General features: G+C 41.4%; 1 protein-coding gene and 2 long non-coding RNA genes across 7 annotated transcripts; 2 read left to right on the forward strand and 1 right to left on the reverse strand.

Moving 5' to 3' along the window:
• Positions 1-11,029: 11,029 nt before the first annotated feature.
• On the reverse strand, positions 11,030-14,547 carry LOC109201582 (uncharacterized). 2 transcript variants are annotated; one of them, XR_003218426.1, is made up of 3 exons: positions 13,994-14,360; positions 13,502-13,560; positions 11,030-11,059 (listed from the first exon to the last, which is right to left on the reverse strand). It is a non-coding gene; the product is annotated as an uncharacterized LOC109201582 (long non-coding RNA). The 2 variants fall into 2 exon arrangements; XR_002061632.2 differs by lacking the exon at positions 11,030-11,059 and adding an exon at positions 14,373-14,547 and having other exon boundaries at positions 13,431-13,560; positions 13,994-14,151.
• A 5,772-nt stretch (positions 14,548-20,319) lies between these two features.
• On the forward strand, positions 20,320-23,625 carry LOC102078583 (uncharacterized). 4 transcript variants are annotated; one of them, XR_002061620.1, is made up of 7 exons: positions 20,330-20,343; positions 20,426-20,461; positions 20,764-20,969; positions 21,379-21,540; positions 22,330-22,611; positions 22,748-22,815; positions 23,323-23,625. It is a non-coding gene; the product is annotated as an uncharacterized LOC102078583 (long non-coding RNA). The 4 variants fall into 4 exon arrangements; XR_002061621.2 differs by lacking the exon at positions 20,426-20,461 and having other exon boundaries at positions 20,320-20,343; XR_002061619.2 differs by having other exon boundaries at positions 20,323-20,461.
• A 9,325-nt stretch (positions 23,626-32,950) lies between these two features.
• LOC109197030 (uncharacterized) lies at positions 32,951-41,281 on the forward strand. Its single transcript, XM_025904995.1, has 3 exons — positions 32,951-32,996; positions 34,781-35,876; positions 41,140-41,281. The coding sequence occupies exons 1-3, from the start codon at positions 32,951-32,953 to the stop codon at positions 41,279-41,281; spliced, it is 1,284 nt and encodes a 427-aa protein (XP_025760780.1).
• Positions 41,282-72,089: the final 30,808 nt, after the last annotated feature.

Genomic DNA, 72,089 nt, shown 5'->3' on the forward strand with positions numbered 1-72,089 from the left:
GAAAACGCTCGAAAGCCTGTGAGCAAAAACAAACCCCCGCCCCCTCTCTCTTTCCTATTCGTCCAAAAAAGTACTATGTCGACCACTGAAAAAATGGTATGGTGACGTGGCATTTAGTTGTTAAGAAACGGGGGGAAGTTTTAGGAGTGATGGCGGTGTTTTGAGATGTGAGAGATTTGTGACATTTAGTGCAAATCTTGTGTAGTTAGTGTGTAGTGTAGTCAATAGTTTTGTTGTGTATATCAGAACAATGAGGCGACTGCTGAATGTTACAGGTGTTACAGGAGTGATACATCTCCTGTTGTCAGGCCTGCAGGTATCAGGCTGTTGTTCTCCTTTATCTCATAGTGGACAGAAATGATTTTTTGGAGTGGCACAAATAATTTGTGTGGCATCAGATTTGATGCAGAACAGCTGATTGTTCTGTAAATAGTTTGAAATGTTTATTTAAAAAAAAATGGTGAACAGACTTTTGCACGTGCATGTGAGTTCGGTGGGTCATATGAGTTTACGTGTGTTTAATAGCGTTTTATTTAATGAAACCATTATGTGTTTTAATTAAAGTCGTTTTTAAAGGATTGTATAGGTCTCAGCACTGTTATTTAGACATAGATGATTTAATTTAACTAGTTTAGGGGTATTTTGCTTTTTCTTTAGTGCTTCGAACAGTCACAGGAGCAAATAGTTTTTAAACAGAAAGTTTTTTTCACCTTCTAAAACCATGTATTCCCACACAGCATTTAATTCAACTAGTTAGGAGCATTTTGCTTTTTCTTTAGTGCTCTGAAACACACAGGGGGGTAATAGTTATACCACAAACAGCAGGTATTCCTTTAGAAATAAACTCTGATACTTCTAAAACTTCAGATTCTTAATTCTGCAACAGTTAGACAGAGGGGGGTTACAGTTAGACCCCCTACAGTCAGCAGAAGAGGTCATCCTTATCAAGAGCATCTCAACTGTACTTCCATAGTTTTCATTAAAAACAGTGTCCTTTATCTTATCATGTCAGAGGTCAACTGAAACCAGGTCCAACAGAACCACCAAAGATTTTCACCTTTTATCTTTCCATTACACTTTCTACTGACCAACCGATCCTCCAAACAGGTTTCACCTTTTGCTTACACCCCCACACCTTTATCTCTACATCTCAGAGGTCAACTGAAACAAGCCCCACCTAGTATATAAAACCGCCCTAATCAGGCACACTAACCCTTTACAACGACTGCAAACCGAGCAGCATCACTGACTTTCAGCTTGTTGTGTTTATGGATATATGACTGACTTTAATTATCCATAAAATCATCACATTCTCTGTAAGATTAAGGTCAACTATTGTATTATTATATTTTAAAGCCTTTAAAACCAAGTAAACGCTGAAAGTACAAACATCGCTAATGGCAAATAACTTTGCCGACATGTGGCCAACAGTAATGTTTTAATGTTCCTAATTATTAAACATTTGCACATAAATAAGTGACATTTAGTCAGCTAATGTTCAGCGACCAGTACGACGTGCGGCAGTTTTGTTTCATCTCTGACGACGTCGCCATGGTGCAGTGGCGCCATGCCGATGGTAGAGCATCCCGCGTCAACGACGTTAATGTCTTTGTGGATGCCATGACCACTGCACACGCCAGACTCATGTTGTATGATTTGTTAGACAACTTGCAACAGCACGTGCTGTATTGTGATACATACAGCGTCATTTTCACAGCACGCCCTGGCGACTGGATGCCTCCTCTAGGCCCTTTTCTGGGGGATCTCACCAGTGAATTAGCTTCTGGACAGGGAGGTGTGGAGGATCACATAGTAGAATTTGTTTCCGGTGGGCCAAAATGCTACGCGTATCACACATCGCTGGGCAAAACCCAGGTCAAATGTAAAGGTGTAACACTGAACGCACAAAACTCCAAAGTTGTCACCCACGAATCCTTGAAAGGTTTAGTCCACAAGTTTGTAGCCAATCAGGCATCAGACGCACACCTAGTGGCTGTGTCTGATAATATCAAACGCGATAAAAAGAAGCTTCATTTGAAGAATGTATCCGTTGTGAAGAAGCTTAAAGTTGTCTACAACAAGCGCCGTGTGCTCAAAGACTACACAACCCTGCCTTATGGATTTTAAATTAGATCAGGGGTTTGACGGTAGGTTGCAGCACCCATTCAGCATGGTGGTCAGCGGTCCCAGTAACTGCGGCAAGACTTTTTTTGTCAAAAATGTCATTGAAAATGCTTCCGGGATTATTTCACACAGCGTTGATAACATTGTGTATATATACTCATGCTGGCAGCCTTTATATGACCAACTTCTTAAGATAAGAGCCATAAACTTTGTTAACGGTATACCCGAATCTCTGGCTGATGACACCCTTCTGCCTATAGACAAGAACAATTTGTTAATTATAGACGATGTAATGAACGATGCAGCTAACAATTTAGAAGTACAAAATGTGTTCACAAAGTATGTGCATCATAGGAATTTGAGTTGTATATATCTGGTTCAGAATTTGTTTATTCAAGGAAAATCCAGTAGAACTATTTCCTTGAACACTAACTACCTAATATTGTTTAAAAATCCTAGAGATAAATATGAAATCATGCTCTTAGGTAGACAAATGTTTCCCGGTAATACTAAATATTTTTTAGAAGCGTTTGATGATGCTACATCCGCAACATACGGGTATCTTTTAATAGACTATAAAGCTAAGACCCCGGACTATTTAAGACTCAGAACAAATTTACTGTCAGACCGTCCGGTTGTTTATATCCCAAAACAAAAAACAGTGAAGAGGTGAAAGGATGTCATCACACATGCGGAGGAATCTGTCTCTGTTGGAGTTGATATACAAGTCTCCACTGGCTCTAGGCAGAGTTATTATTAGCAATGCAAGCTTGGATTTCATCAATGCTTTGTGTGAGATAGCCTTTAACGTATTGCAAGGTAACATTCCACTGACCAATCAGCAGTACAAACAGCTAAAAAAGAAACTGTAATCAGACTGATTGCCGACAAAAAAATAAAAACTTTGAAAAAGAGAAAGACAATCAACCAATCTGGAGGGTTTTTACTACCCTTATTAGGTGCTACAATCCCATTCATAACCAGTCTGATAGCAAACAGGTGAAAATGGAACATGTGCAAAAGATGTTTTTGGTGCCCCAACATCAGTTGGACTTATTGAAGCAACCGCAACAGTACACCGCAAACATCAGACAGCAGGCTCAGAATGACTTGGACAAGGAAATGCTTCATGTGTTACAAGAATCAGACATAGATGTGTATGAGAAAGCTAAAAAATATAGCGATATTCTCCAAAGATACCTAGCACTTGTGAGACAAGGGGCCCGTGAAAAGAGCGTATTGTCTTTATCCCTACCGGAGCAGCTTAACACAGAGGTGCAAACCCCTCCTGCGGACACCCCTCTTGCTTATGGCGCTGAAGGTGTGAAGGATTTTATCGCAGAGAATGTTTTGACACACATATCTAAAAGGAGTAGGAGGAATGCAGAACTCATTCTATCAGCTCTGAACCATTCGCCAAACACTATTTCTTACAATGACAAAGGCGAAATTGTTGTCGATAAACACACTATACCGGGTTCACACATTTATGATCTGATTAAAGCCGTCACATCCACACACACACCTTCTGAAGGTTTCAGACCTATAGGCTGGACAGAGTTTTTAAAGGCTGTTTCAGATTTAAACATACCGTTATCAGCCATATCCAATGCTGGCGTACGTAAGACCCTTGCGTTGTATAAAACAGATCACGCGCTGCCCGAAGACAATGGTTTTTTAAAACACATGCCTAGAAAGAACACCCCGGGCGTCTCACTGCGTGATAGTACATTAAAGAAAAAAATAAAGAATAAAAAAAATAAATTAAAGGGTGGTCCTGTCAAGTGGTTGGATTTTTGAATTCAGACTATTTCTTATCACAGCTGTAATGTTGTTGTTTTTCTGCCTAAAATATTGACTGTTTGTTGTTTTTCTACCGTGATTTTTTTCACTAACTGTTAGATTGTTTTCTTTTATTACAGTTTTTTCTATTATTGTTTTTATTATTGTATAATGTTTGATTTCTTTATTACTCTTGAAGCCTGTATGATGTGGCTGTATAATATATGCAACATTTTTGATAATAAATACCATTGACTCGATTAAATCATGCTCTCGTATCGTCTTTTATTATAACCACTAGTACACATCAGTATCCTTGTTGCACACACACATAATCGCTACATCCTGCCACAGGCTCTATGTTGTTTACAAAGCGACACACCATAGCATCGTTACAAGTTAAATTAGTAGAATACATGTTAAGCAAATGTGAATAAGATACACCATTTTGTATATGAAATAAAAAAAATACACAATGTTGACCGCATGTGATGGAGAAGTCGTTCTGCACTTGTCTTCCTGAATATAAAATAGTGGAACAGTTTTTTAGAACAAACACCTTTATCTCTGGTGGAAAACGGTCTAGTGAGTTTCCAAAACTATCAAAAAAATAACAGCGTTTGTCTCTCGAAACATAAACAGCAAGCCAGTGTTCCCCGGGCATTGTAGAAGGGTGAGTGTTTACAATAGCCATAGCAGGCAGTCTTTGAAGGTGTGCATTGGGTAGCTGATCGCTGGCTAACACCCCTAGAAAATGTATGTTTTTATTGACAATCCTGCCGATCACAGATGTTAGTTCTATAGTGTTCATGACCGTGTTTGCTGTCTCAATAGTAATCCAAGAGCACCTGTCTCATATTAAATATTTCAATGACTGAATCAAATACCGAATAACACAAGATGTTCATTGTGCGGGGTAGCGGGTTTCTGAAACGGGCTTCAAGCGTTACGTTCCCAGTTTTAATTAACGATACATTGCCTGAATGTCCTTCGTCAGCTTCCAGATTGAAACAGAATAATGTATACCCGTTACCAAAGTCGTTACGCGATATGGCAAGTGCCCTGTCCTTTAAATGTCTTCCAGTGGTTTGTATCAGCTGATAGAATTCTTTGGTATACTGTTTTCTCTGAAAATTTGGCTGGAACGGTTTAGCAGGATAAGCCTGACCATCAGCGTATAAAGAAATGAATTCTATATCACAGTTTTCGAAATTAAATGGGTTACGGGTGGGACTTCCTGTAAAAGTGTCATGAGCATTTCGTTTCAGTAAGTAAGGAAAGAGACGACAAGCTTGTTAAGACATGTACATGGGTGAGAGCTCTGAGTGAGACTCACACCCAACTGTAGTCCGCCTTCTTTATTTATACACTCAATGTATAGTTTACACAATGTATAGTTTCATAACTCTGTTAAGGGTAAAGGCGTGCTTCCCCTTTCGACAACTCTTCTGCACGTCTTCGTCCTCGTGAATATGGCATAATCTTCTCGTTTCAAGTTCCTTAGGCGTTTCCTGTTTTTCTCTAAAAGTAGTTGAAACAGGTTTCACAAGCGGTTACACAAAAGTGGTTATTTTCCACTGCAGCAGTATGTATGCTAAAGACGTAAAACATAGACTTTATAAAAAGGTATAATAAAACAGTAAAATATCTTAACAAAAAGCTTCATTATCAATGATGACAAATTTAGGTATCCTGCCCATAAATAAATTTGTCATTTTGAGATCATCTCCGACAAGTAGACCGGCAGGAAGAGAGGCTTCGGCTTTGTCTTCTTCGAGGATACCGTAAATAAAGGCAGCACGGTGGCACGGTGGTTAGCACTGTTGCCGCACAGCAAGAAGGTCCTGAGTTCAATTCCACCATCAGGCCGGGGTCTTTCTGTGTGGAGTTTGCATGTTCTCCCCGTGTTTGCGTGGGTTCCCTCCGGGTACTCCGGCTTCCTCCCACCGTCCAAAGACATGCAGTTTGAGGGGATAGGTTAATTGGATAATCCAAATTGTCACTAGGTGTGAATGTGTGAGTGAATGTAAGTGTGAATGGTTGTCTGTCCCTGTGTGTTGGCCCTGCAACAGACTGGCGACCTGTCCAGGGTGTACCCCGCCTCTCGCCCTATGACAGCTGGGATAGGCTCCAGCGCCCCCCGCGACCCTGGAAAGGATAAGCGGAAGCGAATGGATGGATGGATGGATGGCCCATAAATAAATTGTCATTAGTTGATATTCGAGACCCTGCTGGTATGGAGAAAGTCTTTAAAGATACTCTGTCTATAGCATATTTTGCGTTTGCGTGGTGCAATGCCTTGCTGTGTGCCTGTCTGACGCTCGGTGATATACTAACTTTCTTGACAAAGAGACTGGCTGAGACAATTTTAACTCTGTACGCATTGGCATCCGCTGTCATGAGAGCAAATTCGTCTTTAGAGCGCACAAATTTCAGTGACAGGTCGATTCCATTAATAACAGTTTTTCTTGAAATAACAGATCTGCGTGTACAGGAGCTATCAATTCAACAATGCTGCTATTCGTTGTATATTCGCCTCTGGTCACAAGGCCTTGGTTGTCCCGTTCTATGGATGTGTCATTCATGTGTGATGCTGTATCCTTACAGAATAACCCTGTGCTGAACTGTGTGTCTAAAGTGTCCTTATTATAATTGATAAGACATTCTATCACACCTCTGTATGGATATGTGTTGGATGATTGACTAATGAGCGTGTGTCCCAAATTAACATCGACTTGACTAAATAAGCTGCATCCGGGATAATTAATAAATCCCACGTTAGCATCTCTAGCCAGGTTTGACCCATCAGCATTTGTGATTCTCACACGTGTGTAGATATATGTGTCATTTAGATCCAGGTAGTCTTCGCCGGACGATGAGATGTAAAACTCGATCGGGACTCCATCAGTGATTGCCGAAACAGGAGGTATTTCAATAAACGGACTTTTCTCAATGCTGGTCTGTGTGTAGGGAACAGTAAACAGGTCCAGCTCTGTTTTTACACATTCTCCAGATTGACTGTGTAACAGCGCCATTTAGAATATGTCAAATGCTGTAGTTTTTCAACGCGTGGTTCTGGGTCTTTTCACTCCGCGTGACGGTGTCCGTTTGTTGGATCTTCTGGCTGATTTTGTGGTTTTACACTTTCTAGATGGTGTGCGTGCTGTGGGTGGGGTTTTTGAAGTATTGGGCGTATACACATACACTCCGTTACCGTCCTGCTTAGTGGTTGTGGGCTTAGTTATGTTGGATATGACATCAGACACTATTCCTGATGCTGCGGTTTTAAGGTGGGGTTTGAGTATACTGACTCCTTTTTTAAACAACGGTACTGCAAATCTAAATAAGCTGCGGAACAATCCGCCCAGACCTGCGCCATATTGCGTGCTGGTCCCTATATACCCCCCCAAATCACCCCCAGCTTGCGCGATGTAATATTTTAGATATTTTGTCTCGTCTGTGTTGTAGACAGCCATCCTTTCTTTTTTAAAATTGCTGTCTTATCGGACGGAAGTGTAGCTTGACAAACACCTTACCGTATAAAACGGGTATATGTTGATTCTGATCGTCTTTCAAATCAATTTCTATGTCGTCGATTAATGTCTTTGACACAGGTGTGTAGTGTGGACTGTCAAATTGCAAAATGGCTACGCGCCCGGATATCGTCTGTGATATTTATAGCCCTTAATAGCCGCGCGTGGGCGTCACCCACAAGTTGATAATCGGCGATATCTGCATAAATAAACATGTTGTATTTTCCCCCGTATATGTCAGCAGGATGCGGTGCGTATGTGTTTTTATAATGAAGTACAAATGGTTCTTCTGTTTTGAATCCTAGGATTTCTGCCAGTCTCCCTCTAAATGTGAGAACGCTGCCTCTAGGCCCCATAACGCTGACATAGTTACTAACGGTGTTGTATTGTGTTTTAATGTCCGCCGTGCCTGGCTGCTGTTGGCATTTCAAATTAAATTCTTTTATTATCTGCTCCACAGAGGTATAATGACCCACAGACAGCTCAATCGTCATTACGGATAGGGCGTCATCTTTGACAGGGTTAAAAATTTCTACTAGCGAATCTGCTTCTGGAAAAGACAGCCAAGTGCGCGGGTACTGTATCTCTACAGGGAGTGCAGAATTATTAGGCAAATGAGTATTTTGTCCACATCATCCTCTTCATGCATGTTGTCTCACACCAAGCTGTATAGGCTCGAAACCCTACTACCAATTAAGCATATTAGGTGATGTGCATCTCTGTAATGAGAAGGGGTGTGGTCTAATGATATCAACACCCTATATCAGGTGTGCATAATTATTAGGCAACTTCCTTTCCTTTGGCAAAATGGGTCAAAAGAAGGACTTGACAGGCTCAGAAAAGTCTAAAATAGTGAGATATCTTGCAGAGGGATGCAGCAGTCTTAAAATTGCAAAGCTTCTGAAGCGTGATCATCGAACAATCAAGCGTTTCATTCAAAATAGTCAACAGGGTCGCAAGAAGCGTGTGGAAAAACCAAGGCGCAAAAAAACTGCCCATGAACTGAGAAAAGTCAAGCGTGCAGCTGCCAAGATGCCACTTGCCACCAGTTTGGCCATATTTCAGAGCTGCAACATCACTGGAGTGCCCAAAAGCACAAGGTGTGCAATACTCAGAGACATGGCCAAGGTAAGAAAGGCTGAAAGACGACCACCACTGAACAAGACACACAAGCTGAAACGTCAAGACTGGGCCAAGAAATATCTCAAGACTGATTTTTCTAAGGTTTGATGGACTGATGAAATGAGAGTGAGTCTTGATGGGCCAGATGGATGGGCCCGTGGCTGGATTGGTAAAGGGCAGAGAGCTCCAGTCCGACTCAGACGCCAGCAAGGTGGAGGTGGAGTACTGGTTTGGGCTGGTATCATCAAAGATGAGCTTGTGGGGCCTTTTCGGGTTGAGGATGGAGTCAAGCTCAACTCCCAGTCCTACTGCCAGTTTCTGGAAGACACCTTCTTCAAGCAGTGGTACAGGAAGAAGTCTGCATCCTTCAAGAAAAACATGATTTTCATGCAGGACAATGCTCCATCACACGCGTCCAAGTACTCCACAGCGTGGCTGGCAAGAAAGGGTATAAAAGAAGAAAAACTAATGACATGGCCTCCTTGTTCACCTGATCTGAACCCCATTGAGAACCTGTGGTCCATCATCAAATGTGAGATTTACAAGGAGGGAAAACAGTACACCTCTCTGAACAGTGTCTGTACGAGGGTATTAGACGTTTTCTAATACCCTCGTACGCAGTGTTGAGTCTATCTCTCTTGATGGCGTCGTCAACCTTGCTAAACATATGCAGCATAGCTCTCCAGTCGCACCACTGTATAAAAACCATATCCTTAAACCAAGTAGTGCGCTCTTCTATGCTCAGAGGCTAAGGATTTAACCTCTGGCTACTATAAAACTTTCCCTGTCATCACATACACTGAGAAAAATAAAGTCATCGGAGCTACGGTTAAAACGATCAGCCTCGACACTGTAAAGCTCTGGGCCTGTTGGACTGTTCCACTGGGAAACATACAGCATCTCTGGGAAGCCCACATTGTCCAAGTCCGCACAAACAACAGTGCGAAAGAGTTTCCAGTTTTTAGTAGACATGCGTTGTGACTCCCCCCAAAAGACTCCCTCATCACAATCTACACGAAGTATAACTGCTCCATTGGTATATTTAACGCTATACACATACCCGTTACTGCCTCGATATTCTAACTTAAATTCAGTCCCATCTACGACGTTTTCACAGCGTTGCTTTTTGCGGTGAGGGCCCCGGCATACGCCTGTAGACGTACCTAGAGCAGCTGATGCTTGGGCGATGTCCAGGCTGCTCGTCATGGTTGATACAGATGTCATCCTGCACTCCTTAGTTAGAGGTGTTCTTTAGGTTGCGCTGTTGATGTTCCAAATGGTGAAAGAGTCCGTTTTTATATGTATTGGACCAGCCCTCTAGGAGGTGTCGTTACCACCCCTTGGGGTTGGCCATGGTTTCAGTTGGCCTCTGAGATGCAGAGATAAAGGTGTGGGGGTGTAAGCAACAGGTGAAAACCTGTTTGGAGGATCGGATGGTCAGTAGAAAGTGTAATGGCAAGATAAAAACCTTTGGTGGCTCCGCTGGGTCTGACATGATAAGATCGCTAAAGAAAAAGCAAAATGCTCCTAATGCAGTTAAATCATCTATGTGTGTTTGTACCTAGTAGATAATTAGAGGGCTAGTTGCATTAAAGGAACATTGGGGGTTGTTACGGTGATAGTGTGGCTATGTGTGAATATGTGTTTTTTAGAAGGAGAAAAAACTTTCTGTTTAAAACTATTAGCCTCTGTGTGTTTCAGAGCACTAAAGAAAAGCAAAATACCCCTAAACTAGTTAAATTAAATCATCTATGTCTAAATAACAGAGCTCTGAGACCTATACAATCCTTTAAAACAGCTTAATTAAAACACATAATGGTTTCATTAAATAAAACGCTATTAAACACATGTAAACTCATATGACCCCTGAACTCACAAGCATGTACAAAGTCCGTTCACGCGCACATGCACGTGCAAAGTCCATTCACGCGCACACATGAACGCGGAGGGGGATAGTGGAGGGGGAGGGGGATGCGGGTGGGGTGGGGGGTGGGGGCAAAAAAAAGTATAGGTATATTACTACTATCATATTAAAAAACGAACAATAGCACGATCCGTGTGATTTTGCATCCACTTCGAAATTGTAGTCAATCAGCCCAGTCTCATACATAGATAACAGAAATGTCTCTAATGTAGACGTGTACAGTGTAGTGTAAGCATTAAAAGATCATAAAGGAAACACTAACATTTATGTGAAACTAATTGTAATAAAAAATGAACAGGTGCTTTATAGATTTAAAAGAAAGAATCTGAAAACAACATTTTTTTTGGTCTAAGTGGTCAAAGTAGAAAACAGAACTGATGTTCAAGAACAAACCGTAGCTGCACTAATATTACACATCTCGATCGTTGTGGTGAACAATGTTGCTTTTAAAACCACATGCAGTGTGTGACCATGACTGTCCACTGAGACCATGAACGCCCCTTCACTGAAGCATTCTTCTTCTTCTTCTTGCCATGAAAATGAAAGCATAAAGAGCATGAGCTGCTTTGATCTACTGAAAGGAAAAAGCAGAACATCTGAGCTGAAACCATCAGCTAAAATCATTAAGACAGAAACAATCATTCAATGCAGTGTCACAGGTATCTTAGCCTGTTACAACTGTTGATACAAGCCAAATATAGTTAACATTTAACTTTCATCGATTCATTCATTTAATTCAGGAGGAAGAAATGTCAGGTGGGTGCAGGCTGGTTACATGCATTTGGTCCCATGCTGTCTTTAACTAAATGACTTGGTTCTCTTTATGGCTGGGCTGTATGTGGGGTTATATCATGTTATGTGGGCAGGAGTACCTGTCCTCTGTTAGGCTTAGAAAGTTTCTCCATAAGCAGAGCTTCTAACTCTTATAGCTTCTAGCACATCTGTAGCTGTGCAGGTTTTTGGTGGCTCTTTTTACCCCACACTGGTTGTGAATGTGTAAATACCCACACTAGTTCTTTTGGGTTGCAGTTAACTTGGGAGGAAGGGGTGGGTCTGCCATGACTAGATGAATAAAAATGATCTGGGATACATAAATTTCATAATGCATTCAGATATCTCTATCAATTAAACCTGGCCTGAGGGCTGCCATTTTTCCATTCAGTTATTTCTCTTAGAAATGTTCGATCTAAATGATGAATGTGTTACAGTTAAAGTGACACTGGTCAGTGTAAATGACTCATTGGGACATAGAAACCTTTAAATTAATTCCCATCACCTGATATCGAGTGTCAAACAATATCAAAGCTGTAAAAGCTGTTTACAGTCAGGATTTATAAAAACTATGATTGTAAATAAATTCAAACTATTGAGCTTTTCTCTCTGTGCTGAATATCAACACTGTGACAAATGTTTCCTCTAAGCTGCGCGTGAGCGCAATTGTGCATTGCTGGCACAGTCTCTGTGCAGAAAAAATCTGCGTTGCGCACAAAAAAAAAAATCTAACCTGAATTGAAATTAAGTAAATATGTTAACAATTCCGTTTTGTAGTGTTAGTCAGTAAGTGACTGGCTGCTCCCGTATGGGATTAGAACGATGCCACCTTTTCCCATAGTCCAGCCAATTATGCGATTCACATTCGTATATACGCAGCTAATCAATGTGGTTGACAGGCTATGACAGCGTCCTTATGTGCCGACACCGGTGTTTTAGCTAGCAAAGCGGCGTGGCTGATGTGGAGTGAAGCCACGTTAATGACAATGTGTACAACCATTGGCGATGTGAGCAGGACAGACGGAACAAATGAGGGAAAAAGTGTGGACTTTATACCAGTTTTTAAATTGTGTTGATAGGCCACGTAAAACCAGAGTTATGATAAAAATATCTGCAATGTTTGGTTTTCTTCCTGAATACTATCGTTGTTTATATTTACTGCGGGAAGACCGAAAACACTCTCCGCCTGTGAGCAAAAACAAAACCAAAAATCCCCACTCTTTCCTATTGGTGGAAAAATGTACCATGTCGACCAATCAAAACATGGCATTTGTTGTTTAGGGAGGGGGGAAGTTTTAGGAATGACAAAGAAAAAAAAAGTTTTAGGAGTGACGGCGGTGTTTTGAGATGTGAGAGATTTGCCAGGTTTAGCGCAAATCTTGTGTAGTTAGTGTGTAGTTAGTGTGTAGTGTAGTCAATAGTTTTGTTGTGTGTGTCAGAACAATGAGTCGACTGCTGAATGTTACAGGTGTTACAGGAGTGATACATCTCCTGTTGTCAGGCCTGCAGGTATCAGGCTGTTGTTCTCCTTTATCTCATAGGGGACAGAAATTATTTTTTGGAGTGGCACAAATAATATGTGTGGCATCAAATTTAATGCAGAACAGCTGATTGTTCTGTAAAATAGTTTGAAATGTTTATTTAAAAAAAAAAGCCTTGGCTGCATTTTTAGGTAAACAGCTGCAAAAAGCGTTGTTGTTTGCAAAACTCAGTTACTTTTTTGAAGAAGTAACTATATAATTAATTGCCCATCATTGGTCATTATATACTGTATTTTGCAGAGAGAGAGTTACAGGACTCTCTCCCAGACCACAGACTCATAATACAAGTCAGAGCTTTATAAAAAAAAAGAAAAAAGAAAAAAAAGAAAGTTGTGTTTTCAAAATTGGACTTCAAGTTATTGTTACTACACAGGTCATGAACAATATATTTTTTTAAAAATTTTCATTGTAAGTGGGCTAAAGCAGTTAATTAAAAGTAGTCTAACATAAATGTAAACGCTGTAATTTGATTATTTTAATAAACCATGTGACTTGGATGGATTAGATGCTGGCGTGACCACAGTGACCACATCTGCTGTTGCTCACTGTGGTCCAAGGAACCGCTCAGGGAGTTTGTGTGTTCGCTCAGACACATGAAAAATTAGAGGGAACATTGACTGTGACTTCTTAGACTGCAAGCTTTACTTCAGCACAGTTGTAGAAGCCGTCACTCCAAATGTCTTTTGATAACAAGAAAAAAATACCTTTTCAGTCCACGGCCTGAAGTTCTTCTCCAAACATCTTCTGCCATCGGCTTTGTCTGCTGGTTTGAAGACAATAAACCACAAAAAAGATGATTTAGTCACTTTGTCTGCATCATGCAGCTCGAATGTGTCGTGTAACGATGTTGAATAGCCGTCGTTATCCCTCTGCTGTGTCAGTAGGATTGTACTGTACAGCATCTCATTGATATGTCAGAAATGCTAATGTAACACGATAACAGACGTCTGGTCTTACATCATTAAAATATAACGGGCAGGAGATATTTAGATATTTTTATATTTATATTATATTTTATAGCTGACAGATATTACTAAATAGATAGAATTTACTAAATGGTTGATGAACATGAAAAATATGTCCATATTCACAAATGACCATGAGAGCCAGTAGAATTAATTCAACTAAACACTCAAAAGACGTCCTTAAATGCTCTTTAAGTGGCAGAACAAACGAACAAACAGTTAATCGCTTACTTGAGATGAAATCTGCTCAGCTACTTTGAAAACAGCTTCTAACTGGTTCCTCCTTTAACAGGATGACTGCTCAGGGGTAAGGCCATCATGCAGTCCAGCAACCTTTATGGTTCTGCTTTGATTCACCAGGAACTATTAGGGAAACCTTTCAGCGCCTCCTGTGAAAGACACAGGCATAAACACAAACATTTATTAACATGTTCCACAGTCTTCCAGTTTGATTTTCTCATCCTGTGGACAACAACGTACAGAGAAGCAGGTTTATGTTAACTTTTGTAAGGTTTCTTTACTGAACATATCCAGCTGCAGCTCCACTGTGATCCTGAACTGGATAAGCACTTAAGAAAATGTGTCAATAAATGGACAAACATCAACTTACTATATTTATCCAAACAGACGGGACCAATAATGCTTCACTGAGTTAGAGACTTTAACAGTCTCTTCTATGTAAGAATGTCTCGTGATAGACCTGCAAACTTGACAACAAAGGTTTTTCAGACTACATGTAGCTGTCCTCTATGTCAGCTCACACATTTACATTCATGTCACACTTATTTCTGTTCATTATTACTTACATTTTGATTGGATACCTTGAGTTTGTAAATGATAAGATTAGATAATTGGAATACAATTCAATACAATTCATGTATCCAATTCAAGGTCACAGGAGGATGAAGCCTATCCCAGCTGATACAGGACAAAGACAGGCTGCCAGTTATCGCAGGGCTAAGACAATACGTGTGACAGAAAATCCAATTAAATGTTTGATATTTCTAATAATAATCATAATTATGACTATTATTTAAAGGTTTCTTTATAAATACGTTTCGATTTTTTTATAACCCCTAGAATATAAATCTGAGCTGTTTCAGATTCTGACCTCTGACCTCACTGTGTCCTCACTGCAGCTCCCTCTGCTTCTTGTCTTCCCCCAGTGATGACCGCCTGCCCTTAATATCACATGCTGTACCTGAGGAACAAAACAGGACAAACACTTGCCTTCATTTAAGAAGTACATTCATACAGAGATAATTTATGGAAAAACACTAGTTCACCCTTTGGGAGGAATCAGTTCCTGTGAAACATTTCTGTAAATCAACATCGTGGAGAATGAATGAAATGAGTTCTTCAGGTGGCTCAGCAGATCCACACTGACAAATGAAACTTCTGTGGAAGAAGAATCTGGATTTTTTTTATTTCTAATCCAGTTAAACTATCAAGGATTAAGCAACAGTGCTCATCTTTGCTCTTCTGAAATCTGTGTTAAACAACAACCAGTGTTGGGTAAGTTACTTTAAATTAGTAACTTAGTTACATTACTAGTTACTTCTATCAAAAGTAACTCCGTTACTTCAAGTTACTCATTACTTTCAGAGTAACTAGTTACTAGGGAAAGTAACTTTGGTTTTACTCAGAATTCTCTTGTTAATGTGTTGCTTCCATAACTGGATACCCAGCAAGATTGCCAGTCTTCTAGCTTGCTTACTTGCCACAAGTGCACTGTGCCACCTACCAATAGAAAGGAAAAATAATGTGCACATTTCCACGAGAGAAATCCCACGCCTGGACCGTCGTTGACCGCTGCCATGATTCTAGCCTGCTTTTTACATCCAACACAAAAACTGCAGTCGTGGTGCTTTCGATTGTACTCAGAACTCGGAAATTCTGCCTTCTGAATAGGAAGATGTAGGTAACACCAGACTGCAGATGAGCTGCATACAGAGCTGGACTAGGACTGCTGCTGAGTCTGCCTCACTGCCACTAACACCTGAATTCCTGTTCAACCAGTCACATTTATTCTGATCACCTTTGAAACAAACGACCATACTGAACACGCTCAGACACAATTTCATTCACTGAGTTCAAATCAAATTTATGGCATGATGTGTGTTTTTCTTTTTCCGAAATGTTTGCTTTAGCTAATGTAATTTTAGCTGACAAGGTCCAGCTTGTGTGTCATGACCAAACTTAACCTAATAAACTGACATATGACCTTTTTTATGGGTTTAATAATCAAATGTATTGTGCCGCTAGCTTTGAGGTTGTACATTGTAATAAGATGGCGCTGGAGTGACGGCAGCCTTTCCAAGTAGCTCTGCAACACCGTACTTGTTTCTTAACTTTTAACTGTTTTAGACTAGTCTTTCAAACTTTTTTTTCACCTTCCTTTAGTCACTTTACTTTCTACCTCTTAGATATACTATGGATAATGCACTTTTTAAAACTTCTGGAACCAGCTCCTTCATCTACTCGAGAGCGGAGCTGCTGGCACTAAACACAAAGGCAAAGACCAGCATGAGACACAATATCCCGGCCGAGCTAAAGAGGAGCTACAGAGGCTGCAAGGCTGGAGCGAGGAAAGCTGATCACCGGAGGCGATTCAAACCATCAATCCCAACAGTGATAATGGGCAACGTGAAGTCGTTACAGAATAAGATTGATGAACTGTCTGCTCTGAACAACCACCGACTCTACCGTGAGTGCAGTTTGTTTATTTTCACGGAGACGTGGCTAACTGAGCTAACGCCGCAGGCTAACGTAGACCTATGTGGATTCACATCCGTGAGAGCCGATAGGGACACACAGGCCAGCGGAAAAAGCAGAGGTGGGGGACTCATTGTCTACATTAACAACAGATATTATAACCCCGGACACGTCTCCGTTAAAGTATCGGTATGCTGTTCGGACCTGGAGCTGCTAGCCGTTACCTTGCGGCCATATTATCTACCTCGGGAGTTCAGTCATGTGATCTGTGTGTGTTTATATCCCTCCGAGGGCCGACGTAACAGCTGCCTGGGAGAAAATACACACAGTTACAGCAAGACTGCAGACACAACACCCCGAGGCTTTCATTATTATATCTGGAGACTTTAATCATGACACACTGGATTCTACTCTGGCTGCTTTTCACCAGTTTGTGAATTGTCCCACACGAAGCAACAGGACAACAGACAGGACCTACTGTATGCTAATGTGAGAGATGCATACAGAGCCATCCCCCTTCCCCAACTAGGGAAGTCAGACCACAACCTGGATTACCTACAGCTACAATACACACCCCTTGTCCAAAGGCAGCCTGTCACAACACGCTCCATTAGGAGATGGACCCCAGAAAAGGAGGATGCTCTGAGGGACTGCTATGACACCACAGACTGGGATGTGCTTCTGAGCCCACATGGTGAGGACATAGAGGGGGCGACACACTGTCTGACGGACTACCTCAACTTTTGTGTGGACACGGTCGCCCCTGGTAAGACGGTACGGTGTTATCCTAATAACAAACCGTGGGTAACACAGGAAGTCAAAGCTGTTCTCAACATGAAGAAGAAGGCTTTCAGGAGCAAAGTGAAGGAGGAGATGAAAGCAGCACAGCAGGAGGTGAAACGCTGCCTGAGGGAAGCAAAGGACACCTACAGGAGGAAGGTGGAGCAGAAGTTCGAGAGGAACAATATGAGGGAGGTCTGGAATGGTGTGAAAACCATCACAGGCCACAACACCAAGAACAGCACAGTGGGGGGGACTGTGGAGAAGGCAAACGAACTCAACTACTTCTTCAACAGGTTTGACTGGCACACAACTCCCCCACCCTCACCCTCACCTTTACTACAGAGCCCTCTCCCTACTGACATGTAATAATATATCCTTAGTATCCTTATTTTCTTATTATATTGTTTTATGTACTTTAATAATGAAGGTTTGTAAAGCAAGGCCACTTTTGACTCACAAACTAAGTGCTCACCCAGACTGAAAAAAGGAAGTGTAGAGCTGTACAGCATATTAATAAATACAGGAAGCCAGACTGAAAAGAGGAACTTTGCCATATAAGCAATGTTTGTATTGAAACTGTGACGTGTAAAGTACCAAAATAATACCTATATCAGACACAGTTTATGATTCTTTTTTTTTTATCTTTTTTTTTTTTTTAACCTGTCCCGTTTGGTTCTTTTGCCATCAGAATTATTGTCTAAAGGCGAAGAAAGATGCCCAATGGATTTACTTTACCAAATGGACCATCCCAGCCTTGCCGTAATGGTCCATCTGATTCACCTTTTATTGTTTATTTTATTTTCACTTGCTGAATACGGGACAGACTTGACTGGGGGAAAGAAAGGGGAGAAAGAAAGAGGGAAAGAAAAACAGCAGGGAAGAAGGACGGGGAAAGAGGGCAAAAAACCAAAAACCAACAGAATAAGCAGACAAAAAAAAATACATATATCGATCATCTGGTTCACCTGTTGAGAAAGAAAGAAGAAAGCAAGCAGAAGAAAACACGAGTAATAAACAACATCACAATGATCTATGGGAATATGACAGTAAATACTAAATATTAAACATTATTGTGCAGCACGTGAGATCGACAGCACACAGTGTGCTTTGAGGTAGGAGCCAAAAAGGGTGTAGTTTGTGTGTGTGATCACCCGTGTGTACACCTGTGAGCATGGACGCGCTTGTTTTTTTGTTTTGTTTTTTTTTTATTAAAAGGTTCCTTCATGTAATGATCTGGTAGAGGGTGTGGGGGGGCCACTGCCCCGTCCTCCAGGGCATGAAGCAGGTATGGAGGAGATCAAAACTCCAGACATCCAGAGGCCCCCAGAACACAAGAGACCAAGGAAGACCAACAGAGGGGCAGCCGCGTCACTATCCCAGAAAGAGCTGAAGAGAGTCCCAGATGAGGGGTCACTCAGCAGCCGCGGAGCAGAAGCCAGGGGGGTTGCAGTGACGTGCCCGTGAGCTCCGCCGGCAGCCAGCTGTGCCTGAGTGACCGAGCCCCGGGCCGAGAGGCCGAGGGCACCCCACCTCCGAAGACAGTTTATGATTCTAATGTTAGAGATCTTGCAACTGGCGTTTGGGCTGTGCAGGGGTCTCTCTCTTCCGGAAGATGATTAAATAAAAAGAAATAAATGTTTTAACACACTATGTGTTGGTTTTCTCTGTTCTATCATGGGGACAAAAGAATCGGTATTAATACTACTCTCCTACCTCCCTCGCTTCCCCCCCTCCCTGACACTATGACATCCCGTCCTCCTTCTCCAACCCCTCTCTCAACAGCAGGACACATCTCGCTGGGGGAGCAGCACAGCAAAGAAGGACTCATCCAGGCTGGAGAAACTAATCAGGAAGGTGGGCTCTGTGGTCGGCATGAAGCTGGACACTCTGGTGACAGTGGCAGAGAAGAGGACATTAAAGAAACTGATGGACATTACGGACAATGCCGGGCATCCTCTGCACACAGTCGTAAACAATCAGAGGAGCCTATTCAGCGACAGGTTGCTTCTCCCAAAGTCAAAAACCAACAGACTTAAAAAGACTCTTTTGTCCCGCAGGCCATCAGACTGTTTAACTCCGCACTGGAGGGGAGAGGGAGAGGAAACAGGGGGACAAGGGAGGGCGGGAACAACTGAGCTGTAGGGGCTTTTTTACACTGTGCAACATTTCAACCCGTTCTCACTCCCGAGGCGTAAAATACTGACGATTTGTCACGTCCCTTAACTTCTCATGCTGACGCTGAAGGTACCCTTCCACGTTTTTATGCGACGCTGTGGGTTGTCAATTCATTCCAATATGAACCCGCTCTCGGCGATCAGAGACGCTTCGAGCAGAGGCTCCAGCCATCTATTTACTCCAATAATAACCCCGTCACGGCGAAACGTGACGCCTTGAAGTACAATCTAACTGGAAAACCGGGGACCCTCTCCACGAACGCGTTTTTCTCCCTAATTTAATGCTTTCTTTTAATGACATCCTTAACATTTCTCAACAAAAACACATGAAAGTCACACTGATAATTCAACAATAAAATCGCTTCATTTTCCAAAGTGATTCACGATCTGAAAGTGCGCAGATTTAACGTACATAATCCTTGGTTGGGTTTATTATTTTTATTTCACGTAAAACACATTTATAGTTTTATTCACCATTCCTGTTAGTTTTGGATGCGCTCGGCTCCAACCAATCAGACCAATTTACGCTAACGGCGCACTAATCCCGTAACTGCACACTACCCATAAGCCTCAAACACCGTTGCTATGGAAATGAAAATAATCAACAGCGTGGTGCTACCCGTTATTCCTTTATTTACTCTAAAATAATAACCAGCGATAATACGAAAATAAACTGGCCCAGTGTTTAATTATGTAATTACAAATTGCAAATTTTATTTTTTTTATTTTATTTTATTTCATTTTTTGCAATATTTATCTACAGCGTGCCTTCAGCGACACGTAAACAGATCTTAAGCAAGGCGATTGGATGGTTTTTACTGCAATGCATCTTGGGAGTCGTAGTAAATGGATCTTTCAACTCACGGTCCAGCGAATTTTTCGACTCGACTCGACACAGATCTTAGCTAGGTAAGTTGTGATAAACTGTGGGTAATTTGCATGTTCACTGAAATATTAATCAGCTGATATTAAACTTGAAATGTTTTCACAGAGCAGTCTGTGTACCAAGAGAACTACTTCTGCAAAGGTTTATTTAATTTTTTTTGTGACGTATTCTCATGTGTAAGACACTTGCTTGGCCACCCAGCTAATGTTAGTACTGCTCTATTTTAGCAATGTATCCTTTCTCTAATTAATTCATTTTTTTAACCCTATTCTCGTAATTAACTCAATATTAACGACTTTAATCTCGTAACTGATTTTTTTTTCTAAATATGGTGTAATACTGCCTCGTAATACAAGTTATTTCTTTGGTCACAAATTATTTTTGTAACCATTTCACCAAAACAGACCTGAAATAATCCCTACATGTTCCATTTTCATTTGCAGAAATTATAAAGCCAAAAACCAAACCATGCCCTTCCTGTCAGGCTCCAAACACCTGCAACAGGAAGACATGCAGTGGATGCCTGGGCAGCCTGAACGTAAAGGAGGGATTGAAAAAAAAAAAACAAGAACAGCAACTGGGCTGCCTCTGTTAAAAAAAAAAACAGAAATGCGAGCAGGGTGGTCAATTCAGCCCAGTTATCAGTAAGGTCAAATCTAATAAGTGGTTCTTTATTAATCACAGTTGTCAGTGTTTTCTTGTATATCATGAAGTAAGAAACTAACAAGACATGTGTATACACATAACATATTTATTTATAAAAGAGCATAAGTAAAAAAGTTATTCACATCAGAATAACATCATCACACTAAAGACATCAAACTAGAAAAAACTATTTTCATTTAAGCTACTTCTGATTTCTAATTTAATCGGCTATTAACAGAGAGACAAAACATTTAAAGATGGATTTTATCATTAATTTACAGGTTTGGTTACCATAATTACTTTTTAACTATTTACAACAATAAAACACAAAAGATGTGAAACTTAAAGGTTTGTTATACATCAATTTGCTTACATGAAAGACTGGTTGCATATGTTTTTCTTTGTTCTTGCAGGTTTCAAAACTACACGCCCTGGGCTACCAGCCTATTCTGTTTCTTGGACAGTTTGACCGAAAGGGCCGTATAGTAGGGGACGTGATCACATAGAGCCAGCGGATGGTGCTGCACGTGACATCCTCATGAAGATGAGGAAACTTTATGAACACCTTCTGAGAAGTAAGATATACTTTGTCCATTATCTGTGTCCTTATCAGGTAGCCTATCCTAGCTGTCTTTGGGTGATACTCATTGTACACTTTACATAAGTAGGCAGTTCACCACGAGATATAGAGACAAACAAGATGGTGAAGATGAGGATAGTTAACAGTCACCAGCTATTCTATTCTATTCTATTCTACTCTACTCTACTTTGTTCTATTCTATTCTATTATTCAGCCAAGGTTCAGACCAGTAACCTTCTTGCTGTGAGGTGACAGCTGCCCTACATGTCCTGTTGCTAACATGAAAATAGTGTTATATATGCCTTATTACCTCCCCATGTGGTGTTCACGTCACCAAAGCTAGCCATACTGAACCTCTGGTGTTACCCACCTGAACAATTTTGTGTGTGTGTGTGTGTGTGTGTATAGTATGGTCTTTCACACTCATATATATAAAAATGTAATTTGAAAAATCTTCTCGAAAACCAGACCTGATAATTCTCTTCGAGACTTTCTAGTATAACAAAAGTCATCAGCTATCTGGATTTATAGTCACACTCAAAAATTTATTAATGTACAATGTAGAAAAGCACTACAGATGTCACACTACCCCCGAGGGCACTTGTACTGAATGATTTGGGTCAGTGAGGGTGTGAGATGACTTATTTGATGCCAATATTTACAAGTTGTAACTTTAGTAAAAACCTAACTGAAAACATGCAAATCACTACTTATTATGTGTTTATGTGTACTGTACATTTTTTCAACCCATTTTAATGAATATTTAATATTTAAAATTTTGCAGAATTACAAGCTTCACCTCCTGCTGAAAGTTCTACACCAGCAGCTGGACCATCCTCTGCTGACAGTGTCGATGCTGGACCAGTCCCAGACCCAGAGGCTCTAAACTAAGAATTTATTCTTCATTTAGAGCCTGAACCAACATCTTCCCTCTGTCAGCCTCCTGTATCCTCCTCTTCATCTCTGCTTCCTCCTGCATCCTCCTCTTCATCTCCGCTTCCTGCATTTCCCTCAATTTCTACGGCGTACACCTCGGATGTCCCAAACAAAAAAAGGACAAGGAAAGGTTAGATGTTACGGTATTGTAAATGTACGAAATACATGACAGGTTCGTTAATTTTGTTAAGATTTCTTTTTCTTAATTTTTGCATTTTCTCCAGTCTTACAGACCTCATGTAAATATTTCATTTGTTATTTTTCAGAATGCCAAAAACACCGTACACAGAAGATTTTCAAATATGAAGAGATAGTAGACAGGAGAGTTGTAAATGTAAGTAATTTAGCCTGCTGCTGTGCAGATTTGTTTGCGTCTTTGGACTTCCCGGATTTGAACTGTGCCTGACTGACTATCCATGAGCTTTTGTATTTGATGAATCTACGCTAATTCAGCCATTGAGTCTGGATTTCGCTCCAAGTAGGGCATTAAATAGGAACATACCACCTGATACAACCTGGTCATGCTGCCTTCCTGGTGTTTACGTTCTTTAAAGTCCTCCTGACATCACGCTCAGGAGTGGTTGATGTGGAGGTGCTCCTTCCCATTCAGTAACATCTGCTTCAGTTAGTTTTGCTTGTGAGCCACAATGTAAGCAGTGTTGCTTTGCTGACATGCACTCGATGCTGGCAGTACAAGCATTGTAATGGTTCTTATGTTTTTGTAAACTAATTGTATAATATATTGAGCCATTCAATAGTACACAAATGTTTATAAGCTCCTTTTTGTATGCAACTTGCATGTCTTTCTTAATTAACTGTTTGTTTAAATCATGTTTTTCAGGAAAAAGAAGTTAAAGTCAAGTGGAAGCCCTGCTCGATATGGTATGTAGTAACAACTTTGTTGGACCGGAACAGACAATTATATTGTTGATAAATAGTTATCACCTCAGTTTGAATTCATGTATTTGGACTAAAGTAAATTGGGAGCTTTTAGCTTTTAGCTGAGGAGCTTGATAGCAGTCCACCTCCAAAGTTCATTATGAGATTTGGAGGTGGACATGGTCAACACTTTTAAGAGTAGGCATAAGACTTTACTTCTTTATAGAGCTTATAGTTAGGGCTGGTTCAGGTCAGCCTTTAGTTATGCTGTGGGTTAGTCCCCCCCCCTCTCTCTTTCTCTCTCTCTCTCTCTCTCTCTCTCTCTCCCTCTCTCTCGCACTGCATGCTGGGAGTTTGATGGTGGTGAGTTTGGTGTGTCTGAGTGAGAGTGTGTGGTTTTTTCGCTGAAAGTTTTTTTTTTTCCGTTTTCTTGCTGTGTTTATTGTATGATTGTTTCATAGCTGTCTGTGATTGTGTAGTTTGTGTTTCAGTTTGACGGGGATGGCGTCCAGTGGGACGCTGTCCCTGTCTTTGAAGCATGGAGTTAGGGTGGTGCCGCAGCCGAGCACCACTGTCGAGCAGGTGTTGTTGGCTGTAGGTGAGCGGGTGGGGCATGGAAACATTTCGTATGCTTCACGTATGAATAAAGCGGTTGTCATTTTCTTGAAAGAGCAGGGGTTTGTCAATCAGCTTATAGAGAGTGGCCTGTATCTGAATGATGAATTTATGCAGGTTTCACCCCTCGCAGTGCCCTCCACTCGGATCACTGTGTCGGGGGTTCCTCCGTTTATTCCCAATGCGGCTTTGGAGCAGGAACTGAAGCGCTTTGGGAGATTTGCAAGTGGCTTCCGGACAGTGAGTCTGGGCTGTAAGGACGCCAAGTTAAAGCATGTTCAATCCCTTCGGAGGCAAGTGTTCATGTTTTTAGACTCCCCCACACAGACACTGGATGTCTCCTTCCGTGTCAAACATGAAGAAGGGTTCTACATGGTGTATGCTAGTTCCGGGAACATGAAATGTTTTGAGTGTGGGGATATGGGTCATAAGAAAATAATGTGTCCTCACAGACAGCTTGCAGCGGGACCTGCTGTGGATGATAGTGGGGAGGGGGTTAGCGGGCAGCAGGCGCTAAACGTGGCTGCGCCTCCAGCGCGGTGTGAGACTGCTGCTGCCCTGGCTGAGGCTCTGCCTCTAGTGCGGGACGAAGCTGCTCTTGTCCCGGCTGAGGCTGTGTCTGTAATGTGGGGCGAAGCCGCTGTTGACCCGGCTGGAGCTGTGCCTCCAGCTGGTGGTGCAACTGCCCTATCCAAAAAGGACGCTGCGCCCTCGGTGCGAGGTGAGGTCGGCGTTTCTCACACGGATGCTACGGCTTTGGTGTGGAGTGAGGTGAGTGATTGCATGACTACAACCAAGCCGGATGAGAGGGTGGAGGCTGGACCTGCGGTCAGTACGGCGGAGAATGGGGATGAATTGGGGAGCTCTGAGTTGGGTGTAGAGTGTGTTGTTGCCTCGGGGGAAGGAGGGGTGGAGGAGCAGCAGAGCAGGACGCCTGCTGGTTGTTATGGTAACGACGCGAATGATATGGAGTGTGATTCTGACTCTGATAATGTTTCTGTAGCAGACAGTGTGTCTCAGAATGCAGATTTGTATTCTTTGGAGGAAATTGTTGCTTTTCTGGATGACACCTTTGGTAAAAAGGTGAATGTTAGGGAATATTTCCCTGATGTTGAGAAATTCACTCGGTCAGCTATGACTCTTCAGAAAGTTGTGGGGTTGGACTTACTGGATGGTAAAAAGCATTATCGTCTGAAGAAACATGTTACTGGTCTGAGGAAACAGTTGAAGCGTCTGAATCGATAGAGGCACTGACGTTTTTACGCTGAAACGTTATGATCATACAACACTGGGTGTTTCATCTCTGCTGGGTTTTTCTGTTTGCTTTCTTGATGGCTTCCTCTTATGTGCAGGGGTTGAGGGTGGCCTCCTTGAATGTGAATGGGTGCAGGGATGCAAATAAAAGAGCCTTATTAGCTGAGGTGATCAAACAGAAGAGATTAGATGTAGTCTTTCTCCAAGAAACACATACTGACAGTTTAAATGAAATAGACTGGGATCTGTGGTGGGGGGGGGGGCAGAAGTTTCTTAGCCATGGGACAAATTTTAGCGCAGGAGTTGCTATTTTATTTTCTCCTTCTCTAAATGTGAATGTTTCTTTTAGCAGAGATGGTAAAGGGCAGGGTCCTTTTGGTGAAGGCTGAAATTGAAGGTTTTATTTTTACTTTTGTTAATGTCTATGCACCAACCTTAGGGTCTGAGCGTGAGATTTTGTTTAAAACATTAAAAGAAAAATTAAGTGGTGCTGCTCAAGGGGACTGTGTTGTGTTGGGTGGGGACTGGAATTGTTGTCTTGACTTTACTTTGGATAGGACTGGGGCGGAGCCGCATCTTCAGTCATCTTCTGCTTTATCAGATGTCCTACGGAAAATTAACTTGGTTGATGCGTGGAGGATGAAGCATCCTTCAGCCTGGGTGAAAGTGACTGATGGCAGAATTAGTGCAGCGAGATTAGACAGGTTTTATGTATCTGTTTCCTTTACTGCTCGAATTATTAACTGTCAGTGTTTTCCTGTTGTTTTTACAGATCATCACTTAGTTTTACTGGAGCTGTTTCTATCTACCACCAGCAAATCCAAATCTTTTTGGTGGTTTAATATAAAATTATTGCATGATCGGATATTCTGTGACAATTTTGGTTTTTTTTGGGATTACTGGAGATCAAGGAAGGGTGATTTTGATTCCCTTGCTCAATGGTGGGAGGTAGGAAAGGCCCAAATTCGTGTGTTTTGTCAGCAGTATAGTATTCTTTTGACAGTCAATATCATGAGAACTGTGCAAGAACTTGAAAAAGAGATAACACATGTGGAGAATGTCTCTGGTTCACAGTTAGGTCAGCAGAATAATGATTGTCTACATTCTAAAAGGCAAGAGCTTAACCTTTTTTTACACGAGAGAGCTAAAGGAGCTTTGGTTCGAGCACGTTTCACCAGGCTCCAGGACATGGACGCTCCAACCACATTTTTCTTTAATTTGGGGAAATCTGTGGTTCACAGAAAGCAAATGGTGTGTCTTCAGCTTTCGGATGGAGAGGTGACCACAGATTCAGTTGAGATGAGAAGGCATGCAGTGGCCTTTTACACGGACTTGTTTGGTGTGGATAGCTGTGATGTGGACTCTGCTTCGGAGCTTCTGCAGGGGCTTCCTCAGCTGAGCCCAGGGGATCGGGACGTTTTGAACAGGGATATAACCTTGGATGAGCTGTCTGTGGCGGTGTCTCAGATGGCTTCAGGCAAAGCTCCGGGAATAGATGGTTTACCCTCAGACTTTTTTAAGCACTTCTGGAGTCTTCTGGGTCGGGACCTACTGGACGTGTTTAAGGAATGTTTTCTAGAAGGGATACTTCCAGCTTCCTGCAGGCGTGCAGTTATCTCTCTCATACCAAAGAAGGGAGATTTAACCCTTCTTAAAAACTGGAGACCAGTGGCCCTTTTATGTGCCGACTACAAGATTCTTTCCAAGGTTTTATCGAACAGACTGAAAATGGTCATTGAACTGCTGATTGGTGTAGATCAATCTTACTGTATTCCGGATAGGTCTATGATTGATAACTTATTTTTAATGAGAGATGTGTTTGATATTTGTAAAGTGTATAATGCTAAAGTTGGCATCGTTTCTATTGATCAGGAGAAGGCTTTTGACCGTGTGGACCATGATTTTCTTTTTTCCACCTTGAAGACCTTTGGTGTTGCAGGGCTCGCAAAATCGCTAGCCCGACGTCCCGGGGCTAGCGATTTTTCCAGTCGGGCTACCAGAATCTATCCCTGCCCTGCCCGTCGGGCTATCATAGGAAGGAAAAATATATGACAATGCTTTTGCATTCTTTCGGAAATGTAGCTGGGTAATTATGTCATTGGCGTCGGTGAGCCACTGTCAATATGTGACTAGGGCTGCTCAATTAATCGAATTTTAATCTAAATTACGATCTGGGCTTTCAACGATCATTAAAAATGACTGAGCCGATTATTAGCACCTCCCTCGTGCTTTACTCTCGCGCTGCTCCGTGTGGCAAATCGAGCGCACCTCTCTGCGTTTCAAACACGCGCCACAACAATTAAGAGGAGCTAACAGAGGGAAGCTCGGAAAGCTAAGCAGAAGTTATTTGGAGAGGAGAGTGACTGCCGTTGGTTGAAAAGAGAGGTACAAAAAAACCTTCAGTGGTGTGGAAACATTATGGGTTCACTAAACATAGATGTTTACATTTTATTTTTTATATTGCAAACATTTGCACTGTAATCAGTATTTGCACACTATTTTATACTATTTTTGACAATCTTTAAAGCCATTATTCAATACATTGTTATTGTTAAATGAATATCGTCAAATAATCGAGATCTCAATTTCAGAGAAAATAATCGTGATTATCATTTTTGCCATAATCGAGCAGCCCTATATGTGACATATTGAAATTGCATTTGAATTTGCGCTTGTTTTTTGCTTTCACTTTGCAATCGTGCGAACTGTGTATAGAGAGCGACAGTACTGATTGGTGAGTGACGATAATTTGCGCACCAATTCCTCTGACATCGTCTTATCAATCGTTAGCTTACTATGCAAACATGACAAGTGAAATCTCCCGCAAGAAGCTTAAACATGTGAGAGGTTGATCGCGCAGAGAATCGCTGAGTGTTATGTGAGTGCGTGTGTAAAAGCAGCAGGATATATATTTTAGTTCTGCTGAGCCAAATAAGACCGGTCAGGGTGAAGAAGTGACAGCCAAAGGAAAGCCTACCACAAAACGGAAAAGTTATGACAAATCAGACTATAAGGCAAAAAGAAAGTGCAGCTTTATGGTTTCATGGACAAAAGAATTTCTGTGGCTGCAATATGACAAGCTAAATAACCAGGGGTGCACATAAGTGGTCCACAGGTGCGCATTCGCTGTCAAAATAAAAAACGCGCACTAGATAAGAAGTTGCAACGCGTGTTTGCGTACATAATTTTCTGGAGGAGGACAGGCATTTGTTTAGAACTCTTAAAGATGTCGAAGAAGCTCCTTTAAGCAATTACTTTGGTGTTCCTCCACCTCCAAAGAAATGTCAGATGGAGAACCACAAAAGAAGCGCGTATTCTCGGAAAAGTGGTTGCAGGAGGTGAGCTGGCTTCAAACAAATGACGAACGCACAGAGATTTGGTGCAGAATGTGCCGTGAAAATCCCACTCTAGCAGACAAAAACAGTGCCTTTTATATGGACGCAAACGTGCATTGCAACTTCTTATCTGGTGCGTGTCTTTTATTTTGACAGCGAATGCGGACCACTTATGTGCACCCGTGTAAATAACATAATGTTCTGCCGGGTGTGTTGTTGGTTTCCCTCGATTTCTGAGTGGACAAGTGCCTTTGTTACTGGGACCAGTAATTTTAAGAAAGGCCCCCATTAGAACCCATGAGAAATGCAAGAAATGCATTATCGCTCAGTCTGCAATATCTTTCCCAGAACAAACACCAATTGCAAATAACATACTAATAATCAACCTGAAAAATCTGTTTAGAACAGCGTACTATGTTGCAAAGAGTGAACTACCATTGGCAAAATTTAGCAGTCTTTGCAAACTTCAAAAAGCAAATGGCCTCGATCTTGGTTCCACTTGCTTCTTATCCGTGACTTCAGTGGAAATTTCAAATTCAGGACCTGACACAGACTGATTCATGTTCTACACAGTTCTTACAAGTTCATAGAAATTTCTGTTCAATTAGAACCAAGTATTTGAGTTGATGATTGTAATTTTTATACAATGTTGTAATTTGTGTTTCAACAATTTTTTGATTAATGTTTTGTTTCCATTACAATATTATACTTTAATGTATAATATTGTAATGGAAACAAAACAGGAAACAAAACATAAAAAAATTGCTCCCTTTTTTATTCGGGCTACTTAAATTTATTTCGGGCTACCAAAAACTGAAGAGTCCCTGCCCGAAGGGCTACCAGGGATTTTGAAATTTTGCGAGCCCTGGTGTTGGGCAGGGGTTTCTGACATGGGTGAAGCTGTTGTATAGCGATGCTTGCTGTGTTGTGAAGGTGGGAGGAGGGTTGAGTTGTCCTGTGCCGGTTCGGAGAGGGATTAGACAGGGTTGCCCTATCTCTGGACAGCTCTATAGCATTGCTATTGAGCCTTTTCTCTGTAGACTGAGAAGCAAGTTGAGGGGTTTCTCTTTGCCAGATATGGTTCAGAGCCCTCCTGTCGTTGTGTCGGCATATGCTGATGATGTTAATGTTTTTATTACGGATCAAAAGGATGTGCAGGAATTGCAGGAATGTCTGGTTTTGTATGGAAACGCTTCCTCAGCTAGGGTTAATTGGGGTAAGAGTGGGGCCTGTTTGGTGGGGCAGTGGGATTTGTCGAGTATTCCCAAGCTTCCTGGGAACCTTCGCTGGGGTAAAAGGAGCATTAAAACTCTTGGGGTTTACTTGGGGAGTGATGACTTTGTGAAGCAGAACTGGGAGGGAGTGCGGGAAAAGGTGGAGGCTAAGCTGTCTAAATGGAACCGGTTGCTCCCCTACCTGTCCTACAGGGGTAGAGTTCTAGTAGCTAACAATCTAGTTGCCTCATCTTTGTGGCACAGATTACTTGTTTTAGTGCCACCGCCCGGTCTTCTGGAAGAGGTGCAGCGGCTTCTGGTGAAGTTTGTCTGGTCGGGACAGCATTGGCTTCGTGCGGCAGGCCTGTATCTTCCTGTGGCGGAGGGGGGTCAAGGCCTAATAGATGTTTTGTCCAGAACTGCAACCTTTAGACTACAGACGGCACAGAGGCTGCTGTATGGCTGTGGTCACAGCTGGATGTTTTCTGCTCAATTGCTGCTTAGGAGAGTGGGCCGGCTTGGATTGGATAAACACCTCTTTCTTCTGAAGTTGGATCAAGTGGATCTGTCTGGACTTGTGCCATTTTACAGCTCGGTGGTTAGCGCCTGGCGGATGCTGAAGGTCGCACGTGCTCCTGACCCCAGACCTGGGATGTGGCTTTTCGAGGAGCCACTGTTTTTTAATGACTTTTTTACCAGCACTGTATTTTCTTCTGCTTCAATAAGGACCAAGTTTGTGGAGGCTGGCGTTGTCAAACTGGGTCATCTTACGAGGATGTCTATGGGTGCACTTGGTGGTGTCACAGGCATTAAGTCCTACAGAGTGCTGGAGAGAATTATGGAGGAAGTTTGGCGATCTCTGTCGCCATCACTGAGAGACTTTGCTGGAGATCGTGTCCTAGCTGATCAATGGGCAGATGACAGCGAATATGTTTTCCCTTCACTGATGGTCAGTCCTGCCTTTGCGGAGCAGCCTGAGGGGAGTGGCATGCTTCTCTCCCTGGGGACACCAGTGCTGGATAGTTCCAGCTCTTGTGGCAAGAAGCAGCTTTATTTATGCTGTGTTAAGGTGCTGAATTTCCGCTCTCTGGTTGGAATCAGGGAGTCAAAATGGACTGGTTTTTTTGCTTCAGATTCTACCCCTAAAGGCAGGTGGAGGGTCCTGTATAAGCCTCCTGTTGGAAAACGGATGGCTGACCTCCAGTGGAGGATTGTACATGGAGCAATAGCCACGAACAGACACAGAGCCCACCTGGACCCAAGCACTGGGGAGGGTTGTCCTTTTTGTTCAGAAAGGGAGACGCTGGAACACTTAGTGGTTTGTTGTCCGCGGCTAGTGGGTTTATTTTCTTTGTTGCAGGAGTGGGTGGAATCTTTAGGGGAGACTTTCTCTGTACCTTTGTTTGTTTTTGGCCCTAAGTATTCAGTGCAGAAAAGACGGACCTTGGTTCTGATTAATTTTTTGTTTGGCACAGCTAAGCTGGCAATATGGAAGACTAGGAAGAACCAGATGCTAGGTCAGGGTTGGACTGATGTTGTGCAAAGTCTAAAGGGCCTGTTGGCATCCCGTCTGAGAGTGGAGCATGCTTTTTACTCTCTGACTAATAGTCTGGACTCCTTTGAAACTGTGTGGGGGATTGGACGGGTTTTGTGTTCAGTAGGAGCAGATGGGACACTTATTCTTAACTTTTGAGTGTGTGCACTGTTAGCCTTTGCAGTAATTTCCGTAGCTTAGTACTGCAAAATCAACAGTAAAAAACTCTAAAGGATGTTTGCAGTTTAGTACTGTAATTTGCAAGTAATTGTGGGAAAATTCCATGAGATTACATTATTTTTACGGTAACTCACTGTACTCATGGAAACAGCTGTAAAATACAGCAAATGTAACAATTGGTGATGTTACTGAGATTATACTATTACACCATCCGGATTTCTGTTGTTTTCTACTGTAGATCTAAAAGTAATTACCTAAATCCTCATTCAGAGTGTATTACCATAAAATGCAATTCATTGTGAGAGTAGTATCACATGTAAACTGCAATATGCAGCATCATTTTTAAGTTAAGGAGTATCCTTATAGATATCTCTATATACTAAAACAGGGGCCAATGTAGGTAACGTATACTTAGACTGATTTCCTTTCTATATGTTACATTTAAAGTAATGTTTAAAAGTTACTTCATTTAGCAGGGTGTAGCTTTTTACTCTTCTTATTCTTCATTGTTTCTGTATAAGGTGGTACTTTTAAGACACCTCTGCCTAACTACAGTGAACTAACCAGAAGTCTCGGAATATGCTCTGGTGGTCATTTTACACAAGTTCAGGTGTCACATCCATGAAACCTACACCACTAACCAGCATCAGTCCTACAACTTCACTCTCAAATTTAATAAATCCTGGGACAAGCAGAAACTGCATTTTTAGCGGTGCATTTTGTGGCAGGCCAGACTGCTATAAAATGCACTCTCCTTGTAGCAGCACTTCATCTTGGTTCAGAAGAGATGTCCTGGATATACATGATAATGTAACACGGGTGTTTTTGTTTGTTCATGTTTAGCGCGTTGGGTTGTGTTTTTAAAGCGAATGTTACGTTTTTAAAGCGTGTTATGCGACAGGTGTGTGTAGCACTGGTTACACATCTCAGAGCAATAGTCGAGACCACACCTTTACCTGACGTACAACGTGACGTATGGCGCACACTTTCAAAACAACAATGGCGGATAGAAGATATTGATCGAGGCGGTTAATGCTCCTTTCGCTGGTTGCCAACCACCATTAAATAACAACAAGAAGAAAATATTGATCTGCTTTTCTTAGCTTTGCACGTTTAAGACGCAATTCAGACTCAAACAAAGCTGCAAAGCAGGAAAACAACATGACCATCAACTATTCTGTGCCACAGATCCAGTTCGCTGCAGCACAGAGTGATGATGAGACGGTGGAAGAACAACAGAGACAATTTACAGACCGTTAACATGTGCAACTTAGAAGTAGTCAGAGGTAACTGGATGGAGTTCAGTCAGGTTAAATGCACGGTTGATTGGATTATAGCTGAAGATCGTATGCTATTCGTGACAACTCTGCTAGACTCCAAATTTCTCGTCCATGCGGGAGTATCTCAAAAGTAAATGAAACAACTAAACTTAACACTTTTTCCCTAAAACGGACTGACATGGGAAACATTAAAGTTGGACTGACACCAGCTAATCAGTCTGAAGGTAAGTGTTTTTTCACTTATTCAAGAGAAGTCAGAAATGCATTCTTATTACTGTTTGTTTTGACTTTTAAGCTACCGTGCCAGGTTATTTTCATTCAAATGTTAAGACAAAATATCAATATCTATGAATGTGGATACTCAAAAGACTAGTTCGGTAATAGTTGCCGATGGATTTACGAGACTTGATAGAAAGTTGGACGTTTGCAACAGGTGAATCGGTGAACTACCGAGGTTGCGCCCAAATGCTTAAAGCTGTTAGCTGGTCAGTGTTTTCAGGTGTGCTTGTGCTACCTGTACGGTGCGGAGTGCTGACTTAGTCAGGCTAAACCCATTAAAACGTCGAGCTCAAATATCTTTTCGTTTTTGTGCACTGCTCTCTGGTCTTTTGTCAGCACACATTTTCTGTTTATTGAAGCCTTTTGTTATTAATTTTGATCATGTAAAAACTGGGAATTGGTCCCTATTGACAATACTCTTATTTTTCTTTCTGGGTTTTTTTTTTTTTCATTTAGGAAAGGTAATTGGTCATTGAACTTTTTGCAACTATGTGTATTTATAAATTATGTGGCTTCCGTGCACACAAATTTATATTGTTCAGTTTGCATGTTAAAAGCCACAAACATGTAGCTAACTATAGGCTTTCTTGTGGAACTGAGAACTGTCCTGCCACGTTCAGAACATTTTCTGCCTTTCATTCACATATGCATAGGAATCACAGAACAAGAAGGGAGACCACTGAGGAGGAGTTTTATAAGTTCACGGGTGACCTCAGCTGTCAAGTTCCTGGATGTGGGTATGCTGCACGAAACTGTACAACTCTGTGCCCATCTCAGATTTCACATCAAAGACGGGGAAAAAAGTATTATGTCCATTTGAAGATTGCTCTAAATACTTCAGTGTCCGAACATCATTTTCCAGCCATATTTCTCGAAAGCATAAGTAGACAGTTCAGCAGTCAAGGCAACAAGAAATTGGGGAATTTGCCATAATACAAGGACAGGACACAGTTAATCTATTAGGAGACAGTTGGCTTTGTGTAATTTAAAAATGCAGGCTAAAATGCTCTTACCAACCAGGACTATACAGAGCATCATAGAGGAATTTCAGGATCTTCTCAGTTGTGCAATGCACGATGTTCTTGCAATACTGTCTCACAAACTGTCTTCATTAATATTCCACAAGCAGAAGTGGACAAAATCAATCAAGAACTTTTTTCATAGAGGACTATATATATATCTGAGTAAACTACTACGTAAACTACTTCTTGCATTTAAAGGAGGTTTGTGTAGGTTCTGTACAACTCATAGACTTGAGTCTATGATTTGAAGGTCACTCATAGACTCATATGTCACTGATTAGCTTGATTAGTTTTTTTTTTTTTCTCTTCACCATACTACACATGTACTTTGACAGTATAATATTGAAGAGCGTTTTGGGGCTCACATTGTCTGGTAGATACTTAACACAGAAAACATAAACAAAAGTAGACACTAAATCTAACACCATTAACCTTTCATTGGTAGTGGTACAACTAAGGGTTTGAAATTGTGACATACTGTAAAATATATTGACTCAAGCTCTTTTCAATGCAAGACCTTGAGTTTGTAGTTCTTTTGCAGTCCTGGGATTGCTTCTTTTCATCTTCAGACAAGGTCCCCAAAAACTGCCTTGCCATTACTACTCAATCCTAATTGAAGGGTTCAACTTTTAGTGAGGACATATTTGTTGACATAGTAGCTTTTTAAGGTAGCTTTTCCAATGATCTTTCTTTATTTATTTGTTTAGACGGCAACAGACCAGAGAACCTGTATGTCACCATTACTCTGGAGCCTTGCCCTGCTGCATCAGCTGAAACATCAAGCCATCCACCTCACCCCTCCTCCTCCACGTCCACCACTATGTACAACCATTACTCCAGCTCTTGGGTCTCACACTTACAGATTCCTTGGGAAAGATTTCCACTCCGACTGTTGCATGCAATCACAAGAGGGGACAGAGCTCATCCAGAGGACAGGAGAAGTATGGTTAGAATTGTTGTGGAGGCCATGCAAGTTCACTGCAGGAACCGTAAACGTGCATCTTGTGAAGAGGTTGCTAAAGTCATTGTAAACAGATACCCTCAAACATTTGCAGATTTTACTGAAAATGGAGAAAGACTGGGTTGTGGACATTATTCACTACTGAGAAGCATCAAATCTAGAGTTGAACATGTTAATCGAGATAATACAACACATAGACTTCGTCAAACAAAGAGAACCAGGAATGAGGAAGACTGCAGTCCCAACAGTAATGCAACCTCACCTAAAAAAGTTGGATGCCTTGTTGATAGCTATGGTTGTATAAATTGGCAGCCAGTTGAACGTCCTGAGTGGGAAACGCCAGCTTCTTTAGAGGAAAAGAAGCACATCTTGTTAACAATTTTTAATTCAGAAGGACCTGGAGCTGTGGAGAGACCTGATGTGGATGACTTCATGTGCCTCACATATATTTCTCAGCGGCAGCTTATCAACAGTTGTCCCTCACTTTCAGTAGCTGAAATTCAGGAGCAGTGGCCATTCTTGTTTACTCGGAAAGGTCTTTCGAACCACTTTTACAAACTCACAGGCATCGATATCAGTGAGCGCTTAGGTCAGGCCCTCATAACCAAAGGCAGAAGGATTATTAACTATTTCTCCAGCCAGAAGCTCAAATGGAACCTTGGTATAAGGACACTCATCCAGCAGATAGAAAGTGAGGGAGTTTTGACCAACAACAAGGTTGGCACAGCAGCCATACTTCTCATGATGAAGTATTACAAGGAAGATAAAGACTCCCTCTTTGTCTTAGCAGATCTAAGCTTTTTTCATACAGCTCTATGTTTAATGCTGTTGCTTGCTGTCCTGTTTGTGTTTTTGTTTTTTTGTTACATAAAATGTCCTGGTCCTTTTTCTGGCAGGAAACATCTACCAGGATGTCCCTTGAAGCAGAGAGCAACCTGCCAATCGCTCCAAGGTTGATTATGCTTGGTAAGAAGTCATTTATGAAATAGAGCTGATTAGACCATATTAACATTTCTGTTTGGCACAGGAGCTTTTCGTGGACACAGGTATCCAGTCTCTGTTATGTTAGCTCAAATTTCTGTAATTTCCTTTATAAACCAAGGTTGTTGGACATGTGTCTCAGTGAACCCAGCAAGGTAACAATATCAAATTTCACATTACATATTACTGATCAACATAGTAGTCTAGCTACAGCAACAGCAGAAATACTGAAGTCAATACTGTAAAGTTTAACAGCAGCACAAACTATAAGCTCCAAAATAACCATACGGTTGATTCATCTGCGGTAATTTAATTGGGTTAACTCTTTGTTAGGTGTGTTTAATGTGCAGAATAATTCCCAATTATGTACAATTCTAATATGTTAAAGCAGACTTATGTACATAAGGCCATTAATAATTAACTGTACGCAGCTATTTGCTTTATGACTATCTAGACAGTGTGAAGAAGTGAAGTATTGAAATTATTTTATGTTGCATAATGACAACATGTTGCCCCTATACATTTAAGGACAAAGTTTAATGACCGCCACCTGCTGGATGGTGAGTGCAGAGGGGCGTGTAATTGTTGAGCTGGACAAAGAGAACACCTTTGCTGATGCGATGTCAGTCTTCTTTGGTTCATTCTATGTATTGAACCTGGAATACCAGGAGTCAGCGTGTGCAACATTGGAACTAATTCAGAGGTATGTTTGTACAGGTAGCTAATTGTGATAGATGATGAATAAATTATCCCTAAGTAACTCATTATTTCAAATCACAACTCAATGTTACTGTATGTTACTATTTATTATGGCATGTTTTAAGGATAAACCCTGAAGAGGGAACAAAATGTACCTCCAAGGTTGGGACAAGCAGAAAGACTGGGACCACTGTGAAGCGAAGGGTTGTTCACATCAACCCTCATGTCACAACTTTCCTCCAGCGGCTTACTGAATTTGAGTGGAAAACTTCAAATTATGTAACTGTTTTTGCCATTTTAGTGAATTTCTTGTATAATTTAAGTGACCAATGTGTTGTTTCCTGTGTCTCCACAGATGATCCATGGCCCATGCTTTCTGGACATTTACACAAGACGAACAACAATGAAGACAAGCTCTCTTGCCATCTTGCAAGACGCTGTCTCTGTCCAATAGGTTTTTTGAGTGCAACAGTTTTGATTTTTTTTTTTCCTTCTTTTACCCGTTTGTTAAAAATTATTTCAGCTACTTACACTTTAATTGTCACATGTATTGGCTCACCCTACAAATCAATGAACTCAGTCCACAAAGCAAGGTCAGGGTTCAGTGCAGGTCAGTCAAGTTCCTTCACACCACACACGCTCATCCATGTCCTTGTGGACCCTGCTTTGTGCATTGATTTGGTGGTGTGAGCCAGTATTTTGGACAAAGTGTATATAGAGGCAGAAGTGTGGGGCTTGATATTATATTCATTACAATTCAGTTTATTTGTATGGTGCCAACAAAATGAATGCAAGGCACTTCACATTGTAGGTTTAAGACCCTACAAAATATAACTGAGAAAACCCAACACTTGAGCATATGTTGTCTGCCATGATATGGATATGACATAATATCGTTATTGTTTGTACAACCATCTGAGAAAATAATGGATTACATGGTTTAATAAAAACAAGTGCTTCCTCAATGAAAATATGTTTTCTGTTCTTTTCAGTTTTTGATTTTGGAAATGTGTATTTCAGCAGGGAAAAATCAGAACAGAAATAAAAACTGGTGTGAAGCACATGAATTATTTTGTATCTATCTATCTATCTATCTCGATCAATCGATCTTTAGTGGGTATATATATGTTTTTATATAATTATAAATAAATAAATGGTACCTTTTTGTTTTTAATACAATACAATTTTTTTAACCCTCCAGTCTCTTACAGTATGTTACTGTTTCCTTAAATTACGGCAAATTACGACGTGTTAAACAGTAAATGACCGCCTGTTGGGACACGGTATCCTCTAGCAGAGATGAATATTTTTGGTACTGATGATGCGTGATGACGGTAAGTTGCTGGTAAATATATTGCAGTTTATTACCTTGCAGCGGGCTTGCAGTGACATACGATGAATAAACGGTAGTATACCAATTTCTTAATCACAGTATGATGTTACTTTGTTGACGTAATTTACGACATACCGATATAACGGTATCTCACTGGCGACAGTGACGCCAGTGAGATACCATAAAAAAAGCTACGGTGCGTTACCATAATTTGTCCAAGAGTATTATACCCAGAGATGGGCAGTAACGCGTTACTTGTAACGCGTTACTGTAATCTGATTACTTTTTTCAAGTAACGAGTAATGTAAGGGATTACTATTGCAAAAACGGTAATTAGATTACCGTTACTTTCACGTAGGAACGCTGCGTTACTGCGTTACTAAAACCGTGATTTTTTGCGAGAATGTCTCATGACAGTGACGTAAGCGAGTGCGACGTTCGTGACAACAGCTGTCTGCAGATCATAATATATCGAGTGCGGGACAGAGTGTAGCATGCAGCGTTTAAAGCGTGGAAGTACTGACCTTATTTTGAGTTTGATTCCATAAAAAGTGACAAAAACATTAGTGTCTGTTGTGCGTGGGAAGAAAACTTCTTTTTACAGCGAAAAAACCCCTAAACTTCCAAGCAAGCACCGAGTGTACTACGACATAATGTGAAATTCACAGAGAAACTCGCGGATTGTTCCACTGACCGCTGCAGCACACCTGCACCAGGGTAAACCTCCTCCGCCTACCCCAGTCCTGCTTTACAGGTGAAAATAGAGCAACAGGACCGCTAGTCTTTGATTTTATTTATTTTCTGCTGTGTTTTACTTGCATCTATTTGAAAGAGTGAGTGTAAACACAAAAAAATATTTTATTTTATGTGCTGGAATGTGCAGAAAATAGGTTTAAATGTTAAACAAATTTCTTCCAGTCAGAGAATGTTGCATATAATTTAATTTTTGCTTGATGCATAAAGTTAAAAGATTAAAACTAATAAAACAAGTTTTAAAAAGAGACTTTTCCATTTGATTACATTTTGTATGATGAATTATGCAGAAAAAGTAGAATTGGGCTGAAAGATCTATCGCTTTATCACCTATTCAGGTTGTAAATCGTGTTTTTAAAAAGTAACTAAGTAACTAAGTAATTGATTACTTTTGAAAATAAGTAATCAGTAAAGTAACGGGATTACTTTTTGGGGGAAGTAATCAGTAATTAGTAACTGATTACTTTTTTCAAGTAACTTGACCAACACTGATTATACCACAAAAGCAAAAGACGGTATCATCCTGCAGAACGGTAAGCTGCAGTAATACGGCGTCACGGTATGACGCTGGCAACAGTGACGCCAGTATGTTACCGTAAAGTGGAGATGAAAAGTCTAACAGTGTGTGCTGGGTACCTTAGTTAATGTTTAGTGTACAATGAATGTTGTGTTTATGTGGTAGCATTTTTGTGTTAGGTTTTTTGTTTTTGTTTTAATTCGGTGTAAATAAAGTTGTGTCAAAAGTCAAAGTCTCTGTTCCTCTCTCCCCCTCTCTCTTTTCCCCCTCTCTCCCCCCCTCTCTCCCCTCTCTCCCTCTCTGTTCCTCTCTCTCTCCCTCTCTGTTCCTCTCTCTCCTCTCTGTTCCTCTCTCTCCCTCTCTCTCCCCCTCTCTCCCTCTCTGTTCCTCTCGCCCCCTCTCTCCCTCTCTGTTCCTCTCTCTCCCTCTCTCTCCCCTCTCTCCCTCTCTGTTCCTCTCTCTCCCTCTCTCTCCCCCTCTCTCCCTCTCTGTTCCTCTCTCCCCCTCTCTCCCTCTCTGTTCCTCTCTGTTCCTCGCTCCCTCTCTGTTCCTCTCTCTCCCTCTCTCTCCCTCTCTGTTCCTCTCTCTCCCTCTCTCTTTTCCCCCTCTCTCCCCCCCTCTCTCCCCTCTCTCCCTCTCTGTTCCTCTCTCCCCCTCGCTCCCTCTCTCTCCCTCTCTCTCCCTCTCTCTCCCTCTCTCTCCCTCTCTGTTCCTCTCTCTCCCTCTCTCTCCCTCTCTGTTCCTCTCTCTCCCTCTCTCTCCCCCTCTCTCCCTCTCTGTTCCTCTCTCCCCTCTCTCCCTCTCTGTTCCTCTCTCTCCCTCTCTCTCCCTCTCTGTTCCTCTCTCTCCCTCTGTTCCTCTCTCCCCCTCTCTGTTCCTCTCTCTCCCTCTTTGTGCTGACAATCAAGCCAAACACCAACATCATCAAATATACAGTTGAAACCAGATATTTACACACTCTTCAGATAAAAACACAAACACTTTAATTGTAAAATCAAATCAGACTAAATGTTTATTTTTTTAGTTTGATAAATGTAAAAAAACATATTTGTTAACTTTAAGAGTAAAGAGAGAAATTGTCTGTATTTCTTAATTGCAAATGGCACCAAATTGTATTCAAAATTGAGCCACACTTATGGAGCTCCACAATTCTTTTCCTGGTGTATGTAAATATCTGGTTTCATCTGTGAATATACTGCTGTGTATTGAAATTCCTCTTGTTTTGCATAGATATACTGAACAACATACAAAGCATAATATATAAAATAACATTTACCTTTTTTCTTTGAAAGAAGCTCCTTATGTCCAATGTTGTGTTCATCAGTACATAACTGAAACCGGTTTAGAGAGTTTGTTTAGCCGTGGAGGGTAACAACTGAAAACATGAAATGTAAGCTAAGACTCTCTAAAAAATCAGCATTGTTGTTCGGCTTTTTATTTATCCATTTGTTGATTCACTGGAAGAGCAAGTAACACAACCAAGTGATCAGTTTGATATCAATCTTTTGTGATACACCGTCATATTTACATTATTTGTACAGTACGAATGATTTGCTTTGGTACCTGGTCAAACTTAAGCTGTCCTCTGTCTGCAGCAAACTCGCAGGCAGCAGCTTCTCCCCCCTCGCTCACATGCGTGCTGTGCTCAGTCGACTAGTGCCTGAGCTCGGATCATTCCAAAATTAGGGTGAATTTACGACGGTGCGCTCTGTGCTTCATGTGTTGTTTTTGTTTTATACAGTTGTCAGCCAGGCATCTAACTAACAAATTACACTCCAAGAGACCCCATGCTTCTGAAAAAATGACCTGGGCTTAAGCCCAGTAAGCCCCCCGCCCCCAGCCCCAGCCCCGCTCCGTCGATGGTTGACTCCAAATCTCCCGAACACTATGTCGATTTGAGAACGCAAGACCGAGACAGCAAGACCAAGATGAGACCAAGACAAGACGAGACCAAGACCACGTAAAAGTGGACTCGAGATCGGTCTCGAGACATCCAACTCTACCTTGAAGTAATCTTTTGAACCCTGTGGAATTACATAATTAACCTCAGTGTATGAAGAGGACTCTCCATTTACATGCACAAATTGGAGTCTATTAGATAGATATGATATAAACTACAGCAGCGCAGTACCTGTAATACCTACAGCATGTTCTAATCGAGTCAGGTACTTCTGATTTGAGACCTTAGTTTTCACAGGAGCTACAGTATCCAGAGTCGTACGTAGTGAGGAGGTAAAATTATTAACAAGATAATCGACCTCTGTTGGAGTAGCGTTCAGGTAGCTGCTCTGCTCTATGTTGGTACAGGGCATTGAAGATGATAACAGTGGGTGGATTATATTCTTAAACTTAGTTACAGCACTTTCAGAAAGACATCTGCTTTGATAAAGTCTACTCTCCACTGCTGTGTAATCAATTATTGTAAATGTAAATGTTATCAGGAAATGATCAGACAGCAGAGGGTTTTCAGGAAACACTGTTAAATGTTCAGTTTCTATGCCATATGTTAAAACAAGATCTAGAGTGTGATTAAAGTGGTGGGTGGGTTTGTTTATATTTTGAGAGAAGAAGTCTAATAACAGATTAATTTCCACGTTGAGATTATAATTTTTAGTATCCATCCATCTGGAGCTGATCACCAAAATAAATAAAAAGTCTGAAAAATCAGAAACTCGGAGTGAGGCCTGGGTGAATGATAGATAACACCAAATAAAACTTTCTTTTAAGTTTTCAAGTTATGTGGATGCTAATGACCAAAAACATGTGAAGACAATGTAAAATAGTAAAAGCAAACCAAACCAACCTACCTTGTTGGACATAGAAAGCATGCCTGAGCCTGCCAGTAAATTCCTTATCCATTAGCTTGAGGCATGTGCAGTCAAGTGCTCAACACATACAATCATGTGCAAACACTGACTCTAGAGACTAAGTCCAAAGAAGAAAACACAGCTCGTCCTTTGCTCCCAACAACATGAAATAGCAGCTTGGATCCAGATGAAGTCATTGAAGGGATTAAAGTCTGTGGCATCAGTGTCATCACTGTAGGAATGCAGTGTTTGATCTCCTAAGTCCACTTTGTACAATATGAGGATCCATTTGATAAACAGATCAATTTTTTAACCACACATCTGGAAATGTCAAAACCTCACATACAGTCCACCTGGTGTTTCAACAGGAGAAGAGTAAAGTTTGAGCTTCATGTCCCAGTGGAGTCTTAACTCTATAAGTGTGCATTTAAAGAGGTGTTTGGAAAGTGAGGTTTTACAAGGACTACTTGGGACTGCAGGTTATATTTGGATAAAACAATATATCATAATAATAACAATAATAATAATAATTAATAATAATAATAATTACCCCCCCCCCCAACACACACACACACACACACACACAAATTGCCACCTTATCATCATGGAGGGGTTTGTGTGTCCCAGTGATTCCAGGGGATATTTTGTCATAGTCAAAAGGCCATTCAGCCAACCCCTATGAACCTAGGAACCAGCCCAAAGGAAAAATCTACTCTGCCCAGAATATTGCCCCACCCTGGAGCCAGACCTAGGGAGGGAGCTCGAGGAAAAGCATTTGGTGGCTGGGCCTTAGCCTCGAGCAGCCAGGAGAGGCCTGGTACAGTCCAAAGAGACAACATGGGTTTGCTCTCCTTAGGCCCACCACCCACAGGGGGCGCCATAGAGGTCGGGTGTACTTTTCCTTTGTGTTAGTTCCTAGGTTCACCTCTGCTTTGTTAATAATGAACCTTCATGGCTTTGTAACTGTTAAAACTTTTGCACTGGTTAATGTAATATTTCATGGGGTTAGCGCTACTTCTAGGTGGCGTGGGGTCAGTACAATTTAGTTACCTTTATCGGTTTTCCTCTTTCACACTGCCACATTTGCACCTGGTGCAAACCAAACAGTAAGGGTTAGGTATAAGTACCTTGTGAAGCAAGCATTAATTTATGGTGATAGGGTAATTTAAAAAATAAAATCACATATAATATATAATCCCTATTATGGGGCCTCTGCCTGAACACACTGCAACACCCCTCCCCTGCCCCTGAGGTACAGACCACAACCGCCACATATCTCCACGAACCGACTTGGGCTGTGGAACATCTGGCCTGCCTTGAGTGGGAGAGGAAATCTGGCACGGCCATCTTCTGTTTATCTGGGGGAGCACATGCCCACCTCCCAAGTGGTACCCCAGATAGTGTACGGTCCTCCATCCGACTGCAAGGCAAGGCAAGGTTTATTTAAGTCAACTCAAAGGGCTTTAGATAAACATTAAAATCATTACATTAAAAACAAGCTACATTAACAGGGCTGGGCTGGTAATCTGGCATACTGGTATTTTGCCCTGTAGGCCGATCCACTTGAGCCAATGAGTAAATATAATTTAGTTAAATAGAATTTTTTTATTGTTGTTATTTTTGGTCACTTATTCGGGCTACAGGTTAGCTTGAAAGGCCGCTGTGAACCGTCCCTTCAAGCACAGACAGCAGCCCATTGGCTCACTGGCATTACTATCAATTCTGTTAACACAACTGCCCCCTCCCCTACCTCCGAACTTAAGGGTCAGGGGTTCGACTCCCAGTCAAGGCCTCTTTATCAGTAAGGGTCCCCCCCATTCTAACCAAACCTACCTTGGATATGAGCGAGAGAGACATCAGTGAAACCATACCGGCTCACCAGGATTAACAAGGTCCATGTCAGGTATTGAGGAACCAGGACACACTAATGAGAAGTGGGCTACTGGAATAAGAAGCCATAAGTGAGCAAGGGGTGAGAACAGGGGCACTTTTAGAATGCTACTGCGCATGTAACCCCACAGGAAGTGGTTACATGAAGAGAATGTGGGATGTGATACCCAACATCGGACTGACAGTGAAAAAACTAGTAGCTCCTTGACCTATACACCCCCCAAGAGCACTCAGTGGCTCTTAGTGCAACCAATGTCCCGACGGAAGACTAGGGGGGATCATGCTTTTGCTTTTGCGGCACCTAAACTTTGGAATAGCCTGCCGATTGATGTCCGTGCGTCGGAACCCATTCAATCCTTCAAATCACATTTAAGAACCCATCTGTTTAAGCTAGCCTTTGAAACAAATTTTAACTTTTACCTGGTTCACGCTTGTGCAAAGCCACATATCTGAAACTTTTCTGTAATAATAACTGTATTTTCTTTGTTCTTCTATTGTTGTGACCCTGCAAATTCGGTTCTTGTGTGAAGCACTTTGATGTACCTTGGTCTTTTAAATGTGCTATAGAAATAAAATTGAAACTGAAACTCAGTGTTCCAACATTTGGAAGAACAACTGCTATCACAGCTGGAGATCGATGAGGTACAGAACAAATGGTAAATGGTAAATGGACTGATTCTTATATAACACTTTTCTACTCTCCTGGAGTACTCAAAGCGCTCTATACAACAGGCCTCATTTACCCATTCACACCCACTCATACAAGCACTTCTAAACTCAAGTGCAACTAACAAGCACTCACATACATTCACACTCCGATGAACGCATCGGAGGGCAACTTGGGGTTAATATCTTGCCCAAGGATATTTGGCATGCGGACTGGGGCAGCCAGGAATCAAACCACCAACCTTCCAATCAGTAGTTGATCTGCTCTACCACCTGAGCCACAGCCACCCCATAATGCTACAAATGCTACAACAAGGGGGAGCCAGGACGTTAGGTCAGGGGGAAGACATCATCACAGGGAACTCAAGATTGGGTACCAAGCCCCAAGTACAATTGAAGGAGCACTGAGTGAACTGACCTGAAAGATGGAATCATGGCAAAGTTGGAAACCTGGACCCTCCGTGGCCAATTAACATGAGTAGGTGAAGTACTCTCTGAAGGGTTCCTCGAAGATGTGAATGCAGCATTACAGACAATTCCTTCTGGGACCATCGCAGAGGCTAATCAGTTGAGCTAAACTACACCAGCAGTGAACATGGAGATGCTTGGCTACAAGATGAACAGCCACAAGGAGCAGTACCCTCCATGGAGAAAGAGACTAGAGGCTAAGATCAAGCCAATAGCAAAAGTCACCATCAAGTGTGGGATCTACCAAGGAAATGCCTGGTCCCCACTGCTGTTCTGCACAGGCATGAATCCCCTCAGTGAGATCATTGACAAGACTGGCTATGGTTACCGACTACGCAGTGGATCATCAGCTACTTCCACTATATGGGTGACATCAAGCTGTATGCCAGGAGTGAACAAGGAATCGATTCACTGATCCACACCAATAGAATCTGCAGCAACAACATCAGAATCTCATTCAGACTGGGGAAGGGTAGTCGGATGGTAACAAAGAGAGGGAAGGTAATCAGAACTGAGTGCATTGTACTAGCAGAAGGCAACATTACAGTCATCAAAGACATCTAGTATCTGGGAATCCCACAGGCAAATGGGACCATGAGCTACAGCCACCAAACACCTGCAGAGAGTAAGGCAAATCCTGATGAGTTGAGCTGAATAGGAAGAACAAAATTTTGGCAATCGACCCCTATGCCCTGCGTGATCAAGGCATAGGTGTTGATTTACCCCTATACCTGATCAGTGATCAGATACGCTGCTGGGATAATCAACTGGCCAAAGGAGGAGATAGCAGCCACTGACATCAAGACAAGGAAGGATCTAGGACTTCAAGCCAAATCCAGCATCCTGAGATTGTACACTAAGCAAATGGAAGGAGGCCGAGGACTAGTGAGTGTCAGAGTGTCAGTTGTACAGTCCGCTATACAGGACTATACAACAAACATCTATGAGTACGTCAGAAGGATGGATACAACTGACTGACTTAGTGAGTACCTCATGCAGAAGAAACCCGAGAAGGAAGAGGATCAAAGAGAAGAATCCATCATGTAAGGACAAGCTCTGATCACCAGACCCATAGCAGAATTATACTACCGTATTTTTTGGTCGATAAACGGTTCAGTTTTCATACATAAGGCGCATCGGATAATAAAGCGCAATAAGCAAAACAAAACAGTCACATATGTTGTTGCAGTATATTAATGACTAACCTCGTATTGTGGATGGATTATCTCAGTTGTTCTCCTGACTGAAGTTTGGTCCGTTTACAGCATCCTGCCTCCAGCTTCACTATTTATGTTATGCTAACATAGCTGTGTAGCTAGCAATCACGTAGCACATCATTATATACCAGCTATCCCAACTTCAGTAACCCTACAAACGTCACTGCTGTTTAGTTTTCTGTCTAAACAGCAGTTTTTATGTTGGAAGTGATAGCAGAGCTGTACGTTTGAATTTTTTCACAAATCTCTCAGTCAGAACATGCTATATCATGCTTAGGTGGAAGCTATTGAGCTAACTTCCTGCTAACTTCCAACTCTGTTAAATTTAATAAATCCTGTCTTCATGGATGCCTGGATGTTAAACTTAATTGTTACGCCTGGTAAAGCAGCAACGCTGATCATTTTATTAAAGATGAAAGAATTTAGACAGTTTTTAACTCTCAGGGATAATGCTCTGACAATCCATCAAGCTGTGCGGCTTCGTAGATTACCAAAGTCGTACTAAAACATTTTTGGACAGATTTCTGAGCGCCGTGTATGACATAAAATCGGTTTGAAGTCAGTAAGCAAAACCAGAATTCATACATAAGGCGCACTGTCGATTTTTGAGAAATTAAAGGATTTTAAGTGCGCATAATAGTGCAGAAATGCGGTATAAAATTAATTATTGTTACATTTGCTAACTTGCCAAAAATGACACAGAGGCTGCCTCATAATTTAAAAAAAAATCATGTGCTTAAGGTGCCTAAGGTTGACTGAGCGAAGGTGTTTTCTGCTATAGAAAAAAAAATCAGCAGAGATGTGCGATTAGACATTTGTGATGACCCATTCCACGTGGTTTCCCTTCCAGCCTGTTTATATAAATATTTATATTAGAAATATATAATATAATTATGTTATATAATAAATAAAAGCCCTCAGAGCTCGTCTGTCATGTGCCTCTCCTCCTTGAGATGCCCTTCTTGGATTTTGGCTTGGGTATGCAAACAACATTGCATTTCATTTGTGCACTCATCTACACTGCTGAGTGTACTGACCTACACAGCCCATGGCCTGTTTGAATTCCTCTTTTGCTTTCTTTATAATTAAAATAAACAGTTTCTTTTTGTAATTGGCATTTTGTGTGTACATCTCCCGAGCTGGTTAAACAAGACAGAAATAGAGATGGACTGTTACAAAAAACGATGTGTGAGTTGTGCTTGTGTGTCAGCACACATATGGCAAGGTGTCTACTGAGAGTCTGTGCCTTAATGGCATATATTAGAACATATGCTGTCCAATAAATAATATACCAGGGCCGTAAGAGCCATGACCAGGGTGTGTGCAGACATTACATGCAGGAGATGTGACACCCAGGGACTTCTGACAGTTGAATTAATCATACAGGCCAGGAGGAGACTTTTGCTGTGATTTGGTGCCATATAAATAAGACTGAATTAAACGGGGACAGTTTCCACAACAACATATCTTTTCTGGGTCACAAAAAATATCACTATTGTTATTACTAGGACTAGTATTCTGCCTAAAATAAAACTCACCCATAAATGGTGATTAAATGCAAAAATTAACCAGATTTACTCTGTAACGATCATACCTACAAATATCAGAATCATCACAATCAGAATCCTTTATTAATGCCTGAGGAAGATATGTAGTCACAGTTGCTCCAAGACAGTAAAAACAGTAATTGACTAACTGACTAAACTAAATAATACAACATATTACAAAGTTACAAAATAACAAAATGTCTTTAATATATACAAATAGAACAACTATAAATATCCCAGTATATAACACAAATTAAATCTATATGGTTGAAATTGAAGCTCCCCTCTTATCAAACTGTAAAACTTTGTTATTTCTCTGTAGAGGATGTGCAGACATTAACTGTTTGTACTGTGTATTAGAGGGAGGGATTGTGCAGTGACATATCCACAGGCAGGAGTGATTTCCTGTGTGGTTCAATGGTGCATTTGTGTAATCTCACTGAGTGTGCTCCTGTGACTGGCCAACATGTCATGGAGTGGGTGGGAGGTGCTGTCCAGCACAACCACAACATTACCGGCCTTGTGGATTAGTGTATTGAGTCTGTTGGCATCTGCAACCCTCAACCTGCTGCCCCAGCATGCAGCAGCATAGAGGATGGCACTGGCCACAACAGGCTCATAGAAAATCCTGAGCATTGTCTGAGAGATATTAAAAGACCTCAGCCGCCTCAGAACATAAAGACGGCTCTAAACCTTCCTGTAGAGTGCAGCAGTGTTTTTAGTGTGTACTCCAAGGTATTTATAGTCCTCCACAATGTCCACATCGACCCTCTGGATTGAAACAGGGGTCACTGGTTTCCTGGTCCTTCTAAGGTCCAAAAGCAATTCCTTGGTCTTTGTTACACTGAGCTGCAGAAGATGCTGCTCGCACCACAGCCTACCACCACAGAGTCATCAGAAAACTTCTGAAGATGGCAGGTGTCTGTGGAGTGGCTGACGTCTGTGGTGTAGAGGGTGAAGAGGAAAGAGGAGAGGACGGTACTTGTGGTGACCTTGTGTTGCTGATCTTCCACAGCACTGGGACCCTCTGCAGACTCATCATGAACAGTTTATGAAAGACTCCAGAAAGCTGGGGGCCACAGGCCTCGAGGACACAGGGACTCACCCCGTCTGATCCAGCAGCCTTGCCTGAGTGGTGTCTCCTCTGTGACTCCACACCTTTCTCATGCTGGAGTTTCCACTCCAGCTTTCTCCTGTAATTGTCACTGATCTTGCCCCTCAATAACGCCTGAGCCATTCTCACCTCCTCTCTATTGTCCGCACTGAAGGCCCTCTTCTTGTCCTTGAGGAGGGCTTGGATTAAAAAAATATTGTTTTATCAGTCATAGACAATGGCAACATCAAGCTGTGTATGATTATTCACAAAAAGGTTAAAGGTTTCATTTAGAAAGGTTTACCAGGAGAAAGACTAAAATATTGTGATGCTTTGAAATATGAAAACATTGGTCTTGGTGGGTATTTTAATCAGGAACAAAGTGCTACAGTCACTCAGAATGTCTCTGTCAGGGACCCCTGAGTTTCTTAGGCCCATAGGTTACCATTTGATTAACCCTGACCTCTTAGTGCTGCTCCATCTAGCCTAAACAAACACAGAGTAACTACTGCAGCCACCTGTCACTCATGGAATGCCACCATCCTTTTTGGTGCCGTGGATAACCTGTAGTTTACCTGCAGTACTTAGGAAAACATGACTGTAATACAATGAGATTTGAGGAGTCAGCTGCTGTTTTCTTGGCCAAGTCCAGTGGAGCTAAATGGAACTTGTTTTCACTGGATGAGAGGCTTGTCACCCTCAGTTCTGAAGCCAAGAGCCACTGTCCCAGGTTAATGACAGCACCTCAGTGTTTCAGTTATCAAGGTCTGTGAGCAGCATTTTATCTCTGACCTGACCACAGAGTCTCTTATTATGAAGGGTCCTGCTAAGGACATACCTGTGCCAATGGGGCCCTCTGGTGTCGGTGAGGCAAAAGTCACGCTGATCACAGCGGTTAAAAAGTGCAACAAGCAACATTAAAATTTCTTTATTTGCACATTGGTTCAGTATTTTTCTTCATTTTTCTTTATTTTTTCATTATTTTTTTCTTATTCAAATGCACAAGCAGAGGAAGAACATGCAAACATAGAAAAATCTTTACTGACTAACAAGGTTATTATAGTTGACTAAAACCACGCTAAAAAAATAAAACTAGATTTTAGTTAGCTAAAATACAAATAAAAAAACTAACCGAGGTGATTTTGTGAACTAAGTAAAATAAAATACAAACAGAGGAAATATCTTTCATTTTTGTAGTTTTTGTTACTCTGCACCACCACCATTTTTTCTGAGTCCATAACAATGAAAGAAGCAGCAGCTAACAAAAAGATGTCCCAAGCTGAATGTAGTAAAACCTGTGTCAGCACTCGCCTCCCAGGTGGTCTGTCTGAGAATCACTGCTTTCTACAACCATAACAAAGAACATCTAGCCGAGCAGATTATGTCACTGGAGTTATGTAAACTACTGGCGTATTTCCAGAGGCCAGATGCATATATCCACATTTCACACCCTCCTCGCTTTTATCTCTCACCTGTCAGTCATTCCATGGCTCCTGGTGCTTCAGGGGCTACAGACCTGTCAGAACTCCAACGCCCCATCAAAGAAAAATCCTTACTTCCATCCCAACCCCTACATTACCCCATCCTTCTTAGACCTGCCAAACAAAAATAAAGTAACAATGAAGAAAGAGTGGCCAGTGCTCCTGCTTTGCAGAACAGTCGGTGGATATCCAATTGTCACTCACAGTGTTGGGCCTTTAATCCTATTGTTTCTCTGACAGGATTACTCTCTGTGGTCCCTCTCTCCTTGTGGCTGCACACAGGAGAAAGGCCAGATTAAGGAGATTAGTGTCTATCCTCCTGACTTGTCAAACCAGGATGTAAGGAACCATTGACTCTCTTAGAAACCCTGAATGAGGAGAGGCATAGAGTTGCCTAAAGAAGTCATGAAAGGCAGTGAACAAGCCAAAATCCCTGAAAGGACGATGTGATTTGTTTGCTTTTGTTCCCTTCAACTGAACTGAAAGGTTCAAAGAGATGGCCATGGGGAGAACAGCAAGCCAGCAGAGAAGGAAGGACACAGAGGAAATTCAGAGTTTGACCAATTAGACTATGTCACTCTAAAGAAAATTATGATGGTCAGTTGAAGCAGGGTTATTCTGTTGACAGGGCCTATTATACTGGATCAAGGTCTACACTTAGCACTGGATATTATAGAGAAGACTTTTTCTCCATTCATTCTCAGCCCCGTCAGAACTAAACTGTGAGGCCAGTGTCTCCAAGTCTTTATTCAGAGAGAACTAACATTTTCTTTGAAACAATAATTGAAATCATACCGGGCTAAAGGTGACATGTGTATTACACAATCTTGGCTGGAAAGAGTCCTGTTTTATATTATTTTAATGGTCTACGTACATTAAAGCCTTTCTTTTTCTTGCTTATTTATGTGGTGTAGTGGTGGTTGGGGGCGGGGCTCGGAACGTTAATATGTGAAACCTTTTTTTTCATTTTCACATATGGTGGAATTTTAATGCTGATGCAAATCTTGGAAATGCTTCAGCTATGTGCCCTTTGATATTTCTATGCTCAAAATGAATGGGACCTAAACTATGATAGAAATGATGCAACTCCCCCACCTTGCAACACTGGCGACAGAAATCGCGAACAGCAATCAAAATGACAAAACAAAGATCCAATCCCAGTTGGGAAAACAGGGGCAGACCAATGGCATCATGTAGGACCACTCTATGGAAAGAATCGCTGAAGTTGGTCTGGGCTTGTTTCGTTTTGGCTAACCCTACCGGGCGACGCTTTGCTGACAAGGCCACTGTCAAGTGGCAGTTCAGTTATTAATAATACTGAAGGTAATTGGGTCACTGAAGCTCAACGCTGGACAGAAAAGGCCACCAACGTCCATTACAGTAACAGAGGTAGTAGTCAACATAAAGTCAACCGACTTTTTTCAGCAGCTTTAATGTTAACGTTAGTTAGCATGAGTTTATTGCGTAGCTAAAACGATGAAGAACGGCTAGCTACAAGTTAGTCGTTCGTTTTGAAAACTGTACCCTTTGAAGGCTAGTTTTTGTAACGTTGGCACTAACAGTGCTGTTAAAGTACAATTAGTTCAGACTTACTTGCGAAATATTTGCAGATAAAAGCAGTAGCAGTAGTAATCATCACAGCACAAGGAGTTATCTGATGAATCTGTTGTAATGATGGGCTAGGAATTTATGATCCTATCTTATGTCTCATTTAAAAAAGTGAAAATAGTTGACATTCTTATCGTGTGAGCAGGCGTAAAGTCAGGAAGAGCGTTATTGTTGCTTTCATGTCCTTGAAGCATTTTTCACTCATAGTGTCTGCAGCATGACCATATTTGTCCTGACGGATCAGTCAGCGTCACACAAATAAAATAAAAGTACACATTGGGATCTGAATATACCATCTGATTTGGCTGTATTAAATATTATAGAAGACTGCAGCCTCCACACTAAGTCTATATTTGCTGAGTATTAGTTCGTTTCTGGTTACTTTAATGCAGTGGTTCCCAAACTTTTTTTTAGCAAAAAAAGTTTGGGAACAAACAGACAGAAATGAGGCAGGTCGAATCGTCTTGGGTTTCACACATGCTCAGTACTGGAACATAAGCGTTTTCGGCCGTTTCAATGTGGACCCACAACTCAGTGAAAATGACTGAAAACGACAGTGTGGACTTAAAAACTAAATAGAAATAATACATGAACTATCACAAAGCTAACATGAGACGAATACCAAATTATACTCAGAGCACTGGGTCAGAGACCCAGCCTGTGACAATTATTTTGTGTAGTTTTGTTTTTACTGTCTAAGAATATTCTATAAAGCCATTTTTCAAAAAATGCCTCTCTGTGTAAAATGGGTTTAAAAACATGAACAGCTGTGGGATGCTGTTTATCCGTGATTTGGACAGCCCATCAGGTGCTCCCGACGCTGGGAAAACAAATTCTGTCGGGGAGGCCTACCTTGTCACCACCGTTGTGCAGGTGCAGCCAAAGGCAAGATATGCTTCATCATATTTTCTAGTCTTTGGCTTGGAAGCATATTTGGCAATGCTTCATCTTCTGCTTTGCGTTTGTTTGGAAGACCCGTCAAAAAGCCTGTCCATTATGCTAGCAGTGTCCAAGCAATCTTTTTTTTAATCCATACCGCGCCCCCTGTGCCCCTCACTTTGGGAACCACTGTGTTAGTGTGTCAGCACAAGGCTGCTCCTCTGTGTGCCCGTGTTGTGCCAAAAAGTGATCGTCTACCAGAAAGTGATTGCCGTCCGTGGGAGCGCGTGCAGCTGCTTAAATCTGTAGCGCCCAGACTACTTACATAGACAGCTATTTCTGGGATCAAATTGATATAACGTGCAAAAAAACACATTCATGCCTTTGTTATTAGGCAAAGGTATGTATTTATGGAACTTTAACATTTCTTGTAACCAAGGTTATTATCGTTAACTAAAACTAATGAAATAACGAAAACTAGAAGTGAAAAAACATTTTCGTTAACGGAAATAAAAATAAAAACGAAAAAAGGAAAACTAACTAAAACTGTAATGAGTGTTCACAAAACTAACTAAAATTAACTGAATTTATAGCAAAAATGTGTTTAGTTTTCGTTGATGTGTGCGTGTCATACAATAGTCAAGGGTAAAAAAGAAGTTTAGTTTCCAGGTTTTTTTCTTGCTGTGTCTCATTATGCCAGCAGGTGGCAGTACGTTAGTCGAGTTGTCTGTGTTGGTGCTCCGTCCACGCGCAGAATCATGTCAGGAACAGTCTGGAGAAAGCGCCAGCTTCCAATTTGGGATTACTTTGAATATGACTGTGTTTTGGATAAAGCAAGTGTCTTGTAGTGGAACGAGACAAATTATGAGGGACATTTCTAAAGGGAAAAAAATCCCACAAACCTTAAAGTGCACTTGAAAAGCTCACACAAGAAGGCTAACCTAGCTTACCTGGAGAAGGTAAGGGAGCACGCCCAACCCTCATCCCCAGAAACAGAAGCTAACACCAGGCAAGGCAACGTGATGCATCCCGAGACAACAGGACTGGGATATCTACATAACTGTGTGAGTCAATTGCCTTCAAAAGGTTTATCAATTCACTTGAACCAAAATTACGAACACCCAGTGCTGCAAGAGTTAATAGTCTCATTGCGGCCAAGATATACATTTTATAGTTGCCTGGTATCAATGGTTGTTCATCTGCCCTAATTTATTTATTTAAAGAACCCATAGGTGGGAATGTGAGTTGTCTGTCTCTGCGTGTTAGCCCTGCGACAGACAGGCGACCTGTCCAGGGTGCAGGGTATGGTAGCTGGAATAGCAACATACCTAAGGATAAGCAGAAGAGAATGACTAATATGATGAAACTGGGATTTTGTTACACTTAATTATTGCAAACACAACTAAAACTATAACTGAAACTAGTCAAAACTAAACTGAAAATAAGGATTTTCAAAAAAATAAAAACTAAACTAAACTAGCAAACAATTGGTAAAAACTAATTAAAACTGATATAAAATTGAAAATCTGAAGTCAAAACTAAATAAAAATAAAAACTAACGAAAATTGCGAAACTACTAAAACCCTGCTTGTAACTGAATTTTGATGCTTGTCAGAAGTTTGTAGTATATTGCACAGTCACCTATGACTACAGGCAGCATGATGTTATAATTAATGCCTACAGGTTTAGTGTGTCTGCTGTTGTTGTTTATATTGGTTAAAAAATAATGACTGAGAACGTGAAGTTTTCAAGCTGCCAAAAAGTGATTGCAGCTTATAACTCTTGACTGAAATACTGTTTCTACCTCGAACTTGCTTGATATAATTCAGAAGGGTTATATGTAGGGCTGCCACGATTAGTCGACTAGTCACGATTACGTCGACTATCAAAATCGTCGACGACTGATTTAATAGTCGACGAATCGTTTGAAGCTTTGTAAGATCACAAAAGACGCAGGAATAAGAAGTAGGATTTAAGAGTGTAATAACGGACTGAAACAGAAGATGGCAGCACTGCATGTACAAGGATGCCAGCTGCTGTTAGGGGTTTAACAGCAGCTGGCAGAAGAAGAAGAAGTAGCTCTGTCCCAGAATTCATAGCGCAGTCCAGCTCAGTTTACAACAATGGCGGCAGCTAGTTAGTTTTAATATTATTATTCTTTCTGGGTCACAAAATAAACGTTTAACATATTTTCAGGCGAGAATGTAACTGTGTAAACCTCAAATATCTGCTCAGTTTATCAAGACACCACATATTTTCAAAAGCGCTCCGACGTTTTCGGAGACGTCTGTTACCCACTAGCTCGATAGCTGTAAGCTAATGATAGTTATATAAGAGCAGATGCATGCTGGTGCAATAAGCTGTACGTTTTACGTCCAATGGATGCATGATCTGATTATTCGACTAATCGCAAAAATAATCGTTTGTGGCAGCCCTAGTTATATGTGACACATTATACTGCAAACTAAACAGAAGCCTTTATTGGACAGTCCAAAGAAACTCAAATGTCCAAAATGTTGTAATTCACAAAATGACAACAAAAAAAAAAGTAATGGCCTAATGGAAACAGTTGGGAAGAGATCCACTTAAACAAATCGGGGACAGTAAGTAAATACTGAGGACAAAACAGAAGAGAAAAAAAATGTCATGGCAATACAGCACCTTGGAATTAAAACAAAAACAAAGCAAAAACCCAACTCACATCAAAGTAAATAAGACAACAGCAATGGAAGTAAACAGAGCAGAAACAACTTTGGGTATAGTGGAGGCTAAACACCAGGAAACCAAAGAACTCATAGATGGATAGATGGATAGATAGATAGATATAGATATACAATGAAGAGCGCAGTCCTAGGAACAGCTAAGATACTGCGCAGGACCCAGGAAGTGGTTGGAAAAAAAATTCCCCGCTCGCCCCTGCGGGCGGTCAATCCTTCAAGCTCGGGTCCTCTACCAGAGGCCTGGGAGCTTGAGGGTCCTGCGCAGTATCTGAGCTGTTCCCAGGACTGCGCTCATCTGGACAGAGATCTCCAATGTTGTTCCCGGGATCGGCTGGAGCCACTCGCCTAGCTTGGGAGTCACTGCACCTAGTGCTCTGATTACCACGGGGACCACCATCACCTTCACCCTCCACATCCTCTCGAGCGCTTCTCTGAGCCCTTGGTATTTCTCGAGCTTCTCGTGTTCCTTCTTCCTGATGTTGCTGTCATTTGAAACCGCTACATCGATCACTACAGCCGTCTTCTTCGGTTTGTCTATGACCACTATGTCCGGTTGGTTAGCCACCACAATTTTGTCTGTCTGTATCTGGAAGTCCCACAGGATCTTAGCTCGGTCATTCTCCACCACCCTTGGGGGCGGCTCCCATTTTGACCTCGGGACTTCCAGGTTATACTCGGCACAGATGTTCCTGTACACTATGCCGGCCACTTGGTTATGGCGTTCCATGTATGCCTTGCCTGCTAGCATCTTGCACCCTGCTGTTATGTGCTGGATTGTCTCTGGGGCATCTTTACACAGCCTGCACCTGGGGTCTTGCCTGGTGTGATAGACCCCAGCCTCTATGGATCTTGTACTCAGAGCTTGTTCTTGTGCTGCCATGATTAGTGCCTCTGTGCTGTCTTTCAGTCCAGCTTTGTCCAGCCACTGGTAGGATTTCTGAATATCAGCCACCTCCTCTATCTGCCGGTGGTACATACCATGCAGGGGCCTGTCCTTCCATGATGCCTTCCTCCTCTTTCTTGGGTTTCTGCTGCCTGAGGTATTCACTGAGCACGCTGTCAGTTGGGGCCATTTTCTTGATGTATTCGTGGATGTTCGTTGTCTCATCCTGGACTGTGGTGCTGACACTCACCAGTCCCCGGCCTCCTTCCTTCCGCTTAGTGTACAGCCTCAGGGTGCTGGACTTGGGGTGAAACCCTCCATGCATGGTTAGGAGCTTTCTTGTCTTTATGTCAGTGGCTTCTATCTCCTCCTTTGGCCAGCTTATTATCCCAGCAGGGTACCTGATCACGGGCAGGGAGTAGGTGTTGATTGCCCGGATCTTGTTCTTACCGTTCAGCTGACTACTCAGGACTTGCCTGACCCTCTGCAGGTACTTGGTGGTTGCAATTTTCCTAGCGGCCTCTTCATGGTTCCCATTTGCCTGTGGGATGCCCGGGTACTTGTAACTGTCCTCAATGTCTGCAATGTTGCCTTCTGGTAGTTCGATCCCCTCAGTTCTGACTACCTTCCCTTTCTTCATTATCATCCGACTACACTTCTCCAGTCCGAACGACATTCTGATGTCATTGCTGTATATCCTGGTGGTGTGGATGAGTGAATCAATGTCTCCTTCACTCTTGGCATACAGCTTGATGTCATCCATGTACAGGAGGTGGCTGACAACTGGCTCCATTCCATAGTCAGTATCTGTAGCCAGTCTTGTTAATGATCTCACTGAGGGGGTTCAGGCCTATGCGGAAAAGCAGCAGGGACAGAGCATCTCCTTGGTAGATCCCACACTTGATGGTGACTTGGGCTATGGACATGACGTTCACCCTACCAGCCAACCTCAGGACTCCACACATGCTCACATTAATGCACATACATCTGCACACATCCAGAGAAAAACTCCCCCAAAGAAACCAAATTCAAAGAAATCCTAAGATGGAAATGTTTGCACACACTTGTGATTATGCGTAGAGGTCCACCCTACCAGCCAACCTCAAAACTTAACGCATGCTCACATGAATGCACATACATCTGCACACATCCAGAGATAAACTCCCCCAAAGAAACCAAATTCCAAGAAATCTAAACATGGAAATGTTTGCACACACTTGTGATTATGCGCAGAGGTCCACCCTACCAGCCAACCTCAGATCTCCAGGCATGAAGAAACTAAGGCACATAAGTCTGCACACATCAAGATATTAACAGATACACACACATGGCCACCCTTTATATTGGTGGTCACACAGAGGGCGCATGCGCACGCAGCGACCGGCAGTGAGTGAGAGCTTGGCATTCGCTGGCATGTGTTTTGGTTGAAGGAAGTGACAGTTTTCTTACAAAGTGGCACACGCTCCACAACAGTGAGAACGTCATGGATTCTTTCTTCTTCATTGCGGTTGGATTTCTACTGTGCTGGCTTGTTTCCGATGATGTAGGCGAGGCCGTGAGTCAGCTGAGGATTGTTTACTCCCGCGACGAACTGTTACAACTTAACTTACCGTATGATGGTAAGAACTGTTAAGGTTCAAAAATATTGAGAGAGGGATCTAAAAATAACACAGATCCAGCCTGGTGCAATTAGACGGTATTTTAATGAACACATGTGTGAGTCCGACCGCTGTGCAGATTTCAGCGTCGAACTGAACTTACAATCATCAAACAAAGGTCTTATAGGGTTGGGAGTCTTCCTGTTACCAGGCAGACTCAAACAAAGCATAGGTCACTCCAAAACCACAATGACTTTTAACATAGAACATCATCTTCGCGTCGAAGGCAGATGCTTCCTGTCTCCATCCCCGCTGTCGCTCATCTCTGGGACATCTAGTGTACTTCCTGTAAGCATCTGACAATATGCCGGCACAATTTGCACTTACAGCGAAAATACATCTTAACTTTTCACCTACTCACTGAGTCTATCTAATTTGTGTGTGCGTGCACGTGCGGGGGCGCGTGCATGCTGTGTACTGCGTACGTGTCATGACCTCTCACTATTTGTGTCTGTGTGTGTGTGTATGTCTCGTCTGTCTGTGCACAGAGTGTGCATCTGCTCTCTGAACCTTAGTTGACCTCAACTTAAGCAACCAGGCTCAGGCCATCCTGTCTGTAATGATCTTGACTTACATGTAAAATGTATAAAACAACTGTTTCAATCTAACACAACTACTTAAGGCTTAATCAACGATACATGCATAATAACACCCTGCTCTTAACTTGCAGTTAAACTCTGGTTTCAGTTTCACTTCTGCAAACGCATGCCTTGCAGAAGTGTTTCCTGTCTCATTTTGGCACAGTTACTCTTTCACCCTGCAGTCTGCCTAAACATTTAAGATTATAAATTCAACAGCATTTCGGGTTATAGATTCAACTCAACAGTTTAAAGTGATTCTTCTTGGACCTGTAATAAAGACTAATATAAAACCAATATATTTGAACATCTGAATGCATCTGAATGCAACATCACTATTAATACTGAAATGATAATGATGATTATAAAAATAACAGCAAATAATAGCAGTAAAATATTTCTCCTCTCGATAGAACCTCACCTCATGTATGCCGGATTTTATACATAGAGACTCTAACAGAACGAGTGAGAAGAGGAAGAGGAAAAGAGGGAGACGTGGAGGTGTTAAATTGAGTCTGAGGAGACAACAGGTCAGTCGGTTTCCCCTGCCGTCTGTTATCCTTGGAAATGTTCAGTCTCTTAGGAACAAGCTGGATGAACTCCAGGGAAACGTCAGGTTCTAGAAAGACTTCAGGGACAGCTGTGTAATGGCTTTTTCCGAAACATGGCTGATGGAGCTGGATCAGGACGCCCATTTTTCAATTGACGATTTTGGAGCTCCCTTTCGCCGGGATCGGGATGCACGGGTAACAGGGAAATCTCAAGGAGGGGGAGTATGCTTGTATGTGAACAAAAGTTATTGTAGCGCTGTGACTGTTAGAGAGTGTATTTGTACACCAGATGTTGAACTTTTATCCGTGTCACTGCGCCCTTTTTATCTTCCTCGTGAGTTTCCACAACTTTTTATTACTGTAGTTTACATTCACCCGAGGGCTCACCCCGCCTCCACCTGCAGCATCATTTCAGACGTAGTGCAGAAGCTGCAGGCGCTTTCTCCTGGCGCACCAAACTTTATAATGGGGGACTTTAACCATGTCTCTCTTAAATCAACTTTGGGCAATCTGTATCAATATGTATCCTGTCCTACCAGACGGGATAAAATGTTGGACCTTTGTTACAGATCGGTAAAGAATGCTTATAAATCCCTCCCGCTTCCTCCTCTGGGATCTTCTGCCCATCTATAAAACTGTCTTAAAACGAGAGAAGACAAAGACTAAGGATGTTGACATATGGTCAGAAGAATCTGTGCTTACCTTGCAGGAATGTTTTAAGTGTACAGATTGGGAAGTTTGTATTCAGTCTTGTGGAGATGATCTCGACGCTTTGGTGGATGTTACTAGCTCTTACGCAGTATTTTGTAAAGACATGATTATACCCCGTAAGCGCGTTAAAGTCTACACTAACAATAAGCTATGGGTCACTAAAAGCGTCAAATCCTGTTTAAGGAAAAAGAGACAGGCTGTTACGGTTCTGGGTCCATTGGACCCAGTATTTTGAGTTTATTATGTTTTGGTTTACTTTTGCATCACGGATTATTCTTTATGTTTCTCTGGTACTGTGTTTCAGTTTCTTGGTGTCTTGGTGATGATGATTATTGTTATTAGAGTTCCATGTTTCTGTTTATTTATATTTAGGATTTGTGTTCTCATGTTTTGTGTGAGTTCAAGTTCCATGTGTCATTCTGTCTGTCTCTCAGTATCAAGTCTGCATCTCATGTGAGTGTGTTCAGTTTTACCTCTTGTCTCGTCTCATTAATTACTCCCAGTTGTGTCCACCACCTGTGTGCAATCTCCCTGTGTTTCTCTGTGTATTTAAGTGACGTCTTTAGTCATTGTTGTTGCTGGTCCGTCTGCGTTTCCACCCTGCTTCATCTGTGTGTCTCCCTGCTATCCGTCGTCTGCCACCCCCGCTCTTCCTCCTTCATGTTCAGGTCCTGGTTTGTGTCAGTAGTTTAGTTGTTCTCAGTTTAGATAGTTTCGGTCCCGTTTTGCTGTTTTGTCCTTTTCATTTTGTGTTTAATAAACCACCCTCTCACCTTCATTCTTGCCTGCGATTGGATCCTCCTTTATTATTTTCCACACGGCTCATCTCACTCGCCGTGACACAGGCCTTTAAAGACGGGGCTGTTACTGATTTTCAGACAGCCACCAAAGACCTGAAAATCGAGATCTTGAAAGCAAAACAGAGCTACAAAAACCTTCTTGAAAGCAAATTTGCTGCAAAAAATTTGGGGTCTGCCTGGACTTGTATGAAAACCATAGCAGGGTTTCAAAATCCCCAGAGCAGCAGTCAGGTCATTTTAGATGGTTTTAATTCAGACAGAGATTTTGCAAATGCTTTAAACATGTTTTATGCTCGTTTTAGTTCTTCTGATTTTAGCGAGGATATTTTGGAACTGAAACAGAAACTGAGAGACACTCAGCACTTTATCATTGAACTCAGCAATGTCCAAAAGGGCTTTCATACAGTTAATGTGAACAAGAGCCAGGGTCCTGATAATATTAGTGGCCGCCTAATTAAATCTTGTGCTGACGAACTCAGTCCTATATTTCAGGTTATTTTTAACAAATCCTTGCAAACACAACATGTGCCCTCTCTTTGGAAAGAATCAATCGTGGTTCCTGTCCCTAAATCTAGTCGTCCAAAAATCCTAAACGACTTCAGGCCTGTTGCCCTCACTTCAGTTGTAATGAAAGTCTTTGAAAAAATCATCAGAAATGTGATTATGAAAGAGACTGAACATCAGCTGGATCCAATGCAGTTTGCATATAGGCCCAACAGAGGAGTGGAGGACGCACTTTTGACTTTACTAAATCTGATTCTTAAACATGTAGAGAGTAAAGGGACTTTTGCAAGACTCCTTTTCATTGATTTTTCTTCGGCTTTTAATACAATACAGCCACATATTTTAATTAAAAGACTTTTAGAACAGTTTGAAATCAGGAAAAACCTGCTGGGCTGGATTTTAGATTTTTTAACTGACAGGTCACAAAGAGTGAGAATAAATGGGATTCTGTCTGACCCAGTGTTCTCCTCCACAGGTTCTCCTCAAGGGTGCGTCTTATCGCCCTTAGTATCAAGGGCGTAGATTTGGCATGGACGGAAGGGACATGTCCCCACCAATATCCAGTGATTATTGAATCGCTGGATATTGAATTGTAATTTTAAATGGTTTAAAAGCATGTAGAATAGCATATGTAGGCAAGTATATTTGTCCCCTTTTATCAAGAAGCAAAGACAAAAAGGAAAAAGAAAAGAAACATGGCAGGGTTCGGTGGTTGAATCATCCGTCCCCACCAATGCCAAAACCAAATCTACGCCCTTGCTTAGTATTCATTCTCTATACAAACATGTGTCAGAGCAGATATGAAAACAGGGTCATCATTAAATATGCAGATGACTCTGTTATTGTCAGCTTACTGAAAGAGGGTGAAACTAACCACAGTCCAGTCATTGATGACTCTGTTCAGTGGTGTGAGGAGTCTTATCTCCAGCTGAACACATCCAAAACAAAAGATATGGTTGTTGATTTTAGGAAACAACAAAATGGGCACGGAGTCACTTTAATTAAAGGTCAGAAAATAGAGCAAGTACAATCATATAAATATCTTGGGACCATAATAAATGAAAAACTGAACTTTGATCAAAATTGCAAATCAGTTTGTAAAAAGGGTCACCAGCACCTTTATTGCCTTAGGAAACTTGCTCATTTCCACATTGACCAAAAATTTTTAACTTTGTTTTATCGTTCTTTTATTGAGTCTGTTTTATCCTTTTGTTTGGTGGCATGGTTTGGTCAGACCTCTGTCACAGAGAAAAACTCTCTAAATCAGATAGTGAGATGGTCCAGTCGTCTGATAGGTGAGCAACAGTCTTGTTTAGCCTCCCTGTACTCTAAGCAGGTACAGAGGATGGCTTTATCAGTCCTTAAAAATGGTTCCCATCCTCTAAGGGGTGAATTTCAGCTTCTTCCCTCAGGACGGAGGTTTCTATTTCCGAGATGCAGGACAAAGTGTTATAAAAATAGCTTTGTCCCCGTTGCTGTCACTGAATTAAATAAGAACTGTTTTTGATTTGAAATATTAAATTACTATATCTGTGTCACAGTGAGGTTTATATCTTTACTAGGTATGTGTGTTTTTAAAGGGATGCCAAATGCTGTCATTTTTTCTGTAAAGCAAATTTACCTTGCATTTGGGTATAAAGTTACCTTGATACCTTGACCTTGACCTCCCCCAGGCCTCACTGCCCTCCCCTTCTCAGAGAAACCCTCTACAGAAGAGTTGAGAAACACAAAACTTGTGAGATCTGAATGTCCTGGTGAGTCTCCACCTGTTACAGGTGGGTGCTGACTGGACTGTCTCAAGACAGACCAGACCAGGTGCACCACAGACACTTCAAACCTCATCTCAGGACAAAAACTAAAAGAACAACATAAAAAAGCAGAAAACTTGCCTTAGAAACATGCAGGGTTAGAGGAGACGGCAGCCGTGTAGAGGTGAGCCTGTGTGAGTCTTTTTTCTTGTAGTGAACAACAGAGAAACAGAAAAAAGAAAGAAAGCTTACCTTAAAAATCTGTAGGGTTGTTTTCTCTGAGACATGTTGGATTCTGTAAACCGTTACTCCGAAAAGGATCCAGATGTTTCAAAATACTTCTCTGGCGAACGTTTCAATACTGCGAACATAAATGCTGTGATTAATGGACTAAAAGTCATCGCTTCTCACCCCTATTTATGGATTTAAGGATCAAAGGATCAAATTGGTGGTAAGATTCTAAATATATGTGATGTCATAATCCTGTTAAATAGTCCCAATTTCAAACCTCATCTGAGGGCAAAAACCACAAGAACAACATAAAAAAGGAGAAAACGTACCTTAGAAACATGCCGGGATACAGGAGACGGCAGCACTGCAGAGTTGAGGACAAGCATCAGTTTGAAATAAACAAAACAATAAGCACAGTTGTACAGACACACACACACTTCCTTGGATTGATCATCTGTCTCGTATTGAAACTGTTCTTTGGTCAGTTTTGCCTGTTGCAGAATTTCAGGGTCGCTCTTGTTGACTTTAATAGCCACGATCTGTCTGTTTGCTCTGTGAATTGGTTAGAAACACAACTGAACTTGTTTTGGTTTCTGTCCTAAAATGTCCTCAAAACATCTCGAAAGGGTTTGGGTTGGTGTCAGGTCAACGTCCGTTATGCCATAAAGTATAATAGGTGAGCGCTCCTATTTATGGCTTTTGGGATCAAAGCAAAGCTACGACGTCATGAAGGATCAAAGCAAAGTTACCGCGTCACAAGGGATCAAAGTGATTCTAATGTGTGCGCAGGCGCACACACACACACGCATTTGTTTGTGTAATATTGTTCACGCTGAATTTGACCGTAGGCAATTTAATATGAGTCAATCAAAGAAAATGTTAGTTTTGGAGAATTTTGAAATTACGAAACTGACAATTACGAGAATTGTTTTTTTTTTCTTTTGCATAACATGTCGAGCTTTTCTGTATATAGGCATGTCCTAGATTTCGGAGCAAACAAGAAATTGATGAAAATGTTCTATTTTATTTTAACAATCATCTACTTCATATGCAGGTTTCGTACAGGTGCTTGAAATCCTTGAAAAATCTTGGATTTTAATATTGTAGTGCTTCTATTTCGGATTTGGTGCTTAAAACGTCTTGAAACTGTATTTCATTCACCACAAATAACTATCTGATTGAACAGTTTTCTTATCAGATAGAGAAATAAAAAGTCTAAAAGCGACATTTCTCTGCCTGGGCTGCCTTGTACCTCTGCACGTCAGTCTGTTTCAGTGTGTGACCCCCCCTCCCCGAACAGTCGGGGGTGAGCGCACTAACGTGTCTGGAGGCCGTTTTAATGAGTGTTTGCTGGAAAACGAAAAATACAAGAAGGAGTCTGCAAGAAGGATTTGTACGTTTTCACAGTGGGGGGTTTGCGTAAGTCCTAGTAAATAATTTTCTCGAGTGTGTACGTTACACATGCTAATTTTAAAAATTGTTTTTATTATTTTGCTAGCTAGCAAACTCGCGGGATAAATGATTGAAATGCACTCAGTGTGATGCAATACGGTGCCGCTATCATAACAGTTAGTTATTGCAGGGTAATTTATGGAATATGCTGTGAATTTAACCAAGATTACACAGCAGTAGCAGTAATGCGAGTTACTTCTCCAAAGTGAAAGCTTTAAACGTTAGCCCGATGCTTAACTAGCCAACTTAAGGCTTTCTGATTGAAGGCTAAAAGCGGCGTTGTCACCAAGTAAACAGAATATTGATTATATTTTTGTGTATTGCTGCAGCTTTTTCAAGTATTAACTTGGTGCTTTTGGCAACCTTAGGGGGAAATAATGGTAATATGACTGATCCATATGGACACAAAGAAACACAGGCTTTTCTGTGCTACCGAAGGCTTTCATTCAAAATCTGTTTATCGTTAAACAACTTAAACATTATAATGGCTTCAAACTCACATTGAGGCCTGTGGGGCACTATCAGCCACTGAAACAGTAGACAAATGAATATTTCATACCTTAAGGCTGCCTGTTTATTTAAGGGAGATGAACAATACATTCTAATTGTATATAATAATATCACAGATGATCGATTAAATAGGTTTTTGATAGATGCTTGTGCATTCTTAAAGTCTTATATGTTGAATTGATCTGAGTCATCTGTTCAAAGCCTCTCCCAGTCAGGTCTGTTCTCTATGCCTGTCTTACTCTACATCATATTTTTTAACATCAGCACACATCCATGACTCTTGGTGGCGCTGTCACTTGGTGTTCGCTCGCTTTGTGGTAGAGTATCACTTCCTGTTCCTGCTCAAACACAGTGGTGTTTCTGAGTGGCTTTTCTGCTTAGCAATTTAATTAAAAACTTTTAGATACATTCCTTTTTCATAGTATAATCTTAACGTGCTTCATCTGAATCACCCTTTCTGTGTACTCACTACCTAATTTATAGCCAAAGTATTCACTCACTGTCTCTTTACTGTTTCGCTAGCTTAGCTTAGCTCGTAGCCAACTCGTTAGCACCATGGCTACTTCACCTGTCCCTCCTGCACTTTCTTGCTCATTGTGTCAGATGTTTAGTTACTCCTCGGCCTCCTTTAGCAGTAATGATACCTGTAACAAATGTAGCATATTTGCAGCTCTGGAGGCCAGGATTACTGAATTGGAGACTCGGCTTCGCACCCTTCATTCACCCGTAGCTAGCCAGGCCCCTGTAGCTGGTGCAGCCGAAGATAGCGTAGGCCCCGCTAGCTGTTCCCCGGCAGACCCCAAGCAGCTGGGGAAAGAGGGCGGCTGGGTGACGGTGAGGAGGAAGCATAGTCTTAAACTGAAGCCCCAGGTACACCACCAACCTGTTCATGTGTCTAACCGTTTTTCCCCACTCGGCGACACACCCGCCGGGGGTCAAACTCTGGTAATTGGTGATTCTGTTCTCAGACATGTGAAGCTAGAGACACCGGCAACCATAGTCAATTGTCTTCCAGGGGCCAGAGCAGGCGACATTGAAGGAAATTTAAAACTGCTGGCTAAGGGTAAACGTAAATACAGTAAGATCATAATTCACGTCGGCAGTAATGACACCCGGTTACGCCAATCGGAGGTCACTAAAATCAATATTCAATCGGTGTGTAACTTTGCCAAAACAATGTGGGACTCTGTAGTTTTCTCTGGTCCCCTCCCCAATCACACCAGGAGTGACATGTTTAGCCGCATGTTCTCCTTAAATTGCTGGCTGTCTGAGTGGTGTCCCAGAAACGATGTGGGCTTCATAGATAATTGGCAAACCTTCTGGAGGAAACCTGGTCTTGTTAGGAGAGACGGCATCCATCCCACTTTGGATGGAGCAGCTCTCATTTCTAGAAATATGGACCAATTTATTAAACCCCCCAAAATATGACTATCCAGAGTTGGGACCAGGAAGCAGAGTTGCAGTCTTACACGCCTCTCTGCAGCTTCTCTCCTCCTGCTACCCCCCCAAAAACCCATCTCCATTGAGACTGTGCCAGCTCCCAAAAAGACAAAAAACCAACCAAAAACCCAGCAATAAACAACTTAAACATAAAAAATCACAAAGAAAGAACAATACAGTATCCACATCTGAACCAAAGAGTAAAACAGTGAAATGTGGATTATTAAATATTAGGTCTCTCTCCTCCAAGTCTCTGTTAGTACATGACTTAATAATTGATCAACAAATCGATTTACTCTGCCTTACAGAAACCTGGTTGCAGCAGGATGAGTATGTTAGTTTAAATGAATCAACACCCCCGAGTCATTCTAACTACCAGAAATCCCGAAGCACAGGCCGAGGGGGCGGTGTGGCAGCAATTTTTCACACCAGTCTATTAATTAACGAAAGACCAAGACAGACTTTTAATTCATTTGAAAGCCTGATGCTTAGCCTTGTCCACCCCAGCTGTAAAACTCAGAAACCAGTCTTACTTGTTATCATCTATCATCCACCTGGGCCTTACACAGAGTTTCTCTCTGATTTCTCAGACTTTTTATCTGATTTAGTGCTCAGCTCAGATAAAATAATTATTGTGGGTGATTTTAACATCCATGTAGATGCTAAAAATGACAGCCTCAACATCGCATTTAATCTGTTATTAGACTCAATTGGCTTCTCTCAAAATGTAAAAGAACCCACCCACCACTTTAATCACACTCTAGATCTTGTTTTAACATATGGCATAGAAACTGAACATTTAACAGTGTTTCCTGAAAACCCTCTGCTGTCTGATCATTTCCTGATAACATTTACATTTACAATAATTGATTACACAGCAGTGGAGAGTAGACTTTATCACAGTAGATGTCTTTCTGAAAGTGCTGTAACTAAGTTTAACAATATAATCCACCCACTGTTATCATCTTCAATGCCCTGTAACAACATAGAGCAGAGCAGTGTTACGGGTCCGAAATTGAGGACGAGAGTAAAACAATGATGGTCCAGAAGAGGTCAATCAAACAATTGATTTTAATGAATACACGCAGCGTGGGGAGACGTACACTGGAAACCATCAGTTGTAAATCCCCACCCAAAAATACACTTCAGATTGCTTTTATAACATCAGGGTATTATGACGCCCCCTCATGCGTTTACAAGCACATCATTTGCATCTTAAGAACATTATTTGCCTCTTCTACAGACACTGATCTATTCTAAGAAATAAATGCAGACACAGAAGTTCCCCTTTCTGGCATCCATCCAAATATGGTGGTGAGGTCCCCATGGACTTGTCCTCCTCTTTGCGTCACCTGTTGCTAGGCAAACTCAAATGCAACAAGAAGCTGAATACATTCAGGCCTTTGCTCAGCTACTATTTTACTGTAACAATATACTCAGCATATAAGCTTTTAAAATTATAGATTTAACTCAACGATTTAAAGTGGTTATAACTGCACCTGTAATAAACATGTTAATATTTGATTATGATAACCCCTGTAATACAAATTATAACATAATGCCAGCAACTTCAATAAATGCTTGGATGAAATGATAATTAATGCAATGATAAAAATGATGGTTACGTAAAATAATCCCTATAATTCTACAATTCCCTCTCTTGACGTCTCTTCCAGAGACGTCACTACACCATTTTCTTGTGTCACTCTTCGACCCACTCTATCACCTCTAGGTCCCTTAATGGCATCCATCCATTCCCAGGTCCACTGCCTTCGCTCTGACCCTCTCTAGCCGTCCCCTGACTCAGCAAACCAGACAATAACCTCACGTCATCTAGGTGGTCCAGTAATAAAACGCCAGCTCCCACTTGAAAACACTTCATGCTTAAGTGGTCTCTGCTCCTTTCCTGGGTCCCTCTCTAATGGAAATCTAATGGAATGGACCCTCGTCATCAATCACTAAGTAAACTGAATTGGCGCAGGTCTCAAATAAGAAGCAGAAGACACTTGGGCCCTCGCTCAGGCCTGCTACTAGATTTATGTGTATTGTAAGCATGCATGCAATTAACCTGCTATGTTCTCATCTTCCCTCAACATGTATCACCTGGACACTCTCACCAGTGAAGCTTAAAACCCTCTTGGATAGAACATCAACTCTAAACGAGCACAGATATGCAATGTGTATAAAATGAACTAAACCTGTGAATAGAATGGATGTGATGACAAACATATTCAATGCAATATGAACCCTGTAAACAATATTACTGCAATGTTTCCTTATTATTTTGTCATAAAATAAATCAAACAAATAACTTAAGCTGTGTGACGGCACCTTGCGTTTACGCCAGGCTGTGAGCTGCCCTAAATCTACTTGCTACACCCCCTTTTTCACCTAGTTTAATTTTTTCAATCCTAGTTTACACTATTCCTGACTTCCCTCAGTGCACACTGTAAAGTGTAAAAGATACAATTAGCTTTCTCCTGGTAAAAGGTCCTACATTATTTTCTCAACCTTTGGAAACATCCTCTATCGAGTTAACCCATTTCATTTTTCAAACTTAGGCCTGATTTCTTCGCCCCCTTTAACGGGTAGCGCATATCCGTTCTGAACACTGTGTTTGGGCAATTTACGAATTGTTGCAGGATTTCTATGTTATGTAAATTTCCTCTCATCCCTTTTATGCTTCCATTATAACCTATGTCTAACAAGATTTTGATCTTCTTTGTAACATAAACAACTAGGTGTCTTCGTGCTCTGTTTTTCTCCTTTCTCTGGTTGGTTCCGTTCGGTCTGGGGCTTCCAGGATTCTCGCCCCCCTATGTCGCTGTGGTCCTGAAATCTTCTCCTGTAAAAGATAGAAAACAAACCGCCTCTCTCTGCTACACCTCACTAATCTACTGTGTTCATCCAATGTTCCTTTAATTATTCAAACTTGGTTCACAATATCATGTTCTGGGCTTTATCCTTTTTATTAACTTTACTTAATGTCAATACTCTTTATGTGTGTGAGCAATGCTTTTAATTCTATTAAACACACCCCGGGTAAAATATACACCATCCCCATGTCAGCCTAAATCTCCGCTAGAAAGCACGCTTCAGAATTTCTATCAGGATTTACACCTCTTTTTGCTTCAAGCATATACCTAACATGCAAAAATTACCGTTAGTGCCAGTTAGACAAGTTTCCATTATTTACAACATTTTGTTTCACCGTCTCACCCTCACATGTTTCCTGTTCACTTATTACATACTTATCTTTAACACCGTCTGCCTCACTGGTTGCTAAGCAGAAACAAAGCACCATGTGTTCCACCTTTGCCCTATAAAATAAATCTATGTCATGTTTGTGTCTGTAAGCATGTTTTGCATTCATTCATTACACTCCACGCCATCCATGCAAGTTAAGAGCTATACAGTTAAAAGCTACAGGCCTTTGGCCTCGTCTATTTTAACTCAAGCAGGGGAGTTTCATTTTACTTCAAAAATAACTTTATTTAAAACTAACAATTTCTGCCTCAGTTTTACCATATCTAAATTATCACAAACTCCAGAAGTCATAAAATGATCCTAGAACCCATTTCAAATTACCCCTTAAATTCCCCCTTTATATTTGGACACACCAGATGTGTCCAAATAAATAAAAACTCAAAAAACTCAAAATGCATCACCCGGGCTTAGTAAATTAAAAGGGAAAAAAGGTTAGTCATATCATATCATTTCTCAGGACAGCTCAGCCATCCTCCTCTCCAGTATTTTGCTCCAGCCCTGAAAACCTGTGTTTAAGGAACAAAATCAATTTAATTATTATGTCAAATCTTCTCAAACTCCTTGCTCCATCGAACTCTGGATCCTTGGAGTTTCCTGGAAACAAAACCTGTACTCAACTCTCCCCCTTTATGATCCAGTCTGTGTCATAACACAAAATAAACTTAAACAGAACAGTTATTAATCATGTGTTACCTCAGTTAATGGTAACTTGAGTTACCTCAAACAATGTTTCCCTTTTAGCATTTAGCATTCTATAATGTAATAACATAATCCAACCCCAGTAAATAATTTTCTCAAAACAAACATCAACATCCCCAGAATTAAGTCTTCCACTCCTCCTGTTTGTCAACCTTTTATTTATTTCCCCCCTTGGTCCAATCACTCGCATTCACTCACATGCATTCACACATGATATTTTTTGCTGATACTGCAGCCTCCTGCGCACGTCATCAGATGCTCCACATCAGCAAAATGAGCTCAATCATTTGTTTTATTTCGTTTTCCTTTTTAGGAAAATAGTTCTCTATATGCAAAGTATAGAGACTCGCCGCCAATCAGGTCTCCTCCTCAGCCAATTTATAATCTGTAAAGCCCACCTAATTTTCGTACTTGATAATTTTGTCAGCGCCGTCAGTTCACTCTCTTCCAGGCCTGCTTAGAACAAAAATGAGAAAGAAAGAGAGCTGATTATTAGCTCATCAAAGTACTAAACAAAATCACCTGACAGGTTCTTTAAGTGCACTGTTACAAAAACTATGGGCCCTTTTAGACATGTCCATGTTTATCAAAACTCCCTCTATTAAAATAAAAAACAACAGCCCCAGAAAATCTTAAACAATCTTAAATTTCACCCATTCAATGCACTGAACACCTCGTCAAAGCTGCACCGTTTTACACACAACCATGTCCCCTTTGACACTTCACCATACTTAGATTCAGCCTAAAATATAAACACGTTATAACAATGTGTCAACACTAAATTATAAATTTCTTGTCCAAATCTGCACCTCTGAACAAACCTGACCACCGTAATCAAATCGCCCACAAAAAACTCCGAGACACAGACACAGGAAGTGTCTTTGTCGCTCACTCACTCCAGCTAATTTGCATAGTGACTCACATCTCAACAGCCAACTTGACAAGAGAAATACATGTTTAAACCTTATCACATTATTGAATTATTTTCATTTTCTTTCTATACTAATCACTGGTCTTAATCACTCAGTACGAGAGCACTCCCAAGTCACTCTTTTAAACACTACTTTAATCACTTTTCTTTTGTTTTTTCCATCTATTATATTAAACATTCACACCATTCTCTCACTCATACAAGCAGCAAGCTGATCTTCATTGCATATGCTTGTGTTCTTAGCCAGGTTTTCAATCAATGTCTCTATGCATCAAGCTTTGATTAGACAGGCTTCAGGAGCTTGTCTTTGTACGGTTAATACATTTTCTGTTTGTGTGTGGTATTTTGCATCTATGGCTTCGCAGTCTCCCAGACTCCTTCCCAATTCTCCAGTTAAGCAGTCAGTTTTCTTTTTTTTCCCGAATTACTAACC

This window comes from Oreochromis niloticus, unplaced genomic scaffold (assembly GCF_001858045.2).
Source record: "Oreochromis niloticus isolate F11D_XX unplaced genomic scaffold, O_niloticus_UMD_NMBU tig00007971_pilon, whole genome shotgun sequence".
In the NCBI taxonomy this organism is placed as follows: Eukaryota; Metazoa; Chordata; class Actinopteri; order Cichliformes; family Cichlidae; genus Oreochromis; species Oreochromis niloticus.

Excerpts from the sequence above, each read along its gene's own strand:
- LOC109197030 (XM_025904995.1), top strand. The coding sequence starts at position 32,951 with ATGGGAAACATTAAAGTTGGACTGACACCAGCTAATCAGTCTGAAG. Across the intron at positions 32,997-34,780 it reads ACCAGCTAATCAGTCTGAAG|ACGGCAACAGACCAGAGAAC; the intron begins GTAAGTGTTTTT and ends TTATTTGTTTAG. Across the intron at positions 35,877-41,139 it reads ATGCTGTTGCTTGCTGTCCT|TAAGCCCCCCGCCCCCAGCC; the intron begins GTTTGTGTTTTT and ends GCTTAAGCCCAG.